The sequence below is a fragment of the Chenopodium album genome, chromosome 21 (assembly GCF_948465745.1).
Source record: "Chenopodium album chromosome 21, dcCheAlbu1.1, whole genome shotgun sequence".
Taxonomy (NCBI): domain Eukaryota; kingdom Viridiplantae; phylum Streptophyta; class Magnoliopsida; order Caryophyllales; family Amaranthaceae; genus Chenopodium; species Chenopodium album.
In genome coordinates, this window is record NC_137854.1 from 7804535 (window position 1) to 7876422 (window position 71888).

A 71888-nucleotide genomic window follows, 5' to 3' on the forward strand; every position below is an offset into this window, starting at 1 on the left:
GCCCAAAACCTACATAATTCTTTTCTGTGCTAACCAAACAACTATGACAAAAACATGGGAGTGGAAAGGATTTATAGAGGGTGGAATCGCATCCATTATCGCTGGATGCTCAACCCACCCTCTTGACCTTATCGAAGTCCGAATGCAACTCCAAGGCGAACCCAGTCTCACCCCCACCACAACCACCACCCTCCATGCCGCTCTCGCCTTCCACCCGTCTTTCGTGCCCCACACAATCACCCTCCCCACCCAACCCCCACACCCTCGCGTCGGTCCCATCGACGTCGGTGTCCATATCATCCAACAAGAAAGCATCGCCGCCATGTTTTCCGGTGTCTCTACCATCATACTCTGACAAACCCTCTACTCCACCCTCTACGAAGTGTATGTAGTATACATAATGACTTATAATATGGCACATTAATGCGTCGATAACTAAGTTGTAAATTAAAGGAGCTAGTAAAAAACTTAAGGTTCTACTACTATACAGTGAAATTGACAAAATTCACATTTACCATTCCCTTTAATAAAAAATATACTCTTCTTCCCCCAAAAAAAAAAAAAAAAAAAAAAAAAAAAAAAAAAAAAAAAAAAACCTAACTCTGTCACAAAAGCTCAAATCTGAATAAAACATTTGAGCTAAATTTTGCTGTGCTCATAATTAGCAAAGCACCAAGTGTGGAACTCACAAAAGATATGTAGCTAAACACTGGACTAAGTTATTGTTAGTCCTACCCTCCCATTGGAATGTATGGGAGTTACCTAACAATCTAACATATACAAAGTATATACCTATAGGCTATAGCAGAACTTCTCTAATACTTCATCGTCCTTCTTTCCTGTGATTACTTTCTGTTCCCGGGCATTTAAAACTCAAAAATGATGGACCAAAAGTCCAGAATAAGGTCTCTCCAAGAATTATTTAAGCTTAACGACCAAAAACACTGCCTCTCCCAAACAAATAATCAGAGTATTCATCCGCACTAGCAGAATCTTTGGTGCTTGGTGTACTACATGTGCCTTCTTCCGAACAGCTGAACAAGGAAGATACCTCACTTGATGAGTCTACCCTCGGAATGCTTTCAACAGAGTGAGTAACCCACTCCTCTACATATGAAGAAGGGTCTTTTGCATAACCGTTTCTGCTTGACTGATGCTGCATCACCCAAGGATCAACACTAACATCAGATCTTTTATACCCGACCTTGGTCAATACGTCTTTTTCACTGTAACCAGATTCAAAAACCATGCCATCAAAAAATTCCCTCCTTGATGCTGGGGATCTTGGAGTATCCCTGCAGTAAAAAAAGTTTTAAAATCAATAGTGATCTAAAAAGCATTGAGATATTTTCTCCCAAAAAAAGTTACACTACAAAAACTGTAGACGCTTGAACTTCCATTAAATAAACACCATACTTTCATATACAACCAATTAGCGGTATTCCAAGAGGGAAGTAGGGAACCATAAGCATGTAACAGGTAAATCCTAGTTATAAATGACCAATATCTAGACATATTTCGTTGAGGTTTGTCCTTTTCCTCTTACATATATAAGCTCTTCAGTAAAATCATACTTCATATTAACATGGAAGGATGCAGAAAGAAGCCAAAACATAATACATGTTTTCAGTTCAGTAACATCTTGGCACCCAAAGTACCATCATCTCCCCCCAACCACATGCACCCAAAAAGAAAAAGGAGTTCCTAGCATACATCATGCCTCATTCAGTAATGCTTGTAATTTGGAGCAGTACTACAATATTGTACCCACTTCAAAGAACTCATCTATAGTCATTTGACACTGATTCGTTACCAAACTGAGCATATATAGATCACTCAACTTCTCCATGAATCGAATGAGCTACCCAAAATGGTTAACTGCTTAATTCTATATTATCGTACCATAAGCACATGCAATTGAGAAAAAAAATCAAGTAGCCCATATACCTTGCACTAGAGTTAAAATCTAGCAGTAATTGCATCAGGCTTTTCAAAAGTGTAATTTAACTTTTATTAACTTGAACAATGAACAGGAATACCAACTTCTTAAAAGAATCCATACCTCGCATAGAGTAGCATATATGCCTCCTCTGATAAGACTCTCTTCAGATCCACGCTACTAACCTGCAGCAGGCCACTAATCAATCCATAGGCAGTAAAGCACCGTAAGATACAGACTAAGTCTGTACAGAGTGAAAGGTAAGCTAATGAAAAATAGGATCCCGTAAATTTGATATAATATAGCAGACTATCAACTAAAGTTCCTAAAATCTTCCAAGGAGTTGGCAAAGGAGACATACCACACTGTCGTCAATCTTGAACCATTCTTCACAATAATTCTTCACATAGCACACATAATGGCCAGAAAAATCAGCCCTCGAGACATCCAGATGAACTACCACAGCATATAGACTATATTGAGGATATTTATCAGTCGAATCACTCATATAAGGAGACATGTTCAGAATTTCTGGAAACTGAACCGCTTTTTTCAACTTTGTGAAATTGCCAGCCTGGAAGAGAGAGTAAAAATATAAGCATCCAAATCTGCAATAATTCTTCTTGGTTATGAGAAAGAACAATAGACAAGGGAGGCTATTAAATAACAACCTGAAATCGCTTCAACACAATTGTAAGGATGTTTGGTGCTTGGGAGACAGTGAGCTTCTTCTTGGCTTTCTCATAAGATTTACATCTATTGCATAAAAGTATAATGAACAATTCATGCACCAGCAGAAGAAATTAACCAAAAAAAGAAAATGAAAATAAAAAGCTGAAAATAAGGGACAGGAGAGAGAGGGGAGAACCTGCTGCAGTAGTACTTGTTATTCCCTTGTAACATTTCAGAAGCTGTAAATTTTTTGAGAGCTTGTTGAAGAGTTCTCACATCCCCATCTATCTCTACACTGAGATCCATCATCTTTTCATATTTCTCTGACACATTATGGCACTTCATGCATTTTATCTAAAAATCATATCAAAGCTCATTAGTGATGTACAAGCAAACATTTAAGTGTGTTGAGTACAACAAATGAAACAATTTAGAGTATCAATTATTGCCATCAACAAAAAGCCCCAAACCTTAGAATAAAGATAGCCCCCAAATGTCATGCCAACAAGAGTACTTTCCTCTCCCAATGGACCTGAAAATCCAGACAGCTCAACACAAACTGATTGCATAGTATCAACAGCATATCTGCCATATCAGCAACAGGAACAATAAGTCCATTTACGCTTATGCAGAACTCAAGGAGATTGAAAATTCAGAAACTATGTCACCTTAGAAATTCATGAGCATCTTCTTCTCTTCCATGACCAAGATGACTAATATTAGAAAGGATCCGGATAGGTGATAACGGACTGTAACCTTCCCTTCCTTTCAGCATAAGACGTTCAAATTCACAAATAAAACACCATTCATCCTTCCAACCTGAAAGGAGCAATGCAATAGAGAAAATGATTAAACATAAAACCCAAGCAACTAAAAAGGGTTCAAGACTTCAAGTCACAAGACGCTCAAAGATTAGAATATTAGGTACTTGCATTGTTTTGAATGAGTCCCTTGAAGGAGATAGATTGTCAAAGGCCGAGTGTAAGCAAGGCATTGGAGCACAGCATTTGCATAACAGCTGTAAAACATTTGGACACAAGATCCTATAAGCAGATAATAGTGATAGACCAAAGAGAACAAACTGTAGTTAGTGGGTGAGCTAAATATATTCGTTTCCGAATTAGATGAATAAATCAAAATTGATCATTAAACTGTAATCGTATATTAGTATCTATGAAGAAGTAGCTTGTTGCAACTCAAGGGTTTAATCTTGAAAGCCAGAGGCAGGGCTGCATAGATCAAAGGCGTATTACTCTTGTGAAATAATGACAGATCACTTAGAAGCATTTGGGTAATATTATTGTCCAAGATGAGTTGTGTTTATGCAAAGAAGGGGTGGCATAGTCCGACCTTCTCTTCATATAGTAGCTAGTAGATAAGAATTATATTACTTTCATTCTTACACCAAAAGTTTTTCCAAAGTGCAGAGTGCAAACTACGTAAGGGAGAAGAAAAAACCTGTTTCCACAATTCGTAAGGCCAAATGGTTTCAACTCAACTGCATTTGAGGAGTACAAACTCACAAATGCATCATACTGAAACACGGTCTGCAGGATTAAAGTAAACCACATTACAACGCTTAAAAAGACAAGAAAAATCGGAATGAAGGAAATGAAGTGATCCTAGAAAGAGACCTTGCTATCAGGGTTTCTTGAAATTCCAAGCGAGCTTTTACAAAGAGGGGGCTTCTTCTGATGAGAGGCTTTTAAATGATGCACAACTTTCTGGAGAGACGATTTAATACCATTATGTGGCAACTGGCTTGAACTACTACTGCTTCTTGATTGCAATAAACTATTACCAGAATTCTCACTGGCCAAGGGTTTGACTTTGTCATTCTTGATTGTCTGTGAATGCTTCAATACCTCGTTATCCACAAACGGAATTTCTTTGGACTTGGAAAAATTTATGTTACTTGAGACAGCTTTATCACAAGAATTATCTGTAGTACATTTTGGTGACAGGCCTGGATTGGAAGACCTAGATTTCCTTCTGTCATTTTGCCTTGATTTCTCTCTATTCAATTTCTTCACAGGACTCATCAGTCTAGTGGATGCCAGTCCCATTGAAATATTTATGTCCAGTGTTTTATTCTTATCTTCTCTTTGGTCCATATTAAGTACACTAATGTCTGAGAAAGGTGTCCCAATTTCTCTCCTTTCAGAATAAATGTCTGAAGAGTCAATTGTCACAGCAGATAGACGGGGCATGGGAGAATCCAAAACATTGTGATTCTGCTGACCACTTGTGTATTTCTCGTCCACCCTTGATAAATCTTCAGCAAAACAGGTATCATTTGTCGCACATTGCTCCATCATTTCTTCATTTTCATTTAAATTATCTCTCTCAAATGCTCCAGGGCTCTGAGGGTGGCAGTCATACTTATGACCTTGTCTCCAGTGAATTATTTGGCACTTACTAGAGCTACAGTATCCCCAGTAATAAAACAAAAGTAAGAAAGACTAACACAAACCACCAGAACAGTTAAACAAGTAAAATTTCCAAATGCTAAGCAATACCCATGTACAGGGTAAGTGGGAAACATTGAGGAGCAAATAACCCACATTGCATTAGTTCAAAACCAATTGTACTAAACTAAAATTAAGATCAATGAATCATGTAAGGCAGATAGTATCCACAAGCCTTGACACACAGCTGAAACAATATTTATGTTTAACCACTATAAAAGCACAGAGAACCTGCCGATAAACTCTCAAATAGGGCTTTAGCATCCTGACACAACTCTCATATCAATGTCAACCAACTTTGCTACATTAGATGTCCAAAACACTACCTTAAATTCTTAATAAATCATTCTTTCCAATATATTTTCAACTAATCTTTAGGCCAAGCCAACTAAATATGTGTGGTTTCCATTGGAGTAATACAGCAAAAGCTTTAGTTCCCACCTACACCCTCATGCAATAGCACATCACTAACAAATACAAATTCTCCTAGGTATTCATTGGTTATCCTTGGGAACCCAGCCCCCACTATAGAAATTACAAGGTGGGAAATTTATACACATTAACTGACCAAGATTGGAAATTTTGATTAAAGTGAAAATTTTTTATACTTGGTAATTGATTATTGATCTTGAAGACAGTACAGTTTATGGCTTGACTAGTAGAATATTGAGATAGTTCAAGACTTTAAGCTAGCGAATAGCAAAAGTTAAATTTGACTTGACTAAAGTGTGTGTATATCTTCATGGCTTCATGAGGTTGAATTTGATGAGAGATTTTCACAGTTTGTTTGGATTGAAAGACATAGAGGGAAAAGAAGGGAAGGGAAATAGAGGTATGAAATATCTTTAATTTGGATAACAAATGAGGAAGGAAGGAAAATGGAGGGGAGAGAAATGGAGGAATTATATTGTAAGAAATTGATCCCTCCAACAATGGAGAAATTTGGAAGTAAAACTCATCACTCTTCTCTCCCCACCTCTTCCCCTCCCTCCCCTTCTTTTCCTTCCCCTTCTCTATCCAAAAACACGCTTAGGAGCCGGACACCAAAACATTTACAACCTTTACCGGGCACATTTGGCAAATCAAAATTCCAATTGTCTAATATCTCATTGTTCTTTATATGATTTTTTTTTTTTTTTTTTTTTTTAAATTTTTCATTATGATTTCCTTCCTTAAAATACATGCCTGATCACAAGCTCAAAACTCAATTCCTCCGATCACAAAATTCAAGCACCAGCTCACATGACCCAACAGCCACATGCCCACATCAAAAATCGATCACATTCGCCTTGTCTCTCAATATCAAACAACATAATTGAAAATCTTCTACTCTATTCATTTTGCATATGTTTATCAATCATTCCAAGATGATTCGCAAATCACAACTCCACTTCATACCCTTTCTATGATTCCTACTTCAACATTGTAATCTCTATACATTTACATGAACCAAATTCGACATTACTATACATTATCCTCTAATTAGTCCAATTATATAGTTATGACAGAGATTTAATAAATAAGGAATCACAATTCTCAGATTATTCCATATAAAAATTAAACATTATCCTCATTAACAATTCTCAGATTATTCAAAATGAAATTAACAAATGATTTAAATATTCAAACCAATCAAATCAAACAATAAACAAATTAAATTACCAGTAACGAACAGTCTTGCAACGGGAGCACCTAGTAGAGGTAAACGAAGAGCAAACAGCACACTCATACCGCGGCGATTTCATCACCATTTTAGTACTAAATCCACTAAATTCTCTCTCCTCCTTAAACACATCGAAATCCGCCATTGCAGGAGCTTGACGAGAAACCAAAAGTTCAACCTCCTCCTTCTTCGTCTCATCATTCTTCAACGACCACCGCAAAAGCACCGTAAAAATCAACAACGCAACCGATAACAACACCGGAATCTGCAGCATTTACCGGAAATCACCCCACACCAAGGAGGAGCAACAACCTTATCAGAAATCCAAAATTCTGACCCTCACACATAAATCCGGCGAAGTGAGCCGTCGATTGCGGCGGCGACGACGGCGGCGGCGGTGAGATGCAGGGGAAAACGAGGGATTTGAGAGGTGATTTGGGGATTTAGGTTTACGCATCTGATGAGAGAGATTGGAGAGTTTTAGGGTGGAGAAAAAATGGAGGAATGAAAGATGAAGAAAATAAATTAGTTAAATTAGGTGAATAATTACTGTATTGAGCTAATAATGAGTGTGGTTTTTGTTTTGGTTTGGGAAGAATATTGAGGAGAGAGAAAATTGTAGTGAGTTTGATGATTTAATTAGTCGTCAAATTGCGTGTTTATCACCGATGTTTTACCAAACCAACCAACCTCATTAGGCGATATGGCGTATTATGTGTGTTTTGGCGGTTTCTTATTTATTTAGGAAGGTTTTTTTTCTTTAATTATGGAAATATACTGGTGTTAATGCACGGGATATATATACATAGACGATATGGAGTATTAGCCATTGACTCATTTAGTACTCGTAGTACTTAGGGTTTGTTGCGATTTATCGTAAGCAATTGAAGTGAACTGATTGAGGTTGAAATGAACTGAAATAAATCGTCAGGGCCGTCCCAACCTTTTTGGAGCCCCTGTGCAGGTATGAAGTACTATGTATATAATTTGGTACTAGATGAAATATCTCTACTCAGCCTTTTTTTATACGAGTACTATAAAATAAAATTGCTGTTTTTCCAGCCCTTAAAAAAGATTACTGGCGTGATTCGATCCGCATCTCCAACAATACACCTGAGATCATTAATCACTAGGCCAAAATTAGTATGTATCTATATTTAATGCAGCATATAGTATTTATTCATTTTAACACTTGAGGCCCCAACTAAATTTTGGTCCTGTGCGGCCGCACTGGCTGCACACGGTAAGGGCCGGCCTTGTGAACCGGTTTATGAGAGAAGGAAATTAGGACTTGGATAGAGTTGAAATAAATTGTTTATGAGAGAAGAAAACTAAAAAACGAACTGAATTAATTAAAACTGAGCTGAATTGAATTGAAACTAAATTGAACAACACAGGCCCTTAGTGTAGCAATAAATTTGGTAATGATATTCCTTCACTCCCGCTTCCCGCACTCCAAAAGATTGTTGCCCACTAGGTGCTAATTGGGTCAGATTGTTTCAAGACAATCGAGAGAGTTTTGATTATGTAAAATAAAAAAAAAAATGGAAACAAATGAAACAAATCTAAACAGAAATTAATAAAGGTAAGAAAATTAAATCACCTAGTTTTCTATATTAAAGAAAGACAAGGATTCCCTAAAATAATTTAGAAGATTTAAGATACTTCGTATGATATAAGCATATAACGATAATCATAAATAGGTCATAACAAAAGGCTTAATTTAAGATAATGATATAAGCATATAAGGCTTAACTACGTTTTAAGAGCCGTTTTTATACTTAAGATTTAAGAAACACCCTTTTGGGCCTAACAAGGAGACTTGATGGTTTATATTAAGAGAGAATTTTTATAGCAGCCCAAATTCTACTCAAAGGCTCTAATGTTGGCCTGCGCCTCTTGCTCGGATCTTACAAGAATATGAGTGAATGAATCTTTGGTCCAACTATATAATCATTGGTTTTTGCAATCTCTACTACGAGTATTACTTGTGTAGTTATGTTCCAAATAAGTGAAATTAGAGGATGAGGTAAAGAGAAAATTGCCCTCACTTGTTAACATTTGAGCTCTTACTTTGTAGGATGAGCCAAATTTTACTTGTGGTTTATTTTACTTTAATTTGTAGGTTAACTTGTACTTCGTATGCTTATAATGATTATGTATATTGCAATACTAACAAGTGAATTAAAAGTGTTACATGGAGGTTCATACGGTTGTTGACCAATATAATAATTATAGTAAAATTAGTTATGGCAACTAAGTTGTTCGAATTAGATCATTTCATTTATTTATGAATAAGACTCATTTCAATTTTCTAAGCACAAATTTTTCTTCTTTCATTTGTAGGCATGTGAAGCGGTATGGTAATGTAGTTGCTCATAGTATTGTTAGGTGGGAAACTCCGATTGATACGGAACAATTTTGTATGAATTTCCCCAAAGTCTTGTGAATTTGACTTTGCTTGATTTGAGTTAATAAATGGTTCCCGCTTTTGCCTTCAAAAAAACATGTGTAAGACTCATTTGGATTATTTCGGGGTTTATGCTTTTGATTTATTATTAGGTAGATTTTGTTTAGGCCAAATTGGTTTGGATCAAGTTAAAATGTGTTTAATTGCTTTGGGGTTGAATATGGGTTTTGGGTTGGATAATCTATATGAGTCATTTGTTCCTAAAAGATGATTATTACATTTGGTGATTTTACACAATTATTAAATAAAATAGTGAAAGCAATAGTCACATACTCACATATATAAAGTATTAAGACGTAATTTGACTTTGGAAATAATAATGATAGCATGTGGACATGTGGTAAATATAATACTGTAAATTACAGTATTACAGTCTATAATAACATATAAATAATATTCATCTGACAAAGGAATCAGCAATAGTCGCTTTGGCCGAGTGGTTAAGGCGTGTGCCTGCTAAGTACATGGGGTTTCCCCGCGAGAGTTCGAATCTCTCAGGCGACGCATTCTTTTTTCTTTTTTTCTTTTTTTTTTTGGGATTGAGTTTTGGTGGTCGACGTAAGTTGCGTAGAACACACATGCATGGAACTATGGAAGCAGGCCAGTCAGCACCCTCCCTAAATCCAACCTACTTGTCCAATCTTACCCCCACCCAACCCATTTTCCTTTCTAATAATTCCCTCCACGTGCCAGGTGCTCAATGGGACCTGCTTTTATTTATCCAATCACCTGCTAATCATCTCAGCTGACAAATCACCACTAATTGACACACAAATCAGGTCTATTTGGTTCGAGTCATATTTGGTTACGGTTATAACTTCATATCACTATCTAAACTATGTGTGTTCGTTATATTCATGCGGATTGAATGAAAATTTACCCAATAAAATAAATAAAATACAGTAATATTATACTAATCCTATGATCGGATAATTTTCAAGTTGAATCAGTTTTGATAGTACTCTATAGTTATAGTTGCTGTTGTGCCTTCATCTATAATTGTCAACCCACTGTTCATTAACTGATTTAATTAAGCAATTAAATCATAGTTTTGTTTTTGTCGTTATTACAGAGCATTCTTACATCCTAATCAACTGTTTAATTAGATTGTCACTATTACAGTAGTAGAGTATCAGTGTTTATGTATTGTCTGATGTCATCTTTGGGTTTTGGGCCTCACACTTCATTTGCCAACTGGATCGTTGTATACTTTTTAGAGTACGTATTAAATTATGGCATCTCAATTGTACACTTTTCTTTTTTCCCTTCTAAATTGCCCCTCCAACTATTATTGTCCTCTAAACAATTTTTAAGATTTTTTTCTTATTGATAAGTAACAGTCTGACCACACATCAATGCTTTATTTTTATTATTATTTTTTATTTAATATTTACGAACTAGACACTTGAAAGTTGAGGGGTATATAAGGAAATTTCCACCTCTATGATCTGATGTAAATAAACAACATACAGGTTAGATAATACTTTATTGATTTATCCTCCAAACATATGATTTACTTTCAAATGTGATGTACATGTGAATTACAATCCATACGGAGTTACCATTTGTGGAGTTTGATATAAAACAAATGTAAATAAACAAACTAAAAAGAAAATTGGACAGTTTTTAACATACAAATTAAAAATAAGGGGTTATCAGTTTATCACTAGAGATGATCACATCGGGCCAAGCTTTTCCAAAAAAATCCACCCATTTTGGGCATATTAAAAAGCCCAAAACAATGGCATAGTTGCCAAAATTCCAACTAAAAAAATAAAAATAAAAATAACAAATTAGGTGTATATTTCATCAAGAATATGTAAATTACTACTTTTTGTCAAATTGTTGCAAATAATATGTAACGGACATAGTATGTATCTGTACCTATTAAAATAATTAAGGTATGCAAAGCTCATAGTGGAAGGTATTTAATGTCTTGTGCAATGTGCTACAATAGTTAAGTATGAAAATGTACCTTATGTATTTATAGTAACAATTCCATTATTTCCATAAGTACATGAAGATTTTCTTCATACTTGATTTACTTTGTTTATATCACTTGGCTCAAATATGGTAACCAATAATTCTAAAACGAAATTGGTAATATTCAAATAATTCCCCCGAAGATAAGTAAAATCCAAAATCTATACCATTAATTTGATGTTACACGTAGCTTTATATTGTATTACTCATTGACTTATTGTGTATAACATTCATCTTCAATTAAATTACATGTACGCCTGTAACTCATTTGGACAAGTGAATATAAAAAAGTACCCGTAACATCTATATAGATTCACATTCACCTAGTTGAGGCTAGCTTTAGTACATAAGCATATAATAAGGTGCATATATGCCACTCAAAATTAAATTCTTATGGAATATTTTCAAAACCACAAGGTTAAAATTTGTTTCTAGAGCATAAAAAGGGTAATAAAGGTCAAAGAAAAGTGGAGGTGGCAATTCATTGGCAATATCCCGCGTATATTGGAGGCAACCATATTAGAATAATCTTACCCTAGCCCCACCCGTTTCATCGCGTTAAAGCCAACCTATCCTATTTCCCACCTCCCTTCCTTGTTTCCCAAAATCACCTATAAATAGTCCCTTTAAAATCACCAAATATCTCACATCATTTTTTACAAGTGTTTTTTTCAAACGTAACCCTGAATTCATATGTCTCACAGGTCTCACGTTCCTCATTACTCTTCTATAGCTTTCGGCCTCCATTCTCATCTCCTCGTCTCCAGTGAGATGATCTCCAATTCCAATTGGTCTAATTAATTATAAATCATCAATTCCCCTCAATTAGTCTTCTCTAATTTTAGCCGATTCTTTCATTATAAACCAACCAACCTAATTAATTCTTTTTTGTGCTAACCAAACAACTACGATGGGAGTGAAAGGATTTGTAGAGGGTGGAATCGCATCCATTATCGCTGGATGCTCAACCCACCCTCTCGACCTTATTAAAGTCCGAATGCAACTCCAAGGCGAACCAGGCATGGCCCCCACCGCAACCACAACCACCCTCCGTCCCGCTCTCGCCTTCCACCCATCTTCCGTCCCCCACACAATCACCCTCCCCACCCAACCCCCACCTCCCCGCGTCGGCCCCATCGGCGTCGGCGTCCGTATCGTCCAACAAGAAGGCGTCGCCGCCATGTTCTCCGGCGTCTCCGCCACCGTACTCCGACAAACCCTCTACTCCACCACCCGAATGGGCCTCTACGAAATCCTCAAAACCAAATGGACCGACCCACAAACCGGCTCCCTCACCCTCGGTCGCAAAATCGCCGCCGGCCTCGTCGCAGGCGGAATCGGCGCAGCCGTCGGTAACCCCGCCGACGTCGCAATGGTCCGCATGCAAGCCGACGGCCGTCTCCCACCGTCGCAACGCCGGAACTACAAGTCCGTCGTCGAAGCAATCCAACGCATGGTCAAAGACGAAGGCATCACCTCTCTATGGCGCGGGTCCAGCCTAACGGTCAACCGCGCCATGCTCGTAACCGCGTCGCAGTTAGCGTCGTACGATCAGATCAAGGAGTCGATAATTAATCGTGGGGTGATGAAGGACGGGCTTGGGACCCACGTAACGGCTAGTTTTGCGGCTGGGTTTGTGGCGGCGGTCGTGTCAAACCCGGTGGATGTGATAAAAACAAGGGTTATGAATATGAAGGTTGCTAGTGGTGAAACGGCGCCGTATAATGGTGCGGTTGATTGTGCGTTGAAGACCGTCCGATCTGAGGGGATCATGGCTCTTTACAAAGGGTTTATTCCTACCATTTCTAGGCAGGGCCCATTTACGGTTGTGCTTTTCGTTACTTTGGAACAAGTCCGAAAACTCCTCAAAGATTTCTGATTATTTCAAAATTAGAAATTAATTAAAGGGTATAATGGTAATTTAATTAATGATGATGATGACGAAGATAATTAGGAAAGTTAATGGTACATTTAATGTTTTTGTTGGGGGTTCCTTGAACTTGGGGAATTAGGAGGAGTGTGATTTGGTACAGTGTTTAACAGCTGTTTGGGGGGTAAAAAGGTAATTTCGTATTCAGCGTGTTGAAATTGTAATATTCGTTGCGTACGTCCTCGAGATGTTTCAACGAGTATGATTAAAAATTGGAGTTTGTTATTTGAATGGAGTATGTTTTTTTGATATCATGTTTGTGTTAGGTGTTGATTTTTTTTATACGAGATTGTTTACTCCCTCCATCCCTAAATTAAATTCCTCCTTTCTATTTTTGGTATTTCAAAATTACATTCCTTCTTTCTATTTTTGGTAAGTTTTTTTTAATAAATCAATTCTCTTTTTCTGTTTTATATTTAATGCTTTCTCACTCATCCTTACCTAATCTCACTCATAATCCTTGTGCCAAATTACAATGAATATGATTGGTTAGAACTTTTTAATTAGGAACATGTGATTGGTCCTTTTTTTTTTTGCAAAGGATTGATGACTTGTCATGAGTAATAATTAATCTATCTTTGTACTTCCCATTGCATAATCTAATTATTGTTATTTGTCTTATTCTTCCCTCCTTAATTCCCGTGTAAATTTTCAAAGAGGAATGTAATTTAGGGAGGAGGGAGTACTTTAATATTTTGAAAGATTTTGTTTGTTGGTTAAATCGGTGATTGCGTAAAAAGTTGATGTGTAGGATGTTTGATCGACAAAGGAGAGATGTTTATTTAAATCAATTGGTGTATTCAATCAATTCTTGTTGCAAATCATTTTATATTACATGATACAATAATACAATACTTTTGGTTTAAAAATTTCTTTCGGTATTAAATATCACAAACTAGAGGTTACAAAGTGATACTCTCTCCGTTTCAGTAGAGTAATATATACTTCATGAGTTTTAAAATTTTTTAGAGTAAAATTTTAATGAGAGGAAAGTCAATTACAAACTTTGCCATGTCACCTCTTAAACTAACCTAGATGATGAGTAAAAAAAAGTCTAACTTTGAAGATTTTAATTGACTTTTTATTTTTGAGAGATTTTTATTTTGACTTGCTAGAACTCGAGGGAGTCCCCATTGATCTTTATAATAAACGTTTTACCTTTATTTAGAAGGGTGGTCTTGGTATAAACGGTAACGACTTTTTAGTATAAAACCGGTTTTATTCATGAATAGTAAAAAAAAGTTGTGCATCTATTTACAATATTTCCATTAGATAAATAATTATATATTTATCATGAAGATTAACTTGTATTTTCTTGTTAGAACTTTTAGCACTAATTCAATTGGGAGTAATTGGTAATTAGGAGAAGAGAAGATATTATATTCAACAATTAGTATAGTAATTAGTACTCCGTAGCACTTATTGATAATGTAAATAACACTCATTTATATAATGAGTCTCATTTAATTTCATTCGTATCTCTACCTTATAAAAAGTAGAAAATTACTCTTATGAATAGGGTAATGCCAATTATACCCTTTAAAATGTGTATTTACATATATACCCTCATTAATATGTACAAGATTTTTTAATGAATAGTGTTTGGACAATTATACCCTCTGAAATATTTAATTACGTACTTATTTGCTCTCATGCATTAATGTTAGTTGTCTTGGATATTTATACCCATAAACATAGTTGTGTACATATATTTTTTGTCATCAATTCTGCCAATAACTAAATTTGTGATTTTAAGACCAAGCCGAAAGAGTAACTAGATATGACTAGCTATGCGCGCGCATCGCGGGCGTTAGCTGTCCTAGTCTAAGTAAAAACTAAAAACGGGATTATAAGATTAATAACATACAATAATTGATCTTGCAGCCTCAAGTTAATTTAAGAAAAGTTGTCTAAAGAACTAGTCATATTAAACATAAAGAAAAAATTATTACAAACAACTCAATTATTAATATCATGGCGTTTAATTTAAATCAATGTAAATACAAATAACTTGGGGCCTTGGGGGCATCGTTCTTGTGACACAAAAAGTAGCGACAAAATAAAACTAGGGAGAAAAGTATTGAAAATGTTCTATGAGTTCCAACTTTAATTTTATTTAGAGAAAAGTGTGCATAGTGTATTTTAATAATGGTTTCACTAAATATCAACGAAAAGTCAATTAGTTTAATATGACAACTGAGAATGCATGTCAAAATAAACAAAAATGAGAATACCTTGTAATTTTTAATTGCGTTGCATCGTTAAACTAATAGTAGGAATTTTATACTTCGTAATAGGTACGTGTGAATCAATTGAGCAAAATGTGAACATTTTTGCACATCATCTAGAATTTCTAGATGGCTGATAAAATTAACAAAATAACCTAGTTGTCGTATTGTATAAATGTAGGAATTAAGAATGGATCAACGCTCTCAACATTTTTGAAGACTTGGTAAATTCAATTTGTAAGATAGCAACCTAATAAGGGTTTGTTCACATTTACTGAACTAAACTAAACTGAATTGACTGAACTGAACTGATTTGAGCCGAATTGAACTGAACTAATTTGAGCTGAAGTGAGCTGAAATGAATATTTTATGAGAGAGGGAAATTAAGAGCTGAACTGAACTGATTGGAGCTGAACTGAACTGAACTAAACTGATTAGCTGAACTGAACTGAAATTAAGTAAATGTAAACATGCCCTTACTCCAATTGTATGGTTCTTCCAAGATATCAAAAGACCTTCAAATCAATTCTTGTTTTTAATACTACATAATCATGAGTTCATGAATATAGTTAATAAATTGCTAAATACACATAGGTCTTATCGTTCTTCTTACAATCATATTATCTTGAAAGGACAAAAAATCACTGTTACATTTTCTAAAATATGTACGAGATTTCTAATATATCCTTATTATCCACACTAAGTCACTAAGTAATGATGGATAATACTTGTGTCAAAAAAAAAAAATGATGGATAATATTGCCAAAAAAGCTATAATTCATAACACAATTTGTAAAATTATGGTATAGTCTCAATTAGAGCTGGGCATGGGCCGGGTCAGCACGCGGGCGGCCCGGGCACGGCACGAGGATGGCCCGGCACGGCCCGGCCCGACGGCAGGCCCGGCCCGGCACGATGGCACGCCCCTCGTGCCTCGTGCGGGCTGCGGTGAAAAAAAATCCAAAAGTGGCCCGGCACGGCACGAGCCCGGCCAATAGCCCGTGGCACGGCCCGCAGGCACGGCCCGCAGGCACGGCCCGCAGGCACGGCCCGCAGGCACGGCCCGCAGGCACGGCCCGTAGGCACGGCCCGTAGGCACGGCCCGCAGGCACGGCCCGCAGGCACGGCCCGCGGGCTAACGGCTATAAACTGGCGCTGCTCTTGTTTTTTCCCTCCAATATTTACTATGAATGCATGCAACTCGGTGATGGTGTCGAACAATATAAAAATCATGTGAAAGATAAATTTTTTGAGTTATATAGAGTTTATGAATCTAAATATGGAACCGTCACTCATTTTGCCCCTTCTCAAACATCCAAAAGCGTAAGTAAAACGGGCAAAAGTTTGGCGGCCCAAGCTGCTAACATGTTATCTAAGTTTTCAGGTAGTGGATCATCATCAAGGCGAACACAAAGCGATGTTTCGGAGTTGCAAATGTACTTAAACTACGACTTCATGAAAGACTTGGACGAAGATTCGAGGTTGGGGATGGACATCCTAGATTGGTGGAAATCCCAAAGCACAAAGCATCCAATTTTGGCGGCAATGGCACGTGATATTTTCAGCATCCAAGCCTCCTCCGTTGCCTCGGAACGAGCTTTTAGTGCTTCGGGAAGGGTTCTAGACGATAGAAGAACAAGTTTGAAGCCCGAAACACTAGAAATGTGTGTTTGCTTGAAGGATTGGATGGATGCCCAAGAACGCATCCAAGATCGTACTTTTACGGCCAACGACAACATCGATGGTTCCGATCGTTCTGGTTCAACTAGCTCCTCCGCATTAGCTAGTGAACATGAAGCCGAAAATGAAGACGAAGAAGATAATGAAGACCTTGATTGAAGATTACCAACAACTCGAGAATTAATATTAATTAGCGAAAATTCTAGTATTTCCTATGTACTCTATTAATTAGTGAAAATGTTAGTATTTCCTATGTTGGCTATGTACTCTATTAACATTAGCCGTATAATAAAATAACAAAATAAGTTATTCATCAATTATTGTTAGTTGTACACTTGTACTTCATATTATCTTTTACTTAATAAATTTTTATGAATGAATTTTTTCAACTTTTAATTTTATGGAATATGTTATATTGTTATTTAATTTTTGTCTAATACTTATATAGTTATATGAATAATATGATATATAGTAAATTATGAATGAACAATAAATATTAATATAATTTAAACAATATTTAATATAACTTAACTCCATAAAAAATTTAATAATTATTAAATTCAAATATTAAATTGTATAATTATTCAATTCAATTTTTTCTTTCATAAAAAAAATTCAAGTTTTTTTAAAGTTTTTTTTAATTTTTTTTTTTAAAAAAAAAAAGAAAAAAGGGTAAGCCGTGGGCCGGCACGGCCCGCCTCCACCGTGGGCCGGCACGGTGGCCGGCACGACGGGCGGCCCGGCACGGCACGACCGGCACGGTGGGCCGTGCCGTGCCGTGGACAGGGAAACCTTGAAGGCCGGCACGGCACGGCACGGCCCGCCTCCACCGTGGGCCGGCACGGCCCGGCACGACACTGTTCATGGCCCGCCTAGGCACGGCCCACGGCAGGCCCGGCACGGCCCATGCCCACCACTAGTCTCAATCTTAAGATATTAGATAAACATGACAATTTTATCCGAAACAAAGTCAAATGTATAATTGCCCTTTTATGCTTGGATTTAGCCTCATTGTCTCTTCATAACGTGTGTTAGACTTAGGATTTGAGAGTAATTACAAGTTACAATCACCACTGGCTATGCTAATCTATACTACTAAATTACTAATAATATAGGACTATGAACTAATTCTTCAAACTAGAATATCATTATATAATATTTGGTCAACCTAATTGATTATATTTTGTATCTATCTAGAGGCAATTTCTGTGATAGTGATGTATTATTATATACTTTAATTCACTTTAAGCATTGTAATAGACTTAATTAACGGTCGGCAATTCAAACGTATTAGCTTTAATTTGGACTTATTCTCCCCTAGTTAAGCCTTACTTGGCTACTTGGAGGAATTACGGAGTATAAAATTCAGTGCGTATTGCGTCAAGTGCCGTTTACATACAAACTTGCTCCTGCAAAGCTGGAAAGACAAGGTTATACTACTTCAACAATATATATAATTAGTACCAGCTAATTAGATTAATTAATATGCTTGTTCTAGCACGTAAAGATGATATACATCGTCCATTCCACTCTCAATTGATTATAAATCATGAAAATTCATCTAGGCATACTTGATTATCTTATTCGGATTATTTGTCTTTACTCGAAGCTATGTGATGATATAGAATGTGATTCACTTCGGACTTCTTCCAATCCATCAAGTAAACTATTACGAAATATTTAAATTTCGTTATTAATTATTTTATTGTACAATTAGGAAATTGATACAAGATTAGAAGTGACTAATTAATTGAGTTACACCAACTTGAATTGATTATTCAAAGTTAAACTGAATGAATTATTGCCTAAAACTGGCTTGAACAAAACTTGATAAGTTCGAATTTATTACCAATTTTATCAAATAGGTTATAGATACATTTTTGTATTCAAAATGAGCGACAAGGCCATGCCCAAGGGTGAAAACATAAAGTGTAGAGTTGGTAATGAGGTGGTGTCATCCCGACTTTAGCCATACACTACGCCACCCTTAGATTCATTTATAATATTCAACACGAGACACGATAGGTTGACAAGTGATCCGCTGATACATATAATTAACAAACCCTAATTGTCCATTAGGCGCGACATGTACTCAATTGTCATCTCTTGGCCAACGTACCACATGGCTCGGGGTGACCTTAAGACTAGAGGGAGACATGGAGTGTGTGAACTGTAAAGTGCAAACATATATGAATATAAAAGGGCGTGTGAATTCCACAAGTTCTCTATACTCCTAGTGTATTAGTCAAATTAGCATATACCCAATTCCCAAACAAACACAAACACAAACACAAACACCCTAACTAACCCAAAGTTCCAAAAGTTGACAGGAACCTTCATTACACACCCCTTCCCCAGTTTGTACCTATGTGAATATATGCCTTAGTTATACAAAGCCATGTAACTTGAATTTTCTGATTTTATTCCTCAATCGCGACCGTACACGTGGTTGATCCACGATCTTTCTTGCATGTTACCAACTTGGCATTCTAGAGCAAAATGCAGTGCACTGAATTTTGATGCCTAGAAAAGAAATGACGTTGTTATTCACATTTTTAGGTCCATAATATTGGTACACCACTTTATTATATAATAATCCATAACAAGCAGTTGCTCCATTATTGTGAATCAATCAGAGTATATCATGGCATAAATTCTTGCTAACAGCCAACCTAATCAATGATACGCTATTTTATTGTTGGGTCGGCCAGTAACATTATAGCAGGTATATAGATTTGGTTAATGTATGTGCTAATATTCTATAATCAATAATTTAATCATATCTCTCTCTGCCACATGCTATAACAATGTTGGGCATTGGCAATTCTTAGAGACTTCCTCAGTATTTTTGGTGAGGTGTCCAATAATTATTTACAACTTACTTTTACTGTTTGGTGAGGAAATTACACATATACCCCTCAACTAGTATATGAAAAGACGGATGTACCCCTCCACTGCTACTTAAAAAGACGATTATACCCTAGATAAACAAATGGGAAATTAATTATGCACAACTCTTCTCAAATATACTTATTAAAATGTAGTCGTAATAACACTTTGTGCTTATGTCAAAATTGAAAAAGTAAAAAGAAAACAGTACTGGTAATACAATAACAGAAGGTGCCAAAAAATGAGATCACAGAAGGTGCCAAATAGTCAAGTAATAAAAGATTCACAGAAGCTGACAATGACGGACAAAATCACAAGACCCACATCCCACCCATTAAAGTATGTCCCATGATTGTAAACTTGGAACATTTTGGGATATGTATTTGCTAATGTCGTTATTCTTTCTTTATTTTTTAAAAGTATACATTTGATTACTATTACTTGGTACTCTTGTTTGAAGAGGTAAGTCCGTAAGTTGAGTGATTCAATGAAAAATACTTTGTAGTTGATTAAATCGCCAAATAAAAGTAGAATGTGTAAAGTTAGAATGACCTAAACTTGCCAAAAATATTGCTAATCGTATTAGTACATACTTCCTTCGTTTCAAATCAACGTGGTAAGGGAAAATATCACTTTGTAAAATAGTGGGGAGAAATATCAATGTACGAAAAAAGAAAAAATAAACACGGAGTAGAGTTTATAAAAGAGATGAATCAAAATAGAATCGAGTAAACAAGAATACTTTGCACTTGTATTGTTTCGGAACAGAGTTAAGCATATTTCACAAATACTCAATTGCATAGCTTCTTCCTAATATATCAGAATATGTAAAGGAGCAGTAAGTAATACGAAGTATACTATTATCCTAGTCTTCTAAGCTACGTACTCTCAGATCTACAGCTTTCTTGCCCACCTGCTAAACATATTCCATACACTGATACACAAGAATTTTCTCAACTCCATAGATATAGAATCAACAATGAATTACAGTATTTTCGACAATAATGGGGAAGATTCAGATGAATGACAAAACTCCCCACCCGAAAAAATGGACAAAAATCAGTGCCTGTTTTCTATACACGCCTAATGGATTTTTTTTTTTTTTTTTTTTTTTTTTTTTTTTTTTTTTTTATCGTATATACTAGATTTACCTATAGAGCTAGCACTGCTTCTTAGACAGAAAAAATATGGTGGCTAGGATAGCAGTAGACACGGTCAGACCCCCTTCGATTTCAACTCCTATAAGGATTGAACCCCTCTATTTGAACAAGAAAAACACCTAACGAATATGTAACATGGTCTCATTTGTAGTGAAATATACCCTCTATGCTGCGCACACAATTCTACTGAAGCATGGAATGTGCTTCTATTATACACCTGGGAGGCTCAAGATCCGAGTCTGGAACACGATAATTAAGCAACTGCTGCATTCGTGACGTAAATGTTTCATCTAACACCTGCATTTCAATTTTTTGTTATGAATATGACAGTTTTTCTTGTTAAGGACAAAACATTTACTAAGATATGTAAAGGAAAAAACATATTAAGCAGTAAAAATGGTGGACTTACTTGTAGAGCAATTCGCAGTCCCTTGTACCAGGACCTGTTTTCTTTGTTGTTCTCCAAACAATTCAGAACCTCCTACGATGCAAAAAGGATGATATATTAGCTAAAGCATACAGTATAATTACAGGAAGTTTGAAACCTTATCCAGGGGGTGCCGTCTAACCTGTCCCATCTTATCCCAGAAGCCTCGGCAAACTGTTAGAAATACAGGGTTTTCGAGTATTGAGTGGAGATGCTCTATAGTTTTTATCACCAAATCCTGAAGAGGCTGCATCCTGGTCTGCACATCTGACTCAGCAGATGTTTCTTTAAAATCGTGAATTATTTTCTTCCACTTAGTCGAGTTTTGCAATCTTGTCTAAAAATCAAGAGAAAAACTTTAGAAGGTGAAACAATTTTCATATACTGTAAGAAATAACAGAAGCATCTCTGACTTGTTTTCAATGAACTAAGCAAATGTCTATGACTATATGTATCCAAGCCCAAGGAGTGCACACCAACTGTGAGAGAACACAACTTTCTGTGCACCACTTAAAAGGAGAGCCAAAATCAACTTTTAGATAGGGCTTGTGTTCCCATCTTCACTACTTTCAAGGTCCTCATTTATACTTTAAAAAATGGAGCAATACTATGAAGGGTTTTTTGTCAAAAATTGAAGCTGCTTTAGTGTTCCTGCAATTCTATTACAGTATGAAAAATGACGGCATTGATGATGCTTGTATGATGTCAAAAAGGTTTTATACGTAGTATTATTTTCTGTGATTTTACCATAAGGCAAAAAGAATAATAATAAAAGAAAAAAAAGAAGAAGAAAAAGAGGATATATTTTAGAGAGATGATAATTGGATATAACTTAGGGCTCATATTTGCATGTTTAAGTGACAAAATTAGCTTAATTTTAGGAGTCTTCTTCGGCAAGATGCTTCCATCTCTTCATTTGTCAAAAGGAATATCATAAACTTGCACCCTGTATATCTACCCTATCATAAATCTGTTACCTACCTACCTCTTAATATTCATTGTTATTCTCTTAATAGAAATCTACTGTTAATATAAAATTTCATAGGATTGGATTACTGGATAACGGGCTTGCCAGCCGCTACCAGAAAGGATTGTTCAATATAAATTGTGAAATAGAATGCAAATGGTTATGAAATAAATTATGTTAGCGCCACTTACATTTTCCACTAGCTTCTCAAGAATTGCTTGGATGTAGTTTCTGAATTTGCTTCTAAGCATTATTGTAACTTCAGTAAGACGCTCTCCAGGAACAGCACTTCCAGCATCATTGATGCAAGCAGTCCAAGTCTTCAACTGGGCCTCAACCTTTGGAAGCAGCACATCAAGCATTCTTCTCATGGAATTCAAAACAACTCCCAGCTGACAAATTTTAGGGAGAAATATGTCACTATTTGCTTTCAAACAATTATACATCTGAAGAAATAATTATATATGATAATAGTCTAACCAACGAACAAAACATTCTTCCTCACAGCACTCACCTCTGCAGGTGCTGTATAAAAGCTGTCAGATCTTTTAGCGAATTTCTGAACATATTTAAGGCCCAGGTTTGTAAGATTGTCCTTCAATGGTGACAACACATCAGCATATTGTTTCTCCAGGGCCTCCACTACTGCATTTTGAACATCTGCCATCACCTGCATGCAAAACCCAAAAGAAGATAAATGGACGACGTAAACTTTTGATGAGATATTGCTTGAAATGTTAGCAATTACACTACATACTTGAACAGGGATTTCTATTACTCGAACCAATCTAGCGTGACTTAGGTAAGGCTATTCATTATTGAGTATTGTACCAATTACCAAACCAGCCACACCAATATGCGGTGAACTTGTGCCCGGGGGGGGGGGGGGGGGGGGTTGGGGTGGGGGTTGGTTGTGGCCATTTAGGTTACTGATGTAAACCATTAATCACTACAAATATGAAAATATCATTAATATTTAATGATTCTCGCTGTTGTTATACTTGAGAAAAATTCCATATATCCAGAGCTGCATGTGCAGTCAATTCCACACCAAGAGAAGAATATTATAGAGGTGGACTTACACTCTCCAAGACAACAGCATATTCTGGCCAACGACGAACAATAATTTCATATTCATTCAACGTCTGCCTCAACTGATCATAGATTTCATCAATGGAAGGACATGTCAGCTGTTGAGCCTTGTGATCAGAACATTTCACCTGCAACTACACCAAAATCAATCAATACGGAGACTTTCAACAATATTAAATCTGCAGTTTAAATGTTTCAGAAACTCAAGTATTGACAAAAGAATATCAATGTGTCTAGCAGTAAATAATCAGAGATATTCATAAATGTTGACAAAAAATTTAGTAAGTAGACTATATCCAGTATAATAGAAAATGAACTAGGAGGTAAAGGTGATAAGTTCATACCATGCTAGTCTTGCAGAAATCAAGTAAAGTTACATGCTTCTCCTTAATCCAGTTGCTTATATAGGAGCCCAATAACTCCTTTGCATTAACTCCACCTTTGACAGAGCTGAAAAAAAGCGTGTTAACAACAGATTTGGAACAAAGCAAGCTTTGTCCATAACATCAGAAGCTAGAAAGAACCAGCTTACTTAATGTTCCACAGAGCAAGATCTCTTTCAAAGTCAGCTACTGTTATAACAAGATCTGTAACATGAGGTGAGGGCCCAGCAGGAGGGCATGCCTTAAGAAAGGTGCGCAGTCTGGCAGACAGCTCAGCACTGTATATTGATGAAGTGAGGTTTGGAAGGTCCAAGAAACTGCCACAATAAGGAGACAGTGAGAGAAAGAAGAAAGGCATAAAACGAAGGCAAATCAAGCAAACTGAATTATCACTTCCTAGAATGATTATTAGAAACTACATCAATGGAGTTGCACCAAACTAACAGCTAAAATAACCAGTAAATGATTTTGAATAGAAATTCATTTGGGTATAGAGGTATACAGCACAATTGATGCATACAACAACAACAACAACAACAACAAAGCTTTAGTCCCAAAATGATTTGGGGCTGGCTAACATGAATCATCGTCATAAGGAACTGTCGGATGAAGATAAAAGGACAAAACAAGATTTTTTAAAAGGGGTTGAACACGAGGACATTAACAGGAGGTCACCCATCCTAGTACTACTCTCACCCAAGCACGCTTGACTGCGAAGTTCTGATGGGATACAGCACAATTGATGCATAAATTATGAAAATCAAAAGTATTCAGGAAATCATGAACTAGGACACATGGGTGGTCCTTCATTAAGAAAGTAGTGGAACCTGGGAAGAATGTTTTGATTATTGATCTCTATGTCTGTATGAATTTCATTTTTCACAATCAGACAAAGAGATTTCATCTTTTGATACGCAGTTGTAGATGCCATATTGTCCATTGTGGCACCCTCATTGCTGAAGATAAATTCATCCATTTCTCCTAAATGTCTTCTTGACCTTTTCTTTGCAGCAACCTACGATGTTCGACAATTAATTTTGTTGAAAAGGAATAAAGTAGAATTACATAAACCAACACAAATTATTCCATTTATAGCACCTGAAAGTATTTGCATAGTTTTAATCTTGTTTCAGGAGATAGCATATCATGTTGAAGGCCATAAAGCTTAATAGCCGGAGAAATAGCAGGAGCGACATTTCCAGTTGCTGACAGAAAAACAGCAGCCAACCCCGAGAGTGATGTTTCATCCAACGACTTGTAGTTTTGAAAAACCAGAGCAAGAAGGTCCTCAACTTTATCAGACATTACACCAAGGATTCGTTTCTGATCATTAATTAAAACATTAGGGATCAGTTGCAAAAGTCTTTTGTAAAAATTAGCATAATAAAACAGCAACAGAAGCATGATGCAGCATGTGAGCCAAACAACCCCTATTGGTGAAAAATCCTTCACATTTTTACAGCTTTCTAAATTCTAAACAAAGAGTCAAAAGCTGACCTCCACAGAACCTCTATTTTTCGAGCAACTAAAACAAGTCATAGTCCATTCAAGATACACAAGCCAAAAGGTTAGAGTACCTTCAAGATTTTTGAAAACAAATGTCAAAATGTGGAATTAACTGGAATCACAAAGTTTCCATTTTATAAAACTAAAGTAATCCCCTAACAAGCAATTCTCCTAATCTGAGAGGGCATGCATTTAGCAAGCATGGGCATCAACATTGACATAAATAATCACCTATTTTAGCATGATTCTATCAAGAAAAAATAAAATACTAACCTCTTGTGAACTCAAAGTATTGTCATCTTTCACAATCACAGGAGACAGCAAATCATAAATCAAAAGCAAACAATCTGCAGTTGGTGTAGCAACATCCATAACGTATGAAAGATATCTGCATAACAAAAAATTTTGTGATGATCTGCAGAATATCCAAGACAAAGACATGGAAACATACAATGAATGAGAACTCATACCTCAACTTAGTATAGGCATCTGAGACACCATAGAAACGCGCAAATTCAGTCACAAGCCACTTCCATTGATTATGCAGTAACAAGTTTCTTTGCTGAAAATTTTGAGCTTTCATTGCAGTCTCCAGCACAAGATCGTATGCAACAGTTTCTGCAACAATACCACACTAGGAAAACCAAAATTCTCTATGAAATAATTGATGCAATTAAACAATTCTAATAACATAACTATATTACAACAACACTCCAGTTTAAATCCTGCCAACACGAGATCTAAATTGCTCCAGATTTATGCATGCAATGCAGACTTACCCTTAAACTACAAAAAAGATAGCCACACTATATTACAGCAGAAATAGGTGCTTATGAGAAGGGTATCAATGAACATCCAACATAATAAAACACCCATAAGAGGCAAAGTAATAGAGGCTTTAGGGAAGAAGAAACAGAGAGAGAAATGCCCATCTCTTAAAACTCTAGACGAAAGGACACCCTAATTTTAAGCAACATCTTAAATTCTGATCGGCCGCTGATTCAAATTTATATATATGCCTTCCATAAGACCCAGCAAGACTAGGTACTACATAATAACTTTAAAATTTCTACAAGACAACTCTATCCATCATTCCATCCATTAAGAGGACCCTCCCTTGTCTCCCAAGTCCATTAATCCATCAATAACTTTAAAAGACAATACAGTCCATCAATTAAGAGGAAAATACAAAGACTATGGCTAATTTTTCCCTTGGATTAAGAAGGAAATACAATACAGTCTATCTAATCTACCTTGCAATTCCTTACAATCCGTTAAGAAGATCTTCATATGTTTTCTGAACGAGGCTTTCAAGTGCCCGATAAACAAAGTACTGTGCCTGAGGTGCTAAAGCCCAAGTCGCTAGGGGTCAAGAGACTACATCAAGGCACAGGGAGGTGCACGTAAATCTTTTTCTTGCAGTTTTTTTAAATAACAGGGCCCCATACCTAGGCTATGGGACGCCCATCATCCTAGGGTCTGGACACCTATCACTCCAGTGCGCCTAGATATTTTAAACACTGCAAGTGCCTTCTACTATAATGCCAAAACCCAGTCAGTCTTATTTGCACTTTGTTCCACTTACATCCTTATTATCACTATACTTGACCCCCACCTTATCTCCTATCACCTCATTCCTCATCTTATCTCTTGCACGTCTAAAAATGTATAATCAGCTCTGCACTATATTTGGCTCCATACAGGACAATTGGCTAAAATCACTAGATAGAATTTCCCTTTTTGAATAACATAGGCCAACAGCGTGGCTATAGCCTATAATGATCTTTGTTAAGTGACGCAAGTCTTGAATAGTTGTTCAATTGATTCAATACCGGAAAATTTAGGAAAACGGGTAGATGGTTGAAAATATAATTAAAATTACTTGTGCTCGCATTAAATAATTACTATGAGACAATAATTTTTACTAGCCACAGCTTTCAGCAAAGCTGGTCTCCTCAGAATTCTAAAACAAACGTCATAAGTTCACTATCTGCATTATATTCAGCTTAAACAAGTTATTATATAATGTTGCCATTTAGAGTTTTGATTAAAAGAGTAATAGGTACGGACATACCTACTATGATCAAGGATTAACAGAAATATCTAAGCAAAAACATATACTAGACTCCCTCACTACTATCATGATTCATGAAATCAAAGGGTTGAATATATTCGTGAGTAAAACAAAAATGAATTCTGGAAAAAGACAGAGGGGCTTAAATTGATAGAAAAAGAATCAGAATACCTTCAGATGGCTATTATCATCCTGACTTGTTGAGTAATTGATGTATAACTGTACTTTGCCAATAGGTTCGTGATCAGGCTCATGATATATTGGCCACCAGCGGCTCTTGTCATTCTGCAACATCCATTTCATAAGATATGCACCGATTAATATTTGAGAGAGAGAGAGAGAGAGAGAGAGAGGGAGGGAGGGAGGGAGGATGCTTACATTGGCATCCACGACTGATGCGACTTGAGCCAAAACACACCCACAATGATTGCCTCTCGAGTCCAGAACCATGATATTCAGATCATCACTAAGACTATCTGGAAAGCTGTGTCAACAGTATCAATAGAATCAGAATATTTTAGCATGCAAATAAGAGTTGAGGTAGCAAATAAATATACATACAATATATGAGTTTCACCAGAGCCCGGCTGCATCCGCACTGCATCTTTTTCAGAAGAGCTTTTCAGTCGTACTAAACAATAGTAGGTTTCTGCCAATCACCAAATGAATCAAGTTTATACTTCTGAAACATCTCAGGAATAAACACAATGATTAAGCGCAGCAAAGAAAGAAACCTAAAATTTGATAGTAAGATAAATTTCATAAATATAAGAAATTGTAAACACATTCACACTTCAAATTCATACCACGCACGTAAGATGATAAATTTTGAGGATGTAGCCTGAAGTTCATGCTAACTGCACAGAAGTATCCTTACATCTAGATAGTTGCACTGATGCAGAAAAAATTAATAACAAAACTAAAAATACAAGTTCTTGTCATTGGCCAAATCCTGTTACAGAAAGCTGACAAGTCTCACAGATTCCGGATAGTTCAAATACATTTTTTTTTTTGACCATCAAATTATATAAAGATTAGATTGTCAAATTAAATTTGGTGAAACTAAACACAAAAATGGTGTATTAACCAATAAATCCCAATATTCCAAAATTGTAGTAAGTTATTCACATGACCAAGGCTGTCCTAAATATGTTGGAGGCCATACTCTTATTATTAAAATTAATCCTAAGAGTAATACGGCATAAATTGAAAATATATAAATACAATTCATAAATTATCATTATAATAATAACTTTTACAACGATTATAAGTACCTAATGCCATAGAGATTGAGAAAATGTAAATAAAACACACAAAATATTGAATTTTGAGGTCCACATAACCAAATTTCTCATTCCATATTATCTGGAGTATAAATACTACGAATGTACTAGATATGTGTGCACATTAAAAAAATTGAATTCCAGCATCATAACTACACATATCAATGGAAAGACTAGATAAAATAAAAAAATAAAAAAATAAAAAAATAACAACAGGTTAAATTGGTGAGCATTAGAGTCTTCAACACTTTCATTCCCCCCCCCCCCCAACACTTTCGTTCTGAGTTCTGACCTGTGCCTCTTACCTTTCCTTGTTTCTTTACTTTTTAAAGCCGTAAGAGCATTAAAAAATATACAATTCGTACATAATCGTTTCCTTGTGCAACACATCAAGTTTTTCGTATACATGAAAGATCAAAGAGGATAAGCAAATTTAAATTCCTTGGCTAGGAGCCTAGTAGAAACTCTGAAAAGAATTAAGTTAAAGAAGAAATCCATTTTGGCCATTTACTATTATATCCATAGTTCTGAGAAGTCAATGCCAGAAGAGCCACTGGCAAAAACATTTGAAGACTTGATGCTTGAGAAAACACGTCAAATTATTGAGATAAAATCCACAATTAATAAAACAATTATCTTTTAGCAGTTGACCAATTGCTAGGAGGAAGACCATACATTCAGCTATTGCATGAAAAATTTCAAAATTGAAACAAAAATACCTTGCACAACTTGGGATTCTGTGGTCTGGGAAGAAGTCAAGCTACTCTTTAGAAGAACGCCAATCTCCTTCATATATTGAGCGCCAACATTCACATATGCCAAACTCTTGCTTGAAAGAGAGCCATTTTTTGGTATATGACGTGCTGCTTGCACTCTTTGTACAGCTTCCCATTTCAACGCTAGTTTTGATTTTACATTTGAGACATGACATTGAATTTTCTCAAGGTCCATCTTTTGCATCTGTGGAAAAGCACAGCCGGTAGGTGGATTTAAACCCATCTTCACCTTTCTCACTGCACAAGGTAAATAACTTCATGCTACCAATAAGACAAAGAGATAGAATCATTAAGTACTACATTACCAATAATCCAGATATACCTTGAACTTTGATTTTTCCTATTGTTTTCTTTGGTTTAGTAGCAGCTGATCCACTAACTAGCTCAGAAGATCTTTTTGACATTATCTCCTCCTCTGACTGAAGAAGTACATGCCGCAAACTAGCCAAATAAAAGTTGGTATGTTAGTGGGGGAAGAGAGGACAACTTTATGTTATCAGTTTATAACTTTAAGAATGAATACAATGCATTTCATATCACATCAAAGAAGACAAAGAAGCCAGAAAGGGCTAAATTTTAAAAGCCAAACCAATCTATGACATATAGGATTACAAGAGAATCTTGTATGCATATTGTGAAACAATGCTTAATTTCCATAACATATCTCACCATGAAGAGCATGCTTTCATAATTTAGCTTATTGATTAGGGTTGAAGATAAAGAGAAACACTAGAAAGCTCATGTACAAATATGAACACACCTGAATGCATCTCGTAGTGTTGCACATTCATTATTCAGGAAATATTTGGCTTCTTTACTACCCTTGGCCCATGAGCTGAGACATAGTCGTACACATGCATCATAGGATACCACGCCATTCCAAGGGCTGAGACCACTGTACCAGTTGAAAGCATTGATACTGTTACTCATTGGATAATGTATCCAGTCATGTTTAAGAAGCTAAGCAGATATTCTACTCAGTGAAATACAGCTGCTACTATCTATTCACTAACATACATACCTAGCATGAAAATTAGGTACACGGGCTGATGAAGAATCAGATGATCTTCCTTCATCCATATCAACAGAAATCCTGAAAAGTAAGAGGAGAACAATGTATAAGTCACCATTCATATCCTCCCATTTAAAGAATACCATAGTCTTCAGGGCATAGCACATACTTTAAGGTTGAGTGCGAAGGTTCTCTATTAGGCAGCATCGCCGATGCATCAGAGTGGATGTTTCTAACAATGTCTGACTTATTTGCACTATCAGGTCTTGATGAATATTCTTGAGCAAATCGATCAGTTTTCTGCTCATAGATAGCAAAATAAATAGTTTCAGCATCTCATCAATATACAATCCTCTGAAGTAAAAACCAGCAGTGAAATGGAAGGGGTGACAAACGTAACAACAGGAATCAAATTTCAAGTTTCCCAACCCCCCCAGCCCCAAGCACCGTGAACTCGAATTTGCTAAAGTCACAGCATACTGCATTCCAATGTGGAATCAAAATTCACAGAATTTAGCAGTCAATTAGTCATATTTAGCAACAAGCTTAAACAGACCTTATCACCTACAAAACCAGTATGCTTCTGCTCAACCCCATTACTGAAAATGTCATCTACAGGCGACGACAACTCGACCGAGTAATTTCCACCATTAATCTCCTCATCTGAATCACTTTCCAAATCCATATCTGATCCATACCCATTTCTGCTACTCACAGTCACTGGTTTAGCATTGGATACTGACCCTACAGGCCTAAAATTCATTTTTCTGAATTCACTTTCCTGATTCAAAATTCACATAATTTCATAAAAATCACACCATAACCCAATCATCATTTCATACTTTCAACAAAATTAATCATAAAAATTATAAAGCATGGGTTTCATATTTTTTTACCTTAGTAACCCATTTTAGACCATCATTCTTAAATCCCCCCATGTAAAATTGTATCAATGGCCTTGAAATCAAACACCTATTTCATGAAATTCACACAATTCTAACAAAACCCATGTCAAAACTTCAGCAAAAACCCCAAGATTGCAAATTTAACAATCTCTAATAATCCAATAACAGAAAAAAAAATTAAAAAAAACTTTAGTATAAAAATGCTTACCTCAAAATTATCGTTCAATGCAATTGTAAGCAAGAATCCCAAAAAAAATTCGAGAAAATGGGAGTGATTGTGTGAATGAAGTCACTGAAACGGCTTACCTAGGAGTCAAGGAAGTTGCTTTAAAATAGTGGTTTTTATTATTTTTTTGGTAGGAAAATAAAGAGCAGGAGTGATTTTTTTACATAAAGGAATATTACACACGTTAATGATATACTCTAATTATGATTTTTATAATCAAAATTGATTTAATTTATTTCTATGTTAGTTTTATTCTATTTTTATGAGATTAGGAGTTAATTACTTGCACTTTGCACATGAAAAAATAATAAAAAGTTAAAGGAGTTGAAAAAAAAAAAGAATATAAAAAAGGAAAGGGTAGGAGGTGGAAAAGGGCCCCTTTTTCTAACCCAAAATGAAAAAGAAAAAAGGAAAAAAGAAGGGAAAAGTGGTGGATTACAGAAACAAGACATTGATCATGTGCTGTCATCAGCTACAAGAGTAAATTAATATACTCCTTTTGGATCTATTATGAGGGTTTATTCTTGATTTATTTGTTTTCCCACTTGCTAAAACAGGCAACAAAGAAATGAACTACGGAGTAACTTAAAAAAAAAAAAAATTCGCAATTTTTTATAAGTACTTCGTAAATATCAATTTGAGGGTGAGAGTGAGGGTTAGTTCAGGTGGTTAGAATTATCCTTTCGGTTTTAAAAGATATTGAAATCGATTCTCATCACTTGCCCTTGTAACTCTCTAAAAAAAACACCCATAATAATAAAAAAAAGGATATGTTAAAAAAATGTGTGTGTTTTTTTTTTATTAGTTTTTAACCATCAATGTGGTTGTTTCTAGATTGAATTTACAACCTTGAGGTAACTAATTTTAATTTTTAAATCCCTTGTTTGTGAGTGAGGATTTCTTACCTTCTCCCATTATGTTGAAAAACTAGATTTAAAAACTAAGTTAAATTACCCTTTTTAAAAAAAAATGAGTGATTAAGTGTTTTAATACACATTTCATACGAACCGAAAAAATTAAAGCACATAATGCTAATTTCATACGGATGAAGATTAATAAACACTTTATTAGGTCAAGATTATATGTGTGTATCAATCTCATACGGATGAACATAATGTCATCTAGACGCAAAGGACTATGTACATGCATTAAGCATTAGTGAATTACATAACGAAACTAGATAATGTATAATTATATTATACTTGTTATACGGAATAATCCTTCATGCTACCAAAAAACAGATAAATGAAAAAAAGCGCAAAAAAAAAAAGGTGGGAAAATGAGAAAAAGTGGGATGAGTAGATTTTTTTTTTTTTTTTTTTGAAAGGAAGTGGGATGAGTAGATGATGACATGAAAAGGTAAAAACCGCGCAACTTTTAACGGTTCTTCTGAGGAGCGGATTTGCGGGGAGACCGTTTGGCGGGATTCAAGTCAGTGATGGGGTCGTCACAATTATTTGAGGGGTGGGCCCTTTTCCTATTTCTATTCCAACAAAACAATAAAGAAAAAAGTTTATGCTTTTTGACTGAATTTAGATTCATTCTTCACTTGTCGTTTGTTCTTTCTTGTCTCCATTTCTTTATCCAACTTCACTCATTTCTTGCTACCACTTCTTGCTGTGTTTTAAGCGGCATTTGTACAAATAACAATTCAGCGTTTGTGGACAGCTTTGTTTAAGACATGAGATTATATCTCGTCTACACTTGATAATTCTGAATATGTTCAATTTCAAGTTGGTTCAAGCTTTAATCACTCATTTGGTCATCATCATATGTGCTCAAGGTCAGTGATGAGACTTGCCGCAGTTATTTCACGACAAATATTCTGGGGGTAGCATCAATGGAGATAGGGCTATTCTAAAATTCCAGTGAGAGACACCTTACAGCAATGATTTTGCCATTTTTTATGGGTAGCATCAAATGAGGTAAAAAGGGGTTTTCTCAATATCTCTCTACAAATTCTGGAAATGCAGTCAAGGAAATTATTTCACATTTGAGGCTTATGTTAGTTATGTATGTCATTTTGTCTGCCCCAGCCTTACAAATTGACATTTAGTGGGGCAACTTGCGGCATTTTACTCATAAGACACAAAATCTATATCAGCACATCATCCATGCTTACTTCTTACACCTAAATAACATTCTTACTTCTTACACAATTTAGTCTGTTCAAGGAAAATAAATTTAACATGAACAGAAACAGAAAAAAAAACCGGCCAAAAAAACAGAACAGAATACAAATACAGCTAAGCAAACCTTCATTTCACGTATGATCAAACGATACATGCATAACTCTAATTTCCCCTACTTATTCACAGTATATTGTCTATGCAAAAACCTTTTCGTATAAAAAACAAGCTCTCACTCTACAATAATTTCGCATAAGCAAAAGTCCAAATGTCATTATTTATCGCTCGTGCCCAATATTTCTTGTTTCAGCTCTTCAATCTTGGATCCAAGTTCTTCTCTATTTTTCTGGAAAACAGAATGAACAACAAAAGTGTCAGCCAAGTTCTTCATAACAAAGTAACAAGCATTTGAAACTATTGCCAAGTTTATTGGCTAACTATGAAATGAAGTTCTAGTGAAGCACTACCTTAAATAGCAAATAACGTGTGGTGAACCAAACTGAGTAGCCTAGACCCACAACTTCCAGCAATTTAGGGAGCTGTTCAAGTAATTATACAACTTGTTAAAGATAATAAATAAGAAGTATATGTTAAATATTAATTGAATTTTTTCATCTAGCTGAAGGAACATACCACAGGAATAGAATCAATCGCACCAACAATGGCTGAAAGCAACCACAAAGCAACAACGGCTCCGCCACCATACAGGAGAATTGTTGGCGAATCTTCAACATCCAACTGCAAGCAGAATAGCATCAATTTAGTGGTTATCAGAAATAACTCAAACAAGACAGCAAAGCATGCTAAAACTTTAGGGATTTGCTCACAAAGTTTATTACAAGGTCCCGGGACATCATTATGATTCAATAAAACATATGGAGTGTTCTTGCTACACTTTTTTGCAACTGTTTTCATGGTTATTTTATTACTAAATGGTACTAAGTTCTAAAATTTAGGAATGCACGACAAAATCATGCATCAATCAAAATAATCATTTCAGTGTTGTTTTCGTGGTTATGTTATTAAAAAAATTCCTAAGGGGTATTGTAAATATTATCGTAGGAAGATACTTGTATGACATATCATAGATTGATCAGAGTAACTTCCTCCATTTCAAAATAGTTGCATCAATCATTCACAATCTGTTTGACACTATTGAAAGGCTTCTAACAAGACCTTTGTTGACTATTGCATGTATCATTACTAATGAATAGGGTATGTAGGGTTTTAATCTCAAATAATTGGCCATATTTAACCAGTAGTGAATAATTAATGCAAAAGGCAAGTTCATGCATTATTATCAGAAGTAGGGAATACATTTTCAGAATTATGTTGATTTAATTTATCGGTACATGCTGCTCAGGTAACCGCTCAGGATTGACATGTCAATCGAACATTAAGCATTGCTGCTTTCTTAGATTTCAATAAATCTCATCATGGCAGCATGTGAACCATGTAAAATCAAAATTAACTTCTCATCAAGATAGTTTTCACACAAAAAACATAAAATTAGGAGGGCCAACTGATTTCACTTGTCCAAATCATGCTTAGTCTCGGTTAAGGGAATTAAGGAATACTTATCGTTTTCAGAAAACACTTGAAAAAAGGAGGAGGGAGGGGGGGGGGGGGGGAGCTTACTGAATAACCAAATAAAAATAAGTATCAAAGTTCACGCTGCTCAGGTAACCGCTCAGGTTTGACATGGTTGTCAACCGAACATTAAGCATTGCTGCTTTCTTAAATATCAATGATTCTCATCATGGCAGCATTTAAAACATATAAAATCACATGAATTCTATTTTGACTCATATAATTATAATTCAACCTCCAACAGTAAGCTTCATTTTAGTGATTTTCGTAAACAACCCAAACAAGTCTTGCTATGCCTTGTGACTTGTGAAACACCAATGGCTCTAAGAAGCATATTATTCACCTCATAATCGCATATGCCATGAAACATATGTTGTCTTGCTATAGTTTTTAGCAGTGCTTTTACTTGAAGTTGGGGCCACAAAGTTAATAATCCTAAAATGACCCAAAAATGCAAGTGATACTAATTGCTCAAGCATTAATCTCGTTAGTAAAGACTTTACGATTTAAGATTTTGGCCAAAAAAAAAAAAAGGCATAACGTTAAGAATAATGTATCTTTATACTGCTCAGGTAACCGCTCAGGATTGACATTATTGTCAACCGGACATTAAGCATTGCTGCTTTCATTAATTTCAATGAATTCTCATCATTGCAGCATGTAAAATAAAAAATTCCAAGTTAAACCTTTTTTTTTTTTTTTTTTTTTTTTTGCCAAAAGTGCTTTTACACTAAAATCAAATTCAATCAAAGAGCTAAAAGATTTTATTTACACAAATTATATACTCATACATTATTCTCAGAGTCGGACTTGAAAAAAGGGACATTTTCAGGAACATTAAGCATTGCTTTGGGGGGGTTGAAGTATTAAGTTCAAGCTGTTCAGGTAACCGCTCAGGATTGACATGATTGTCAACCGAACATCAAGCATTGCTGCTTTCATTAATATAATGAATCTCATCATGACAGCATGTAAATAATATGGACTGTAACAGTACAAATACTTTCTAGACCCAAGTGTTATCAGTCTTATTACCCTGGTAAACTTACAAGAAATTCGAGTTTAGTGGAAATGCAAGCAAAGAACAATTTCCATTCACTAATTGAAGACTTTAAGTCATAAATGTATTGACATTTTTAACAATTATTCCAAGTGTATGGTCATCCATTCTTCTTAGGCCTTTATATTTTATAGTACATTATAACTGCTCAATTATAATGAAGTTTGATAAAATATACTAAAGGCTCAATAGAGAAGATCAGTAGATGTGCTTGTTTATTAAACCTGAAAAAATGGAGGAAGCTGAAATTCATGGGAATTACAATTTTGGGCCATTGTTTGGTTAACACTAAAAAAATAAATGGAAGAATTAAAAATTCCTAGGATATTCAACTTCCCACAAAACATGGGAATTGAGTTACCTAGCCCCCTAGGTTAATAGAAATTCATGGGAATTGAAAATTTTTTTGGTGCCAACTAACCAAGTCATGGGCTCATAGCCAATTCATAGGAAAGACAAGGGAAAAAAAATTCCTTACGCACGTCCTACAAAATGGCCATGACTTATTCAAATTCACACAAAAATTCCAATACCCATGAATTTTATTGACAAAGGGGATTAGGTAACTAAATTCCCATGTTTTATGGGAAATCAAATTTCCTAAGAACTTATATTTCTTCTAGTTCTTTTTAATGTTAACCAAATAACCGTCCGCAATTGTAATTCCCATGATGTTCAACTTCCCCAATTTTAGATTCTATCTTTTACCAAAATTACCAAAGAAATATCGGTTACATTAAATGTAATTAAATATTACATCAATTATCTTCATTAATTACAAAATGTATTAACAAAGAGTATAGCTAGGGGGCACTCACTCGTTTATCCAATCATTTCAATTACATGTATCTACCGATATTCTAACAATAGAGCCAGTTGGTTTATATAGAATGACACCAATTCAAACAAAAGGCAACAAATATAGTTAAAACATGATAGAAAGAAAGAAAGAAGGCATACATCAATGTCGAGCTTATTAAAAAGCTCCTTAACCGGCTGAAAAGTTTCATCATCATCTGAAAAAAATTCAACCTTGTCATTGACACTCACGGGCGAAGCATTACCAAGTGTTTTATCATTGTCTACAAATGTTGACGGTGAAGAATCATCTTCAAGCGTTGCAAATGCTCCATCACTTTTCTTTTCTGTAAATTTACTACCTGTATCATCTGAGCTTGCTCTCACCAACAATCTGCTTCTTCTTGTATCAGGATAAGACGAAACACCTCCTACATGTCAAACATTTAAAATCATCAAATTAATACTCCCTCGGTTTTTAACATTTTCACATTTGCATTTACTAAGACTTACAATGCACAGTTTTAAGCAACAACATTAATAACAAACATTTCGAAGCTACACATCGAAACGAATCAAACAATACCACACATGAGTATCTTATCGAATATTAAGAAAACCTTAAACATTTGAAACCTTCAATAGCATATGATTTTTTACAGTTTACAATGCTATCTTCGACGAACAGCATCATTTATCAATATTTTGAAACTACACACTGTGACGAATCTAACAATAACACACACAAAAATTATTTTTACTTAAATGCTGTTTAGTAATCTTAAAAGCAGGATTATTTATGAATAATGACACATTTAGAAACTGTATAATCAGAATCAAAACCAAACACGCCGAAGAAAAAAAAATTAAAAAAATCAGATTAAAAATCGTTGAATTAGCTCAAAATCACCATTAAATTCGGCAACAATTATAGAAGTGAAAAAAATAAAAATCAAACAAAAACAAGAGTAAAAAAAATTATCAAATGACAAACCTGAGAAATCGGGAAGCTTCTGGAGAGAAAAGCGTAAATGAGAAGCGTTAGATAAGAAGCGACGAGAAGATGAAGGTAGAAGCGGTGAAGATGAAAGAGCGCCGCTAGTACAGAGCGCCATTTTCGTCTCCCTTCTTCAAAACTCCAGAAAATGAAGCACAAATTTGAAAAATTAGGGTTTTGTTTTAGGGGTTTATCAATTTCGATTGAATGAATTTTGTTGAGAAAGTAGTTGAGTGAAGTGATGGACTGATACTTGAGAAGTCTGCTAATTTAAAGGGCTGATTAAGTGGGTGTTGAATTGGGCTTAGGTTAATTTGATCCAAAAGGCCCAGTAATAGTTTGAGCCCAAAAAAGTGGGCGGCGGAGTGGAAATAGAAAAGTGTAGTTAAGGTAGCCGACTGATGGAATGAGAGTATATGGGGAAAGAATCTCCTGAGTTTCTTTTTGCCAGCTCATTTTATACTATCTTTGCCTACCTCACTCTTTCTTTGCCTCTTCACGCGCTGTTCGGACAGTGTGGGTAAATTCACACCAATCTCACTAATCATAACTAGCCCCCATTATACCTTGGTCCGATATCTGTCACTGATCGCAGCAAATAAAAGTGAGAATTGTCGATGTTTAATCTTAATTGACATATTAAAACGATACAACTAGTCTCTTATTTATGTTTAGACTGCTAATACCCAATATAAACTTACTATTGACAATTGATTATTTTGATTAGGTTTACAATTACTGGACAAAAAAATTGTGCCCAACCCCTAGTGCAATGTTGAAAAATATGGAGAAAGTATAGTGATTCTGTGATTGGATGTGAATCATGTGGCCTTTAGCCCTTCACTTTAGAGTGAGTAACTTTAACTTAGTTTGATAAATGCTAGCCATAGATCATGAGAGGTTTTTTCTTGTCCCCCTATACGGGTTAGTGTTACTAATCATAACCTCAATTTATATTTCAGTTCAAGTGTTGGAATTTAAACCAAGCCCTACATTGAACACACTAGGAAGAGTCAAATTCATTAACGTTGACTAGTCGTTGGCACATCACCAACTAGCCAACTATTGATTGGAGTATAACGCGTGTCACTAATTACCCTTTAATTATCAGAATTGTCTCTGATTGAGTGCCAAAATATATTCATCGATGAATGATACATGTTGCATCTGTTGGTAAAAATACCTGTCGATTCCAATGACAAAATAGAGAAGATGAAAGGGAAAATACTTGATTGAAGATCTCAAACTCACAGTCGCGCCATGGAACATAATCCACTGTCTTAGAAGCGAAATACGCCACAACCGGTAGTCCGGTTCAGGTTTCCTGATGCCGCACGCCCCCCAAGTTTAACGCAACTCTCATTCGTAATTCGTGTACCTGAACTCGAAGAGTGATATTACTCAAAAACTGTTCAGATCTCAAATGGTGGGTTTGTGTTTTGTGTGTTTAGGTTTTTCTTTCTTTTTCCCTTTGAAAAAGAACATGTGTAAAAAGTAGAAGTAGTAGTATATTTATAAGGTCTCCCAAAGGAACCTAATAAATATAAATTTTCTCTTTGCTGCAGCCGTACACGGTCATGTAGGTGAGGGTACACGACCGTGTAGTAAAGACTTGTTTACAGAAGTACACGGTTGTGTAGGAAAGAACACACGGCCACTGTAGGGATTTATAGGTACTACGCAGCGGAAATAACATGAATCATATATAGTACCTAATCCAAGGATCTAATGCATAACACATAAAGCACAAATAATCGTACCTTTGAAGCGTGATTCCACGTGCGATCGAGCAAGAACAAAGGGAGATAAAGAACCCCAAGCGTGATTCCTCTACTTGGTCCACGGGCACAAGTTAAACCTCCACTAATGCTAGTTAGTCGTGACTGAACGCTTCAATCAACCTTCAACGGAGAGGAGAGACATACTAACCAAGAACCACCACGATAACCACCACACGCGCCACCAAGGGGTGGCCGGCCGTACGGTCGTGAGGGGAGGATGAGGGCCGTGAGTTGGAGAGAGGATTAGGGTTTTGAGATTGGTTGCCTTGATGTCAAAATTCACTGTGTGTGAATTATGACTGCTTCTTACAAACCCTAGGCATGGATCTTATTTATAGATCTCATCTCTAAATAAGAGCCCATGTCAAAAGCCCAAAACCTAATTCCAATCTAACCATGCTAGCCCAATCCAATTCATGATTAGTTAATTGCTCATGAGGCCCATTAATGGGCCTCTTACTTGCTTAACCCAATACCCTTGTTGTGTGACCTTATAGGATCCATTCTATAAGGCTTTGGGCTATTTAACCAACCCAAAGATCAATTATCATATCTAGCACCAGATATTGACGACCCTATAGAATGAACTTATTATCTCCATAATAGTGATCCTTGATATATCTAGTAATTGCACTTATCGAAGACATAATTCCTTCAATCTCCCACTTGTCTGAGACAAGTGCGCAATATTCAAATTCCTTAAGTCAATGTGTGTCGATTTGATAATATGATTGCATCTTATGTCGTGATCATATTAATCTACAAATCTTTCTTGAAATCTGAGTTAGAATTACAAAACAAATGGTTACAATGTAATCCATTTGAGCACGGCCATGCATTTTCTGAATTCTCCCTCTTCAAGGGGCCAAGACACATTCCTAATTAAATAGGTAGACTCAATCCAATCTTATGGCAACCAAAGCTCCCACTCAATTCATGAAGTGACCGGGAAACATCCTTTATAATCCCCATTTACGGCAAGACGTTTGAATGTACCACAGTCAAAACAATCATTGAATAGAATCAGTGTTCCACTCATGTCAAAGGAATCCACTAATATATCCGGAAGTTCTATACTTGAACTTCAAAGTAGGTCTATAGTTCAATCATGCATCATTCATGCATATCCATGTGATTGACCGAGCATCACTACGCTCCTATAGCCCATGAAACTGCGCTATCCAATCAATCTTAACATGCTAGTCCATTATTGAAATCATTTATGTCCAGTTTAATGATTCCGAACTAGGAACTTAAATAATATATGAATTTAGTTCACCTGTGGGGTTTCATTCAAAAGGTCATCAACCTAGTGAGCCCATCAATTCATAATTATTTTGGACATTTTATTTAATCTTGAAACCACGATTAAATAAGATTGAAACTTTGTTTCAATTGATAAACATAATTCTGCAAGCTAATGTATTTACTTTTGTAATATGCTTTCTCAAAACATACACAACTAAAATTACATAACTTGCTTCAATCCAAAAACCTTAGTATGACTCTCATACCTTGGTCATGGAAGGGGTTTAGTAAGTAGAGTTCATGAGACATTCTCATAAACATGAATTTTGCAATTTCTAAATTTTATAATCATTTTCATCTCCATACACTAAGAATTTTCCTTCGCCCTTTCGCAAGGAACTTTGGAATTTCTAATTTGTACTCCAACGTTACATTGGATTTCGATTGAAATCTATCATCACTTGTTCTTTAAAACATGTGAATCAAATAGACGAGTATAGTCCATGACATGCATGATGCATCCTTTGCAAATTTCATAAGGATCATCACACAAAATCTTAATTTCATCAACCTTTCTCAAGGTATTGAATCATTAATCAACGTCCCATGTCACATGGGATTGAAAACTCTTTTCAATATAATGTTGAACCTTATAAGAATCTTATCAATATAAGTTTCTTAATCAAAACTCAAACATCCTTCGAGACCTATCTATATAGATCTTGAATCCCAAATGTACTCATCTTCTTCTTCAAGATTTTCATACAAAATGCATTAACCATTACTTGACTATTCAAGCAACAAATAATCGCTCTTTGTACTAGACCAAGAAGACTTCATAGCTCCCACTAAACGTCTTGTACACTCAAGACCTTTTCCTTCATTTTACGAGAACATCAAACGATTTGACTAACTCGCAAAATCAAGAACATTAACTCCCTGATGCTAACTACAATCCATTATGGATCTTCTATGCATCCCTAGGATTATTGGATCTCCAAACTTTTGATTGTTTCATATACAAATCTTATTTCATGAACAATTTCAAGAAAGTGTTTTGAAATCCATCTACCAAATCTTATAAGGTAGAAATCACTAAGTATCTTTAATAGATCTTTGCAACATGTAAAGGTTTCATCATAATCATAGTCACACTATGAATTAGTTGAATCCTTTAACAAGTCTTTGCTTTAGTTAGAAAACATTTTTCTTTCTTGTCTGCTCTGCTTATATGGGTTTCACCCAACTTAGGCAAATTATTCAAGTGTCATACGCTTGCTTACAGACTTAGAGTCTATTTAAGAATTCATGTTTTTTAAACCACTTGGAGTTATAACTTGTCAAATCATCCTTATTCCTTGCATAATCATCATGTTCCAAAATGAGTATTTTAGAACTCTTAGTCAATATGAAATCATATTTCTTTGGCTAAGTTTTACATATGCTAGTCATCATTGTGGGTTTTTATGCAACAATTGAAACTCATACAACAACTTTGTTTAGTTTTCAATGAGAAACGACAATAGAGGATGTGCACTTGGAATGTACTACCTTCGACACATGGTTATTAATCCCATTACACTTAATGAGACCACGCGTTGTCATTTGTAACATGAGGTGAATCATGCTCATATTGTTGCTTTTATTCGATTACTTCTCAAATTTCTTCGAGATTTTCGAAATCACTTTTCTTGAACTCTTTCAAGGTTCTCGAACTTTTCAAGATTCTTATACTCCCACTTGCCTTTTGAGGAGGCATATTTAGCATAGGGTGAACCAACCATGGTTTTGAACCATGTTTGTTTGTTGCTTTTCTCGAACTCTTTAGAGATTAACACTACTCCCACTTGACCTTTTGGAACAATTTCCATAAGGGCACCTACTTGAGCAACAAACATTTTGTGCTAAGTATGGTTTGTGTAGTAGTACCCCGTGCTCTATATAGGAATCGAACGTGCATCAAACGGTTTAATACATGTTTTATTACTTGCTTTGTAGAAGGACTTAATAAGAACTTTTCTTATCCATATCACATATGAAGCCTTTGCTACATTTGATTTGACGTATGTAGTTTGTTTAGTTTTGTAGCTTATTTTAGAAGTATATCCCTTGAACAATGGTTGGAAGATAGGTAATTTACATCCATTATCAAAATATATCTCATATAGGTTGATAGCTCCCTTCACAAACACTTCACAAGGTTTTCTTTCGGAGTTTGTTGTAAAACGATTTCTCAACTCTTGGATGTTTATCAATGTCTTGGCTTAAATTCTCATTATTACGATCATATCGCAATACTTTGAATGTGTTGCCAAGCACATGTCTCGACTTAAATTTTCACAATTACAATCATATTGTAGTGTAATCATTATCTTGTCAAGTTGATACTGAACTTCATACTGAACATTTTGAACTTTTCAAAATTTTCACTTCCATGCTTCAACAAGCATAAATAGTGATCGTATCACAAATGAAGTTTCATTGTCCATCTCTAGTCTTTGAACCTTTGGTTTTCTTACATCAATATGTATTCGACCTCGAGTTCGCATCATCATTTTTCTAAATGGTGACTTTGTCAAAATTTCAAATTTGAATGATAATTACATATATCAATGGATTCATAATCCAATGATATTGAAAGTCCATCCCTTTGGATCTTCCGCATGCAATTTTCATTTTCATTCGAATTAATTGACATGTTTAGAGACAACTTATATATATATATATAGAAATGGTTTAACTATTTTCTATCATATAGAACTTTAAACCTATTTAGCAATTCAAAACACATTATGACTCAATGAAGCATAGAATAACATTTATTCCACGTTTTGAATCTTCTATGTTTAGTCATTACTAACATTGAATGGTGTTTTGATAATGGCAAGAATGAATAACATTTATTTAATTCTAGCCAATTATTAGTGGTGAAATACTAGTTCTACTTGTAAAATTGCAACTTTTGCTTCCAAACTTGTAGATTCTACTTGTAAAGTAGCAACATTTGCTTCTAAACTTGTAGATTTATTCCTCCTTTAGCTAATTTCTTCCTTTAGTTCAACCAAATTGTGCAATGAAGGATCTAAACAAGACATCATATGTCCAAGAAGTAGCAATATGCTAAATCAATTTCTATAGTATACTCATTTCCATTCTTTACCTTCCAACTATATGAGGTAGTATCTAAACAATTGGAATTGGTCCATTTAATTTGAAACATTTGTTGTTCATAACAACTTTTAGCATGTAAGTAGTTCTAGGTTTGAGAAGTAGCAACTTGTTTGCAATTCTTGGCCTATAACTTCTTAATGCAATCCTCATATATTCCTAAACCTTTCCCGTTTGAGCCACTTAGAACATTTTTCTTAGGTTCAAAATGATACCTTGCTCAACTACTTTAAGCACTTTTCATGATTTTGCTAAGTCTATTGTATCATTATTTATATTTGAGTTTAATCAAGTATTAAACTCTATATAAAGTAGATGAAGAATACTGTTATTTGATCAACTTTTGATCATAGAGATTAACAATCATTTTCTTATATTCAATCATATTGAAGATAAGAGATTTTATTGGACTTGTACACTTGTCTTTTGAGGGATTGTACCTCTCATCTCATTATGTCCCTTGAAATATTTTTCAAAATGAAGATGTGTTGGTATTTTACTCAAACATTTTGAATAAAACCAACCTTAGACATGTGACATGAATTTCTAAAACTTGCCTTTTAGAACCATCTTAGCAAAATTGGAATATAGGTTTATGGATTATCTGTTAACCTTTTGAGAACTTTTCTCAACTTTATTTTCAATCGAGGAGATTATATATAAAAATAAAATTAGAACGATATGTTACTTACAAGTAAACGCAAAATTCAATTATGTTTATTAAAATTTAAAGTACCATAAGCGAATTAAATTGGTAACTTTAAAACACTCTATTCAATTTAAGTGATCCCAATTTGAATTAAGTGATTCCAAGATCCTTTATTCGTGCAATAATTAACCGGACTGAGGCCCTGCCATCAACCATTACATTTTCAAGGTGAGTAAACTCTTTACTGATTACAACTCTTGTAACTCTTGGTTGAATAATTAACCATCACATGTTTAATTATTACTCTTAGCTTCAAGGTTCTAAACGCTTTAGGTAACCTTGTTGAATATAACCAATTAAAAGTGTAGATATGCGGTCCTACCCCCACTTCCCCAAGATATATTATGATGCTCTGCTGAGGCCGACCCATCACAAACGATCAAGGTTTTCGTCGGGTTTTTAATTGGAAAAGCTGCATCAATATTACTGGGATCTAGATTTATTATGTTGTGATTAAATAGTGAACTCTAGCGCATCATCACAAAACATCAATAAAATCTAACATGCATAAAATACTGAATGCATAAATAAGACATAGCATGGCCCCTAATCCTAGAAAAACTAATAAAGTAAATGCTCCCACTTGAACCATCATGGATCGCATCCACCTTGCTCCTTTGGGCCTTCACTTCATGGGCTTCTTGGATTAACTGCAACCTGTAATTCTACTCTATTCTATCTACTACTTAAATAAAATAAAATAAAATTACAAAATACTTTATCGGTACGTAGACCGTACTAAGATTACAAAACTACATCACGATGCGCAGATCGTATTTAGCAATCTACTGGGCCATACTAGTCATTATATAGCAATAAAACAACATCATATATTATAAAATTGCCACATAATAAATCACTCATCATGCTTTCCTAAACTACAACATCGAATGTTCACAATTAAGGAAACATGGCATCTAAATATCTCATATTTTAATTAATGTAATTAGATAATATCATATATTATTCATGATCATCAATAAAATATCATATATTCTAAATTTGTCATGAGATAGAATCAAATCTTATTTTAATCTTAAAAGATAAATCATATTTATCCTCAAAGATTATCCTAACAAAGTTAGGAAATTCTATCCTAATTACTAGCCAATCACAATATTTTAAATCAATTATATCCAAAAATAATTATGGGATAATCACATTATTTAAATCAATTATTATCCTTTTGGAATATGCTCAGAATATCCTAATCATTCTTATCCATAATTAACCACTTTAATTTAGGATAATTACCAATTTAACAACTTAAATATGGATAATATCAAGTATAACAACTTTTGAATATTTGATTTTATCCTAAAATAAAATATTTTATCCAAATAAAACCAATTTTATCTTTTAAAATAAAAGATCATATTTTCAAAATATTTTAACTTATCCAAAATAAAATTGATTTTATCCCAAAATAATTCACAATTATCTTGAAATAAATTTTTCAAAAAACTAATTTTTTTTTTTTATTTTTAAAATGCGCCAGCCACCGTGGTGTGGCCAGCCGAAGCTAGCCACGGTGGCCGTACACCGTGAGGTGTACGCTGCTATAGGCAGCGACGCACAGCAGCAGCAGTGCCGCGCAACTGTTGCACGGTTCCGCTGTTGCTGCACCTTTTTGATCCACCTGCTGCCCCTCCTCGCCCCTCCCTCCGGACCACCTGCAGCGGCAGCCGCCGTGGCTGCGCCACCCAGCCGCGGTTGCCGCTGCTAAAACCCCCTTTTTTTTTTTTTTATTGAGTTCAATTTTAATCAACAACTTTTGTTAAATAAAATTCATGTGGTCCATGATAAATTAAAACATAACTTTTATGCTAATTCATCCAATTAAAATTAAATTCACAATCTAATTTTAAAACTAGGGTTCTTCATGAATATTAATCCCCAATTCAATTTAACTCTTAAATTAAATAATTTGATCATGAAAAATTCATAATTTATCATGAAATCAAATAGATTAAATTCATTAATTACATAGTAAACGAATTAAATCAAAACCAAAACATAAAATTCATAATTTAGGGTTAGGGTTTCGAAATTTTCGAAATTAGGGTTTGGGAGGTCGAAATTTTCGAGCATATTAGGCAAAAATCGGATCTCTTCATGGCTATTTTGAGCATTATTAAATCACATTTAATCAATTCCAAGAGTTAAATCACATTTAATATAATAATTGACCCATAATTAATTATTCTCCCTCCTAATTGAATTAAAATTGTGGATTATCAAAGAATTATTGGCAATATGCGTAAATGCAATAGGCTAACTGATACCACTGTAGGGATTTATAGGTACTACGCAGCGGAAATAACATGAATCATATATAGTACCTAATCCAAGGATCTAATGCATAACACATAAAGCACAAATAATCGTACCTTTGAAGCGTGATTCCACGTGCGATCGAGCAAGAACAAAAGGAGATAAAGAACCCCAAGCGTGATTCCTCTACTTGGTCCACGGGCACAAGTTAAACCTCCACTAATGCTAGTTAGTCGTGACTGAACGCTTCAATCAACCTTCAACGGAGAGGAGAGACATACTAACCAAGAACCACCACGATAACCACCACACGCGCCACCAAGGGGTGGCCGGCCGTACGGTCGTGAGGGGAGGATGAGGGCCGTGAGTTGGAGAGAGGATTAGGGTTTTGAGATTGGTTGCCTTGATGTCAAAATTCACTGTGTGTGAATTATGACTGCTTCTTACAAACCCTAGGCATGGATCTTATTTATAGATCTCATCTCTAAATAAGAGCCCATGTCAAAAGCCCAAAACCTAATTCCAATCTAACCATGCTAGCCCAATCCAATTCATGATTAGTTAATTGCTCATGAGGCCCATTAATGGGCCTCTTACTTGCTTAACCCAATACCCTTGTTGTGTGACCTTATAGGATCCATTCTATAAGGCTTTGGGCTATTTAACCAACCCAAAGATCAATTATCATATCTAGCACCAGATATTGACGACCCTATAGAATGAACTTATTATCTCCATAATAGTGATCCTTGATATATCTAGTAATTGCACTTATCGAAGACATAATTCCTTCACGGCCGTGTAGTCGGGTTTATATGCAAGAGCTATCACACGGTCGTGTACTATTAGACACACGACCATGTATCAATTGTTGCGAAACGAGTCTACAACCAAATGAGAATAAATATCTCCGGTTGCATTACCAACTCCAACAACATCTGCATCTCAACCAATAGTCAATGGTGTGCTAGCATTTAGTCAAACTTCCAAATGCCAAGTGTTGTACTCTAGGTTGCACAAGAACGAGTACGGACACGGATATGAATACGAAACGGATACGGAAAAACGTCTATCTCTAAATAAGGGACACGAGTACGGGATGTTAAAATTCATAAAATATACTTTAAAAAAAGAATTTGACCAAATATTTGTCATTTTGTCCTCTCATAAGATTATATAGTATCATATTAACAATATAAAGTCACCCATATTATTTAACAATTACCTTATTTATCTTACTCTACTTAAAATTTCTCAATAAAAAAGTTAAACAACCTATATCATTAGTCAAATACGGTCCAGACGTGTCGTCATGTGTCCCACGGATATCGGTGTCTGACACAATGTCCGACACAGACACGGCAGTTGGATGAAGTGTCCATGCATCCTAGGTTGTACTATGATGCTCCAAAGTCCAAACAAATAGAAAACCTCAAAAACAGGGAGGAGCAATTTAAGGTACACATGGTGTACAAAAGGAATCTTGTACACAAGTTTCCTATTGGTTGAATGGAAATATTCCTTATATGTGGGGCAACTTCAATTTCATTTGAAATTCAAACTTGTTTTTCAAATTTTCAACTTTTGAATTTCAAATCTTTCTATCCTTTCACCTACCCAAATGAATGTAGTATATAGTCCCAAAAAAAAAAAATCAGATTTTTTTACCTCATTTTTTTTCTCTCTCCTAAAATTTTTTCTCTCTCCTCTATTTTCCCCTCTAATGTATCTGGGTACAATTAACTCATGAAGAACAATATACAAAAATTGGTTAAAGAGTATGGGAGTTTGATAACAATGGCAGAAACTAATTTCATCGTTAACAATGGCGTGAAACTAACTTGTTAACAATGGTGTGAAACTAATTTCATCATTAACAATGGCGTGAAACTAATTTGTTAACAATGGCGGTGCGATTTTGTAGTCGGTTAATTTGCGAAGGCCGTGAACATTACAAACAGCAGCAGCCTTTAGTTCACGAGGCTTTTTGCGAACATCCACAAGAGAACGATGTTGTGGGATGGTTTTACTGCAGCAGCAGCTAGGGGTGTACATGAACAGGACCGGACCTGAAAACCGACCTGACCCGGACCTGTTGGGACCGGACCTGACCCGGACCTGTAGATTTAGGTCCGGTCCCGGTCCTTGAAAATCAAGGTTTCCGGTCCCGGTCCGGATCAGGTCCAAACCCGGGGTTTTCAGGTCTGGACCTGAAACCCGTAAAAATGCGTTTTTTTATTAAATAAAAAAAAAAAAAAAATCCCAAATTTCAAAAGAAGTCAGTTGCATTTTTGTAAACCCACTAACCCTAACTCACTCCTCACTCACTCTCTCTCTCTCAGCCGACACCACACCAACACCCACTCCCTCCAGACCACCGCCCAGGCGCCCAGACACCAGTCGGCAGTCGCCACCGCCCACCAGACCAGCAGCGACTACACGCTGCATCACCTGCGAGGCTGCGAGTCTTCAACGACTACACCCTGCATCTGCACGAAAACGGTGTGAATTGTAAGTTCTTTTTTTTTTTTAAAATTAAATCTAATTATATTTGGTATTGCTTATAAAGATTGTATTGCTTATAATTCTGGGTTTATAATTCTGATTTGGTATTCTGATTTCCTGGGTTTATAATTCTGATTTGGTATTGCTTATAAAGATTGTATGATGTTTGCATGTTTGTAAGTTATGTTTTGTAGTTTTTTGAATTCATGATTTTTTTTGAGGTTTTTTTAGTTCTGTTTTTGATTCATTTTTTTCGAATTCATTTTTTTCGAATTCATGATTGTACAGATTTATGTATTTCATAACACTTATGCATAATCTGCTATTCTGCTGTATCTGTGTACTGTGTTACCCTTAAATACTTATCTAATCTGGGGGACATGGGGGTAGATTGATAAATCTGTCTAAAAGATTGATAAATCAAAAAAGATTGATAAATCTGTTTAAAGTAGATTGATAAATTTGTTTAAAATCTGTTTCTTTCGATTTTAGTTCATATTGTAGAATTTGCTGCCTTGCTGCCTTGCTGGTGTATTGTATATTTGCATGTATTTTTTTTATTTTGTGAATTCAATTTGAATTGTAATTGATTTCTATCGTTTTATATGTTTAGGATCAACAAGAACCACGGATTCTTACTCTTGCAATGTAAGTTGTTCTCACATTTTTTTATAAAATGTTATGTGTTTATAATTGTTACTTAAAAATTACTTATATTGTGTATAATTATATTGAAGATGGAGAGCTCTCAATCCAAAAGATTGAAAAGGATATGGAAGAATTGCAATCTACTTTGCCTCCAGATAAGAAGTTAAAAGCGGGGCGGGAATACATATGGAACAGAAAAAGTAAGAGGAAAGCTGAGTATTGGAAATATTACTTAGAGTATGTTGAGAATGGAAAACTACGAGCTGAATGTAAGTTTTGTACTAAAACTTTTGCTGCTGATGGTAATCTTAATGGTTCAAAAAATGTTAAAAATCATGCTGAATCATGTCTTGGTAATCCTATCAATATAGAAAAAGAAAAGGGCAAAAAAAAGCAAACTAAATTGTATTTTGATCAAGAACATGAGAGTGCTGGTGAATTGAAGTGTGGGAGTAGGAATATTAACTTGAATGATGTTAGAGAGGCATTGATTCACATGATTATTGTTGATGAGTTACCATTTAAGCATGTGAAAAAACCTGGTTTTAGGCATTTTGTGCAAGTTGCATGTCCACAATTTCACATTCCATCTCGTGTTACCATTGCTCGTGATTGTTTAAAGTTGTATTATAGTGAAAAAGATAAATTGAGGGAAATGTTTAAGACATGTCAAAGAATTTCTGTGACCACTGATACTTGGACTTCAATACAAAGAATCAATTATATGTGTCTTACCGCTCATTTCATTGATCATGATTGGAAATTGCATAAAAAAATTATAAATTTTTGTCCAATTTCTAGTCATAAAGGAGAGGCTATTGGAAAAGCAGTTGAAGCATGTTTAGAGTATTGGGGTATTGATGATAAACTTTTTACTGTCACTGTTGATAATGCTTCTTCAAATGATGTTGCTTGTGCACACTTGAGTAGAATGGTTAGAAGAACAGGATGTATCAATGATGGAAAAAATCTTCATATTAGATGCATTGCTCATATTATTAATTTAATTGTGTGGGATGGTATTAGAGAGCATGGTGTGTGCATTGATAGAGTTCGAAATGCTGTGAAATTTGTTAAGAATTCCCCTGCTAGATTACTTAGATTCAAAGATCTTGTGCAAAAATCAAACATAGATTCTAAGTCTTCTTTATCCTTTGATGTTCCCACTCGTTGGAACTCTACATACATAATGTTGGAAACGGCTTTGAAGTTTCAACGTGTTTTTAGTGGGTTATCTCTTCCTGATGGAGAGGATTTGAAGGACAATGAAAGGCCTCCTGAACCCGAAGATTGGAAAAAAGTGGAGAGGTTGGTTTTGTTTTTAGAAGGGTTTTATGTGTTGACTAAACGTGTTTCTGGTTCCCATTATGTGACAGCTAATAAAGGTTTAGGTGAAATTGCTTCTATGTATGATATGTTGAATAGTTGGGAACAAAGTGAGGATTTGAATTTTCAAGCTATGGCTATTGCAATGAAAAAAAAGTTTGATAAGTATTAGGGGAATGTGGATAAAATGAACAAGTTCATTTATGTTGCTCTTCTTCTCGACCCTCACTCTAAGTTGGTTATTGTAGAATTGACACTAATTGATATGCATGGAAAGGAAAAAGGTATGAAACTTGCTAATGATGTGAAGGAGTTCACTTGCACTTTATTTGAGGAATATAGAAAAATGTATGCTTCTAATATTCCTCAAAGTACCCAATCTGGAGATAATATGGCAATGGATGTTGATAATAGTAGAAAAGTGCGATTTGATGATTATATGAAAAACCTAAAAGAAAAGGCAAAAAGAATGAAGGGGACAAGTGGATATGCGATAAGTGAGTTGGATAGGTTCTTAAATGATCAATTAGGGCCGGAGGAGGAAGAACAAGATACATTGACTTGGTGGGGTAAGAATGGTGAGCGTTATCCGATTCTTAATCGCATGGCACGTGACATACTAGCCATTCCATTGTCCACTGTTGCATCGGAATCCGCTTTTAGTACGGGAGGTCGTACTCTTGATCCATTTCGGAGTTCTTTAACTCCTAAGGTAATGCGTCTTTATCTTTTTTATTTTATGAAATCAAGTTAATTATATCTAAATATGACTTTGTTTATACATACTTAAGTAATACTTTTGTATTGAAGATGGTTCAAGCGCTACTTTGCACACAAGATTGGCTTAGAGCTAAGAGAGAGTCAATTGTTGATGTGGAAGAAAATTTGAAAGAGTTAGAAGAAATGGAGAAAGGTAGTATTAATTTTATGTAATTGTAATTTTGTTACACCAAATTTATTATTTCATTGTTATCATTCATTAATTAATATATTCTATATTGTTTTTTTTATTTAGAGGTGCAACATGATGTATCTAACGATGGAGACGATGAAGTTGTTTTCGTGGACTCATTAGTGTGAATCACGCAATCAAAGGGAAAGCAACTCGCCAAAATTCAAGTTGTCTTTGGATAATTTATGTATTTCTAGTATTTGAGACTTAGAGACTTTATGTAATTTAATGAATTATTTGTTATATTTGAGACTTATAGATTTTATGTAAGTTTTGTTATTGATATTTTCGGATTTTCTGTAAACAGGTCCATAAACAGGTCTATAAACAGGTCCAACATGTTATTTATTTTCTTTAAAAAAAAAAAAAAAACACACACACAAAACAGGTCTGTTTAGGTCTAGATCTGACCCGGACCTGATTTCTCAGGTCTGGACCTGACCCGGACCTGCTGAATCAGGTCAGGTCCCCCGTCCTCAAAATTGGCTGATTCAGGTCCAGGTCCGGTCCGGTTTTGGACCGGTGTACAGACCTAGCAGCAGCCTTTAGTTCATGAGACTTCCATTTTAATGTTCATTTAGACTTCCATCAGAATTAGAAATATTAGGTGCAAAATTGGTTAAAGTTTAGGTTTTGCAATTCACCCAAAAGAGCACTATCCGGAATTTGATTCGACTCCAAGAGAACGATGTTGTGGGATGGTTTTACAAACAATGTAATATATAGTTTTTTTCCCACAAAATGAACGTGCTGATACCCCTTAGTCCAATGGTTAACTTCGAAAGCTGCTTGTGCATACATCAAACCACTGTTCGAACACTGTGATGGCATAAATTGATTTTTTTTTTCTGGTTTTAATTATTTTTAACTTTACAGAATCATATCTAATTTTAAAATATCAGAATAACATAAAATTTAGTGAATGAAACAATGTTTTACGTATATCTGTTATTTAGTTTAAAATTATTTTATGTCCCATAAAAACATTTTCTATTTTAAAGAATCATTCTTCTTTTAATAAAATCTTAGCCTCCACATCTACCTCCTCAGTGCCAATGCTATTAATCTCAACATCTTCATTAAGATCGAATGGAAGTTCCCCAATATTAACAGTTACATCGTTTGATTCTACATCTCCGATAGAACTAACCACGTCGTTTATCACTACATTCAGATCAATGTTCAAACGAGAGGCCCCGTTTCACTTTCCATTACACTGCCACACTGTCAAACACACAGCAGTATTATTTTATATGCTACAAAATATAAAATGATACTGCAAATTAATATTTTGTTTTTATATTGACTATATGACCCCACGAATAACAAACTGATCCTATAAATAAAAAAATTATTATTAACACCAATACAAACCTCGATTTTACATAAAAACTGATTCCATTACAATTATACCCAGCAACACACCTTCAATTATATTCAACCCTCACAAACAACACTTATAAAAACAAACAAAACCAAACACAACATAGATATCAATGTATTACTCGAAAAGCTCTACCCTTTCAATTTAATCTTTACATAATACTAATTTTAACCCAAAAATCATTTACTCAGAATTCATACAATATAAACCCTAATTTATCATAAAAATCAAATTAGGAATTTTAAACGAAATAATCCTACAGCTATCAAGATTACCTGCAAATACTTGTAATTGATTGACGAAATTGAATCGAAAACTTGAATAATTGCTTCACAATTCGTTCCCTAAATCAAATGGGTTGTCTTCTTCGCCAACGAAATTTGGGGGAAAAGATGAATTCATGGGGCAACAGAAGGGAAATTTCTTTGCTTACTCTGGAAATTAATGGTGCATTACCCAATAATCGAGTCATTAATTGTTGCCGCCCACACAAATTTTTCCCTCCCACCTTCATCAGTTTGGCGCCCAACATGAAAATTGTACCGCCCAAATTTCCCTCTTCTTTTTTTCCCTTCCCTCTTCTTTTTTTTGTTTCCATAAATACATTGCTGACTTGACGTTTTTATATTAACTATATGACCCCACGAATAACAAACTGATCCTATAAATAAAAAAATTATTATTAACACCAATACAAACCTCGATTTTACATAAAAACTGATTCCATTACAATTATACCCAGCAACACACCTTCAATTATATTCAACCCTCACAAACAACACTTATAAAAACAAACAAAACCAAACACAACATAGATATCAATGTATTACTCGAAAAGCTCTACCCTTTCAATTTAATCTTTACATAATACTAATTTTAACCCAAAAATCATTTACTCAGAATTCATACAATATAAACCCTAATTTATCATAAAAATCAAATTAGGAATTTTAAACGAAATAATCCTACAGCTATCAAGATTACCTGCAAATACTTGTAATTGATTGACAAAATTGAATCGAAAACTTGAATAATTGCTTCACAATTCGTTCCCTAAATCAAATGGGTTGTCTTCTTCGCCAACGAAATTTGGGGGAAAAGATGAATTCATGGGGCAACAGAAGGGAAATTTCTTTGCTTACTCTGGAAATTAATGGTGCATTGCCCAATAATCGAGTCATTAATTGTTGCCGCCCACACAAATTTTTCCCTCCCACCTTCATCAGTTTGGCGCCCAACATGAAAATTGTACCGCCCAAATTTCCCTCTTCTTTTTTTCCCTTCCCTCTTCTTTTTTTTGTTTCCATAAATACATTGTTGACTTGACGTTTTTTAATTGGTGGGGTACAAAAAGAATCTTGTACACTTTGTGTACCCCTAGCCTTTTACTCAAAAACATACTCATTGTTAAAAAAAAACAGTCATATCCAATGGAGAGTAAGTCCACGCAAAATCAAACCGAGAGTAAGTCAAAACACTTAAAAAATTCCTCACCAATTATCCACGTAAAAGCAAACAAACACCGGTCCCACCCCCAACCCATCCACTCTGGTCATCATACATTCATACTCACACTCACATTTCATTCTTATCCTATAAAAACTCCTCCTCCCTTCACTCCACCAAAAACCCCCCAACTTTTTTCACATCACACTCCATTTTCTCTCTCCTCCTTCACTCTCTCAACTCAAGCTATCATCAATGGCGGCCACACCAACTCCCACTCCCCCTCCTCCCCAATCCCTAACCCGCGATCAATCCCTCTACCTCGCCAAACTCGCCGAACAAGCCGAACGCTACGAAGAAATGGTCACTTTCATGGATAATCTCGTCACCTCCTCCGCCGATGTCGAACTCACCGTCGAAGAGCGTAACCTTCTCTCCGTCGCTTACAAGAACGTCATCGGATCTCTTCGCGCTGCTTGGAGAATCGTCTCGTCGATTGAGCAGAAGGAGGAGAGTCGTCGGAATGATGATCATGTTCCTCTTGTTAAATCTTATCGATGTAAAGTTGAATCGGAGTTGTCCGATGTTTGTGCTTCCATTTTTAAGTTGTTGGATAATCATCTGATTCCGTCGGCTACTGCCACGGAATCTAAGGTATTTTATTTGAAGATGAAGGGGGATTATCATCGTTATTTGGCTGAGTTTTTGTCTGGTGATGAGAGGAAGAAAGCTGCTGAAGAAACTATGGTTGCTTATAAGGCTGCTCAGGTTTACTTCTTAATTGCTCTTAAGCTTGAATTTGATTTGTTAATTGTTTAATTTTGCTAGTTTGAATTGAAATTTTGAATTTTAGGTTTTTGAGTAAAAAAAAATTGGGGGTTTCTGAGAATTATTTATGAAGTGTAATTATATTATATTTAATTAAGTTTTGTTAATGTTAAATTTGTAAAATTTGGTGGATAATTATTAAATCGCGGTTAATCGGAGTGTTAAGTTGCTCTTGAAGCTTTTGTTGATGTTATGGTAATCAATTGGAGTGAATTGAGTTAATTTAGTGAGTTGATTTACTGATATTGTTTGGTGTTTTAGTAGATTCATTTATAAGATTGGATCGAAAGTATCTTGTTTAGGTTATTGATAGGATCACCATGTTTAGTTTGGAGATTTTCAAAGCTTAAGGCAGTAATTCTGTATTGTGTTTCGTACTACTGATTGCTAGCCATTTTCAGTTTTCCAATACCATAGTACAGTAATATGCACAAGTGTAGACCGCCGTCATATGTCATTATATCATGTTCTTTTTGGTCTGATGCCAATAATCTAGACCTGTATATGTCGTAAAAAGTATGAACTTTAGCCCCTCAATCTTCCCCCACAAAATATCGAGCTGCTTTTGGATGTAGTTTGTTCTCATTGGCATGGCCTATGCATCATTTATGTTATATTCTTGAAGCCTGTTTGGTATGATGGATTTTATGGGACCACTAAAGTATTTGCGTTATAAGTTACTTGAGTTTGATTTGAGGGGGTATAGTAACAACTTCCTTTACTTGGAGGTAATTGACTCCACTCATCTGTTCCATTTTCAATATGGGATAGCATTATGTTATCCACTTCAGTTTTCCTTCCCTCTCTTTCTATTCCATTCCTGTAAATTTGTAATACCGAACTATTCATATAAATAATGGTCATCAGACTCATCACTACATTTTCCGCCTGGCACCAAACGAGTCATGTATATGTTATATATAATTACAAACTTTAGCCCCTTTATATACCTCCACGTGATATCGAGTTGCTTTTGGCTATAGTTTGCCTCCCATTAGTGTGGCCTTTGCATTGCATATGTTATATTCTTAGAGCATGTTTGGTGTGATGGAGTTTATGGCTGGCTGGAAATGGGACCACTAAAGTGTTTACACTATAAGTTATAATTTTCTTTACTCGAGTGTAATTGATTCCACTCATCCGTTACCCTCTCCATAGCACATTATGTTACATCATTTTCCTTCGTCTCTCATTCTGACACCCAACTATTCATATAGCATATAAGTACTGGCCTTTTACTACCCCATCCCTCACTCTGTCACTCATTTCAACATTTCATTCAATTCCAGTTCCTTCAACTATAATAATGCTCCCTCCTTACTCCTTAGTAGTTAGTACAACTTTGATCAGTTAGTGGAATTTGTAATATTAGGAGAAAGCATGAGAATAATTTAAAAAAAAAATAAAAAAAATCTGACTGGTGTAAATTATTACGGAGTATATCTCTATTTTTTTACTTGTAATCCAATGCTTCTATGATAATGGAATCAAGGAACCCCTTTTTTGGGCACAAAAAACTGGTTATTTGAAAAAAATATGCCACATTTGACTCTCCTAGTCTGCTAGTCAGAGCTCTAACTTTGGCCACAAAGTTGTCAAAATATGTATTTTTGAGTTGTGATATGGATATAAGGTAGTCTATGACAAAGTTTAATTTGGTTATAATTTTATACAGTAATTTTACAATTGTGTATTGGTTAAAAAAAACAGTCAAAGCTGAATAAGGTGGCCACTAAAGTCGAGTGTGATATATTTAGGGGAAGGTTGGAATATTTATTAATCAATAGGTTATTTGCATCCCTTTATATACAAAATGAGAATCTTGGATGGTTTTCTGTGTTACTAATAGTCAGTCACACACACATAAGTACATAACTGACTACTATTATTGGCAACGGATATATGGATATGTTAAATAAAAAATTTGCTTGACTTTGGTCCAAATAATGTTTTGGAAATTTAGGCAGTGCCACAGTTGGTAACTTGGTACTTGAGGTGAAACAATATAGCCAAGAGACGTAATGATTTTTATTTTATTTTTAATCATCTTGCAGCTGTCATGTCAAAGTCTTCTGAGTTCTGACAGAAAAAAGTTGTTTATGATATAAAATAACTAGCTATGGATTTTACCAATCACCATTTTATGTATCTAACTCTCATTGTTCTTTGTCTGCATTTTGTTGGATAGGATATTGCACTGGCTGATCTTGCTCCAACACATCCGATCAGATTGGGGTTGGCACTGAATTTCTCTGTGTTCTACTTTGAGATACTTAATTCAGCAGAAAAGGCTTGTAGTTTGGCAAAACAGGTATGTTTGTAAATCAATTTCTATTATAAATGTCAAAATCTACGCAGAGGGACCTGTGTCTGAGATGAAGTATTTCTTTTTCTTTTTCTTCTTGAAAACCAACCAAATGAAAGTCTTAACAAGAATTGGTCTTAGACAGTGCTTAAAAAGTGTCTGGGTGTTTACCATCAGTCTCTACTTAAAATTTTCTGTATCTAAATCTTCATAGGGAGCTTCCCTTGCAGCATTGCTGTAGCAATGTCTTTTTGGTCCATTACTAACTTTTTAAATTTTAGTTTCTTTTTCTTTCTGCTTTTCTTAATTTCTTTTTTCCTTTTACTTGCTTTTATAGCTCTACTTTCATATCCTTTTTTATGATTTTATATTCCTATACAACATTTATATTTGGAAAACCAATGTAGTACGTGTGTTTTGCTAAAGGGCTTCTATTAGTTTGTGGCTGTTTTGGTCTGGTTCTTGATAGGAATGATCCTTGCCGTTTGATATGAAAGGACTACTTGGACTTTAAAAATGGAACTCTTGAGTTTTTTTTTTTCCTCACTCATGTATTTGAGGCCTTGAGGGGAGAGGGTTAGTGGTACTCAGGAATACATATTTCTGACTTGAGCTTGTTTACCAAGTGTAACTGTGTAAGTGGCTGTTATGTTGAGCCATTGTTGGTAAAATGGGGAATATTCTCTATGTATCAGGCTCAAATATTCCATTTGTGTTGTTAGTAGTTGTAGCAATACGTCAGCCCAGTATGATCAGTATGCTGCAGTTTTGTGATCAAAATAGCATTGCTGTGGAAATCATATTGTATAGTAGTCTGTTATTTACACTGTTAACCTTTATCAATTTCTCATTTGCATCCTGTGAATCAGATTGATAGATTATCTTTTCCTTAGGTTGCTCACTTGTTCTTCACTTATTTGGTTAGAATCAAGGGACTGAAGGAAGTAGGGCAAGAATAAATTATAGTGTAAAGTAGACAATGCTCCTTTTATGAAATAGCTCGATGTAAATCTTGAGACTAAGATTGTACTAATTTCTTAATCAATCATGGTATTTAGAATTAGATTATTTAAATCTGGGTTTCTTGAAGGAGATTGATGAAGTGACAATAATCATCAGAATTTTTATTTAGAAAAAGAATTTTTCTTAGCTGTGAGTTGCCAATCTTGCTTCGAGTGGCTCGAGTAATTTAGAGTTTCTCATGTCACTTATATTTGAATGCCCTGTCATTCTTTTTGTGAGGTGCATTGGTGCAATAGTTGCAATTTTAGTGTAGCTTGTCAAACAAACCCTTGTTTTTAGGTAGAGGGTTTGGGAACCATCCATTCTATACCCTTGGTTTGATTTTTGACTTGATAACCAGAGGAGAACCAGTTATGCCTCAGAAAATAATTTGCTAAAGCCCTTATTTTTTGTTTAAAATGTAAATATCAACATTTTACTACAAGTGCCCTTATTAATGGACAGGGAAGTATTATCAATTAGTAAAAATAATTCCTCTCTTCGTCTTCTACTATTTAATTTCAAGGAGGCACTGACACCGTCTAAGAAAATAACATTTGATGTGAGGACTAATTGGGAAGATGGATAAGCAAATGAAGAACTTATGACAACAAGCTTCAAATAGCTGAACTTTTTTCAAAATTAGAACCTTATTACCTTATCCCACTTATATATGATCCTAAAGGTATTAATCTAAGTGAGTTGGGTCTTATGGTTGTGCCATGTTCTTAGGTCACTGTCCATATATCAAATGAATAAATCTGAACCATCGTTACTTTTATAGCTTTCTTTGGGCAATGTCTAATGTAAGTAATGTATTGCTAAAATGCTAAGTAGTTGATAGATCAATCAGAAGCTTTATAAGTGAATTTAACATGTCTCAGAGAGACCAATACGAAGTTGGTAATGGTGTTGACTATCTCTATTCCCCCCCCCCCCCCCCCCCTTCTTCTTCCTCTCGCTGGACAGTAATGGCTGGTTATATGGAGTAAAAGGCTGAACTACAGCAAGGAGGAGATGATGGTAACAGTAGATATGGGATTGCAGATTTGTTTTTCAATACCTCTAATAAACAAAATGTGTTTTCAAAGGAGACAAGACGGTAACATTTATTATATTTTAATGGTAAGGACGGTAACATTTATATTTATGTTTTTTATGTTTTATGTTTTTATGTTTAGTGGCTATTAGATCAACTCAATACGTCAGCCCAGTATGATCAGTATGCTGCAGTTTTGTGATCAAAATAGCATTGCTGTGGAAATCATATTGTATAGTAGTCTGTTATTTACACTGTTAACCTTTATCAATTTCTCATTTGCATCCTGTGAATCAGATTGATAGATTATCTTTTCCTTAGGTTGCTCACTTGTTCTTCACTTATTTGGTTAGAATCAAGGGACTGAAGGAAGTAGGGCAAGAATAAATTATAGTGTAAAGTAGACAATGCTCCTTTTATGAAATAGCTCGATGTAAATCTTGAGACTAAGATTGTACTAATTTCTTAATCAATCATGGTATTTAGAATTAGATTATTTAAATCTGGGTTTCTTGAAGGAGATTGATGAAGTGACAATAATGCCATCAAATTCAATAGTTTGATTGCATTTTTTTATGTTTTGTTTGGTTCTGATGAATTATTTTATGTTACCATTGTTTGTTCTGATGAATTATTTTATGTTACCATTGTTTTATCAATGGTATGGAGGACTATGACCAGACTCGAACCCTCATAGTTTTTTGGGTCCTGTGTTTGCGGGCATGACACTTTGGAGTAAAGGTTGTTAGTGGCTATTAGATCAACTCAATTGGTTCAACCCTCAATTTTTTTTGGTCATGACACTTGGGAGTGTAGGTTGTTAGTGGCTATTAGTTCAACTCAATTGATCTATTAGTTTTTTTTGTCTAGTATTTGCGAGCATGACGCTTAGGAGTAGAGGTTGTTAGTGGCTATTTCTATTTGTTTTTGTTTGGTTTTGATGAATACTTTTCAGTTACCATTATTAGTGGCTAATTATTTTTTTAATGGTAAGGAGGACTCTAACTAGACCTCAACCCTCACGGTTTTTTTGGTCCATTAATTGCGAGCTTGGTTCAGCTGGTAAGGTTCTTACCTCAAATCCTTGAGGTTTGTGGTTTGAATCTTTCCAAGGGGGTGCTTGGGGCCTTGGGGGTAGGGATTCCTTTACCTTCCCCCTAACTCCCAAGTGCCTGCAAATACTAGACCAAAAAAATCGTGAGGGTTGAGGTCTAGTTAGGGACCCTAACCTTAGAGTCCTTACCATTAAAATATAATAAATGTTACCGTCTTGTCTCCTTTGAAAACACATTTTGTTTATTAGAGGTATTGAAAAACAAATCTGCAATCCCATATCTACTGTTACCATCATCTCCTCCTTGCTGTAGTTCAGCCTTTTACTCCATATAACCAGCCATTACTGTCCAGCGAGAGGAAGAAGAAGGGGGGGGGGGGGGGGGAATAGAGATAGTCAACACCATTACCAACTTCCAAACTCGGTTTGAAGATGAGCCACCAAGCAGTGACCAACCAAAATATTTATCTGATTTGATGTTTACCTGGTCCAATGTGATGGTGGTGGACTGGTGGTGCCAAATGTGGCTCATACATCATGACCATAGGAGGGAGGTTATAAATTAGGATGGGTGGAGGACGAATTCTAACTATACTTTGATTGCCAGCAAAGTCAACAGTGATGAAGTTTGAACCTTTTTTGATCAGAAGAGTAATGTGCAGCAGTGCAGCTAGTTGACTTGAATGAAATTCCATTTTTGCAGCTTGAATCTGCTGTAATCTCTGTGATTTCCAAGTAATGAAGAAAGTAAAGGAGAGAAATAGGGGAGGGTGATGCATTTGTACCATTTCAAGTAGTCAAGTGTAATTAGAAGAGAATGTTGATGGCCTTATCACTTTTGGTTTTGGGGCTTAACAAACGAATAAAAGTCGTCGATCAAACATTTCCAATAGAAGGGATTAGCAAAAAAAAAAATAAAAATAAAAAAATCATTTCCCCCACCTTTACTTTCAACAATTTTTTAAAATTTCATCATAAATTAATTAGAGAAATGTCAGAATTTTGATATTCTAGTAGAGCGTTCAATTTGTGTTTAGAGTGGTGGAATCAATTTGTAGATGGAATCACTTTGTCAGTTCACTACACAAGAATTGTGTTTTAGACTGTTTTAGTATTTGTATTCACCACATTCTTGACAAAGTGATTTCAGTTTTGTTTTATGCTGGCCACGGATTGTCTTTTAGATTGTTGCATTATTTCAGATATGCATGTCACTTAATTTGGATCCTTATTGAGTGGTGGATGATTTTACTTTTGAAGGCATCCTATATAACAAATCCTTTTTGGCAGATTAGGCCTGAAGTATATTTTAATGCTTTGGCTTAACCATTGTTTGTTGTATGTGAAGGCCTTTGAGGAAGCCATTGCTGAGCTTGATACTTTGGGTGAAGAATCCTACAAAGACAGTACACTCATAATGCAACTATTGCGGGATAATCTCACTCTTTGGACATCAGATATGCAGGTACGTGACAGTTGTTTTATGTCTAACTTAACTCTGGTGGTAGTTGTTCATGTTGCTGCTTTTATTCTGCTAAGATAGAGTTGTAACTTGCTAGCCCAATAATTTGTTGAAGAAGCAGGGGATACAACCGATGCATAGAAAATTACCTTTCAAAAATACAACCTGCAATTACACTATAGGCGATGATTATGGAATCATCTTGTTATCCCCTGTAAAGTTTTAGACACAGGCTACTATAAACTTTGATCATAGTTTCACTTCATGTTGCCTTACCACTTGAGCCTGATTGTAGAAATACATAGCCTTTTCTTAGAAACATGATTGCCCCGGTCTTGTTAATATAGTTTGTTTACGTGATTACCCTGTACCATAGCTGTTTCTAAGAAGCATATTGGCCCTGGCCTAGTTAATATCGATTGTTTACTTGATTACCCTATACCATAGCCTTTTCTAAGAAACATATTTGTCTTGTCATATTTTTGGAATGGAAGTAGTTGTTTATACTATAGGATTCACATTTACTTCTTTGAGTGTAACACTTAGTATGCTGTTGCATAAAACACCTTGTGTTTGTTTATTTTTACATATGCTGTACAAATTCCGGTCCTCTATGAACTGATCATCTCACCACTGTCTCTGAACATGCAGGACCAAATGGACGAGGCATAGATGAGTAAACTCACAACTCTGCTCCTTGAAGGAGGTGGGCTTGAATGTCATTAATTTCCTGTTATCTGGACAAATATTTATGCACAGAACCTTTGTAAATGGAAATTGTATGATTATCCAGTCAACTTTTTTTTTTTTAGTTTTGATGGCAGTTTTCATGGGTAAATAATTTTAGACAACTGTTGTATTAAGCTCCAATACCGCATGATAATTGTCTTCTAATTGTAATCTTCAAGCTTTATCTTTTTATAAAACTTTGAATGTACCCTTTTCGATCTCGCCATTACCCTTCCAGTTACGTTTTAGGGTCCCCTATTGCTACAGACATAAGTCGAAGAAACGTAGTTGGCCTCACTAGCCTCACATCTTAAGTGTATTGCATATCGAACCATCCAGATCGTGTCTGGAGATTATTCCTCGGTGCAACGTTCAGTGGTCCCTAACTGTACTATTTCATAATAAGGCCACACCTCTTTCCTCTCCCAAGTCCCAAGCCAAATGCTGCAGAAGGATGAAGTTAATATCACGCATTAAAAACTTCATCTGCCCTAACATTCTCCATTAAACTGACAAGAAGCTTCCATTTAAGAAATGAAATTCTAGTTTCTACTCTAATCCCAAGTTTTGATTGACCAAATTAGTTGGTCAAATGCTTATATTTTACATAAGAATAACTATTTTGTCTAATATTAGTAGTACATTATTTTAATTTTTTAACTAATGCAAAGTATTAAAAAAATTGTCATTATTTTTGGTCAGTATTGTGAACGTAATAAATGTCCCAAAAACTGAAAAATTATGAAAGATGGAGTAAATATTAAGAAAGTGAAGTTGCATCAAATGAACTTCTGGTTTTTACGATGAAAACCATGGTTCATGCACGTATAACAATCGTGTCAGATTTCTTTTGTGCAGCTACAGAGCTACTCACAACCCAGGCTCATAAACTTCTGCCTCATCTTTTTCTTTTTATTACATTTTTAAAAAATTATTTCAACCATTTAATTATTATCATACATTCCTACATAAGATAATATATTTTGTTCTAAAAAAACAAGATAAGTATTTTTATTTTCTTTTTATATCAAAAAAAATGCATTTTTGATTACTAATATTGGTCCATACTTGCCAAGAATCAATTAGATTTTATGCTTTGAGAAAATAGAAATTGAACGTGGTTGATGATAGGTGTTTGGGTAAGGTCGAAAGTAGATGATAAACTTATAAAAGTTTTATCATTAAAGCAATGGTATGTGGAAAATGAATCAACCTAAAGTTTCTAAAGGGAAAAAAAGGCTTCTATTTTGGATATAAAAGACATACTTCGTATCTTATAGTATATGAATTTGTTGATTAAGGGTCTGTTCTGATAAGCTGAGCTAAGCTGAATTGAACTAAACTTAATATTTTATGAGAAAAAGAAATTAAGAACTAAACTAAACAGAACCGACCCTAATTTTGTCAATTTGGTTGTTGTATTCATGAGTTGCTGATAATATTCAAGATAATTATATAAAAACCGTGTATGATCACTGTATAAACCAATTAATCAGACAAGTGAAATTGCTATAGAAATCTAAGTTTGGCTCTCTAAATTTGATTAGTGTAAGGTTGTATTAAAACCAAGGTGTCTATGATCAAGGCAAATTGAAATACATATCATGAAAGTACCTTTTAAAGTTTATTTATGGCGAGAGAAAAAAAAAAAAAAAAAAAAAAAGGTAAATTTATGGCGAGAAAAAAATTGCGCATTTACCTTAAAATTGTGATTATACATTATGTCTTTAGCATATTGCAAATCCATGTTCTTGCTATCCTAATTGAATTAGGGCATGTTCTCTTACGTTGAAATTCAGTTCAGTTCAGTTCAGCTTCTAATTTCCTTCTCTTATAAAATATTCAGTTCAGTTCAGTTCAGCTGAGTTCAGTTCAGTTCAGTTCAGCTGAGTTCAGTTCAGTTCAGTTCAATTCAACTGAATTCAATCAATGAAAACAGGCCCTTAGTCCCGCTCTTTGGTGGTGAGGTATAAATCGTTACTTATCTAGATGAGGTATAAGTTGTTACTTATCGTGTCTCTATAGAGGTAAAAGTTAGGGTTACTTTTGGGACTTTTATCAAATACTGCAGAGTAATTAATTAACAGACATTATCAAATGACACTCCAAAAGAGTTAAAAACCATCTATATACAACAACAATTCTTCCCATGCTAATCTTATAATAAGTTAATATGTAATCATTGTCTCATGCGAGATTTTGCCTGAAAAGCCTTAAATATTGATATTAAAAAACTATGTAAAAATGCAAACAAAGAAAAAGATTGAGATTGACTAATTGATGAGCACGTGTAGTCGTATACTCCCTCTATTCTTAATTGTTTGTCTCCAAACCATTTTACTTTATTAACTTTCAGTTATAATTTTTGTGATAATAAGTATGTTGTCCTCCTCCTAGAGATATTTAAGATATGAGATAATCTTTTAAGGACGGCCTAAAAAGAAAAATGAGGCAGACATCTAAGAAACGAAGGCGTATAACTTAAGCAGTATCCATTAAGCCGGATGTAGAAATAAAGTTTAATGACAATATTTGGTGAACGTGAAATAATCTAGTTATCCTTTGGATGTTTTAAGTTCCCAAGAAAGAGAGTTTACAAGTTTAAATAGTTTAGCCAGTCATGGATCCTTGACATTCAATGTGGACGACTGTCATTATACAGCCTGAGATCCACATCTCCTCTTCTCACTTTTAATGCTCTCTATCTATTCTCCCTCTTCTACCCACACTAGCTAGCTTTGGGATTTATCACTATTTAACTATTTCTCCGTAGTATATTTGCTAGAGAATTTAATTAAAGGACCTCATCCATCATCATAAAGTATTCCTGGCTCGTTGTATATACATACGACTATACGAGTACTTCCTATTTCGGGTTTTTTTTTTAAATAATTGTTACATTCTTTATTAATCGGTTAATAATTTATCTCACTTTGTTTCATTATTATTAGGGTGCTTTTCTATCCATCCGTATATACAATTCATTTTCAAAATACTTTGTATTATACACTTCGTATAACTCTCAAATAGTCTAGCTCACTAATTTCAGTCGGGTTGACTCATGAGGTGTTTCGAATTGGTAAGATCCTCTTCTTATCTACCAAAAAAACAATTTATATGCTTTGCAGTATAAGTAGATATGTAACCAAAAATAATTCAAAATATAGAGTAATTCTAGTACATTATACGAGTATATACACAACATAAGAATACATCCTATTTCAGATTATAAATAATAAATGGAGGCTCTCCCAATTAGGGAGGCTGGGAGGCCTAACACTCATATATTATAAAACAACATATGATACACAATTACGGTTTAATCATCTTACAATATGTTGAAACAGATTTAACATTCTATTTGATTGGTTAGTAATTTAGATCACTCTAGTTATCTTTATTATATAGGCTACCGTCTTCATACACTTATCATTTTTAAAATGTCGTCTTATCAAATACGAAATATATTATATTAGAATAAAACGGAGTAAAGTATACTAATAGTTCATAAATCAAAGTATGAAATACTTGTATATACACCCTCCGTCCCTAAATTACATTCCTTTTTCTCTCTATTATGTGAGGAATTAATGCTAGAAAGAGGAATGTAATTTAGGGACAGAGGGAGTACAATATACTACCTCTGTTACATATAATTTGTAATAATTAGATATTTTTCCTCTCTATTTTGTGTCAAATCGTTGCAAATAATAATGTAACGAAGGTAGTACTCCGTATTTTGTTTTCACCCTATACTTTAGTAAATTACTACTCGTAATAACTACTTGTTGTCTTGTTGCAAGGAAATCAGTCAAGGAGTTGTGTTGGCTTCTGGTAGAGCGAGAGTGTGTGTAGGTGGTGGAGGGGCACTCGTAAGATCAGAGCTCGAATCTCAAGCACTATAAAGCCCTTAATATTTAGGACCACCCCCCCAAGTTGGGTCCAATCCAAGGGGATTTCTATTTATTGTCAACAAGTACTTAATGTAAGGAATAATTAGTAGTACTATTGAATTAAGATGGACTGTTAATGGATTTTGACTAACCCCTAATTAACTACACGTGACACTAGTGGAAACATTTAAGATAATTAACTCATAAAGCTGCTACGAGCTTGTTCTCATACGTTTATTTTCAGTTCAGTTCAGCTCCTAATTTCCTTCTTTAATAAAATATTCATTTCAGTTTAGTTCAGCTCAGTTCAGCTCTAATAAGTTCAGTTCAGCTGAATTCAGTCAATGAGAACAAGCCCTACATATATCAAATGGAGAGAGTGAGAGATGTCTCAAGTGGTTGGAGCTTCTCTCCCGATTCCAAGAGATCTTGATATCGATTCTCATCATCTGCCCTTGTGGCTCTCTAAGCACCAAAAAAAACATATACCAAATGGTCTCTTAATATAGAATTTTTGGGAGATTAAACCCTCCTTCAAGTTAATATAGAATTGTTTTTTATATTACGGAGTAATTCTTATATATCCTCCGTCTCTTTTTATTTTGATGATAAAGAGTTTAATTACTACAGTAAGAATCTTTGTTATTTATTCGGAACTTTATAAGAAAAAACTTAATAATGTGATAACTTGTTAAGTTTGTCTCAATATTTTAAACATAATCTTTTTATATATAAGCTAGGTAAACTATGTAAATATAGCCAATAAAAAAAGATGGATGGAATATATTACAAAAAAAGTTAGAGATTGTGGTACAAACTAGAAAGGCAATCTGAACAATCTTACTCTTAAAAAATATGGTACTGAGAGCATCTCTAAAGAGGAAAGAAGAAAAAGGAAAAAGAAAAGATGCATGGCTTGAAGTTTGTGTTCTTAAAGTCTCGAAAAGAGGGGTGATAATGGCATGAGAAGTCTTTTGGTTTATCAACATAAATAATCAAATAATCATCTTTCACCAAAGCAAACATAAGTATCCTAAGTTGGATGCATATGTTTCGTTTTGATCTTCCCAACATTTTTTTTCTACACCCTTTTTAGGGTATACAAGTATATAACTATGCTAACAAGAACAAAACACATGAGAAACTTGTAAAAAAGTTTGGTTCCTTTGATTAAAATATATTTTCAATTGAAGGGTTTTTCCAATTAATTATGATGGGAAATTTTGAATTTAACTTGTAGGTATTTTATGATTAAAGGTGATTATAGACACAACGTACCATGTATGTCAAAAATTCTAGAACCGAAATTTGTTGCAATAGGTGCTTGAATTGAAAATGGAACTTGTTGCAACATGAACCTGAAATGAGAATTAGATATAGGTGTGATCAATTTCAATTTATATGCTTCATACATGAATTAATAAATCTATTATATGATTTGGGCTGTGATTGTCTATAATTTGGGCTTAAATTGTTGATTTTAATTTTATTTTTTTTCTTTCTCAAAATGCTCTTGGAGTGATATACTTCGTATGATATAGGTTGAATAACGTTTATATAAAGTAGTTTTGATTTTAGGTTTTGGTACTCAATATTGAAAAGAGTGATGATTAGGTATCCAACATGTTTTGGTTGCAAAAAATTTGAGTAGTAGAATAGAAACTTATAGCAATAGATTCCTAAATGGTACGAGTATCTAGAGCTGAAACTTGTGATTCTAGTTCCAGTTATGAAATTGTTAATTCCTAACAGGTTTCAACTCCAATTTTAAGTTCCTTGATATTTTGCTCACCCATAGTAGTTAGGCTTATGTAGATGTTAAAAGTTGGAATAAAATGTAACGCCAAACTATAGCCTATGTATGTTTTTGTGAAAGAAATTACCCCTGAAAGAAGAAATAAATTCAATTGGTTTTATAAAAGTAATTATATAGGAAACTCTTTTGTGAAAGTCTACTTAAAGTTGGTTAAAGCTAGGCATGTGTCGATAGCTATAGAACATCAATTCAATACTCTCTATTATTCTTAGGTATCTAAAGAGATGTTTTTTTGTTTTTACAAAGAAGCAAGGGGGTAAGTTGTTACCTTAATCATTGATTTCAAATGCAACAGTAATGTTCACAAAAATAAGATAACTAGTAAGGAAGATAACTAGTAAGGACGACGTACTTCGTTTAAGACATTAGTCTAATGACTTAATTATTCTCAATATAACACGGAGTAATTTTTATGTAAGTAAACTAATAATTAGTTAAAACAAATTAACCTAAACAACGGTGTATAATGCAAGCAATTAAAGATTAATAAATCAAGTTGCTTGCCCTTATTGATTTTGAGGTAACATCTTATATAAGGGATTGTTCTCTTCAGCTTAAGTTCAGTTTCGTTCCTAATTTCCCCCTCTCATAAAATATTCAGTTCAGTTCAATTCAGCTCAGCTCAATTTAGTAAATCAGAACAGGCCCTAAGTTGTTTAAATTAATTGTGTCATGAAGTCATAGTTAATTTGAAAGGTTGATGGGGTTATCAAAAGCTAATTAAACACATGTATTGTTGCATATTATGATACCATTAGTCTTAACCCAAAAGAGAATCATATTTGTTATTAGCAAACTTTTGTTTTGGGGTGGTCTACTTTGTCATTTTTACATTCAACTTCTAATCTCTATTAGCGTGCAATTGTATATAATTAGTAATAACATGACAAGTGCCAACAACAACATAAATCCATAACTAACTTCAGAGATTAACTTTTAAATTAACTATTCTCAAGTAACTTGGCATCCAGTAACACATCTAATTCTTATAATATGATCATATTCATATAATTAAATAGAATATACGTTAATTTAAATCAAATTAAATTAAATTGATACTTATACGACAAAATTGTAATTAGTAAATGTGAGTATGTGAGCAAAGTGACCCTAAACCAACTTTAAAAAATCTGAATTTGGCAGTGTCTCCGTATCTTTTTAGTGCAAAGCCGTATGTGCACATTTTTGAAGGGTGTCATGCTATTTTTAAATAAGAAGAATTAAAAAAAGAGGAGTCTTTTTTATTGGCTTCTTGTCTTTTTCCTTTTTCCGTTCGGGGTGGCCGGTTGGGGACTTGGGGGTAAGGGTGGCTGGAGGTGGAGGTGGTGTGAGAGATGACGAAAGCTAAGGGATGATTGTTATTCTAATTGTTTTGATCCTAGAGTTTTATACTCCTTCCGTTCCACAATGATTTTCTTGTTTGAAATCTTTGACTTTAAAAAAAAAAAAAAAAAAAAAGAGAATCTTCTAATTTTCTCTTAATCTATAAGAACAATTATAGTCATGTGGGATCTAGTTTGATTCGTCTTGATGAATAGATTTTCAATATTTAACTTTTATAATTTTTTCTAGTGTGTGATTAAAGATATATGCGGTCAAAGATAGGTAAAAATTTGCATCGATTTACAAAACAGGAACATCATTATGAAACGGAGGAGTATTTAATTTGTTTATCCGATATGACCTAATTATGAAAAGTCAAGTAGAATAATATAAATTAAAATTAATTCGACATGATGTGATCATTGAGTGTATTAAATTGATTTTCATCTGAATTAATAGCTGTGATAAAGCAATTTGAATTAGGTTATACCCGCTGATAATTTATGAGAATGTTTAATAGCTAACATAAAAACGCTAAGATATACCAAAAAATCACTAAGATACACATCAACGGTTCTAAAGAAAAATTTCAAAGATTTCACACAACGATAAAAAGCGAATGATTGGAGGGTTAATTCCTTATATCATCAATTGCGAATGATTGGAGGGTAAATTCCTTATATCTCATT

The 71888-nt window shown here is 34.8% G+C and overlaps 4 protein-coding genes, 4 non-coding genes and 2 pseudogenes across 10 annotated transcripts; 3 read left to right on the top strand and 7 right to left on the bottom strand.

Moving 5' to 3' along the window:
* Positions 1-601: 601 nt before the first annotated feature.
* Positions 602-7346, bottom strand: LOC145601833 (ubiquitin carboxyl-terminal hydrolase 17-like). Its single transcript, XM_081657910.1, has 11 exons — positions 6742-7346; positions 4246-5035; positions 4070-4158; positions 3544-3629; positions 3280-3430; positions 3082-3196; positions 2808-2965; positions 2611-2695; positions 2301-2513; positions 2063-2124; positions 602-1295 (listed from the first exon to the last, which is right to left on the bottom strand). Exons 1-11 carry the CDS (start codon positions 7014-7016, stop codon positions 929-931), a joined length of 2391 nt encoding a protein of 796 aa, XP_081514036.1. The 5' UTR covers positions 7017-7346; the 3' UTR covers positions 602-928.
* A 2288-nt stretch (positions 7347-9634) lies between these two features.
* On the top strand, positions 9635-9716 carry TRNAS-GCU (transfer RNA serine (anticodon GCU)). The gene has a single exon. It is a non-coding gene; the product is annotated as a tRNA-Ser (tRNA).
* A 2115-nt stretch (positions 9717-11831) lies between these two features.
* Positions 11832-13374, top strand: LOC145602667 (mitochondrial uncoupling protein 5 pseudogene; annotated as a pseudogene).
* A 7275-nt stretch (positions 13375-20649) lies between these two features.
* Positions 20650-32225, bottom strand: LOC145602110 (uncharacterized). Of its 3 annotated transcripts, none has more exons than XM_081658266.1 (23): positions 31716-32225; positions 31499-31598; positions 31159-31383; positions 30772-30902; positions 30612-30683; positions 30351-30485; positions 29913-30031; positions 29534-29827; positions 28093-28180; positions 27910-28015; positions 27703-27816; positions 25928-26091; positions 25731-25845; positions 25050-25274; positions 24779-24966; positions 24101-24268; positions 23913-24018; positions 23559-23696; positions 22991-23146; positions 22668-22868; positions 21652-21846; positions 21492-21563; positions 20650-21379 (listed from the first exon to the last, which is right to left on the bottom strand). In XM_081658266.1, the coding sequence occupies exons 2-23, from the start codon at positions 31538-31540 to the stop codon at positions 21266-21268; spliced, it is 3168 nt and encodes a 1055-aa protein (XP_081514392.1). In that variant the 5' UTR covers positions 31541-31598; positions 31716-32225; the 3' UTR covers positions 20650-21265. The 3 variants fall into 3 exon arrangements, with proteins under 3 accessions (XP_081514392.1, XP_081514390.1, XP_081514393.1); XM_081658264.1 differs by having other exon boundaries at positions 23559-23702; XM_081658267.1 differs by lacking the exons at positions 31159-31383; positions 31499-31598 and having other exon boundaries at positions 23559-23702; positions 31716-32224.
* Positions 32226-33965: 1740 nt separating this feature from the next.
* On the bottom strand, positions 33966-38528 carry LOC145602452 (uncharacterized). The gene is made up of 5 exons (XM_081658641.1): positions 38305-38528; positions 37473-37741; positions 34496-34600; positions 34330-34401; positions 33966-34208 (listed from the first exon to the last, which is right to left on the bottom strand). Exons 1-5 carry the CDS (start codon positions 38423-38425, stop codon positions 34137-34139), a joined length of 639 nt encoding a protein of 212 aa, XP_081514767.1. The 5' UTR covers positions 38426-38528; the 3' UTR covers positions 33966-34136.
* LOC145603320 (small nucleolar RNA snoR128) lies at positions 35218-35305 on the bottom strand (annotated as a pseudogene).
* LOC145603319 (small nucleolar RNA snoR128) lies at positions 35537-35628 on the bottom strand. The gene has a single exon (XR_014104832.1). It is a non-coding gene; the product is annotated as a small nucleolar RNA snoR128 (small nucleolar RNA).
* LOC145603316 (small nucleolar RNA snoR128) lies at positions 36017-36109 on the bottom strand. The gene has a single exon (XR_014104830.1). It is a non-coding gene; the product is annotated as a small nucleolar RNA snoR128 (small nucleolar RNA).
* LOC145603318 (small nucleolar RNA snoR128) lies at positions 36330-36420 on the bottom strand. The gene has a single exon (XR_014104831.1). It is a non-coding gene; the product is annotated as a small nucleolar RNA snoR128 (small nucleolar RNA).
* A 17374-nt stretch (positions 38529-55902) lies between the features above and the next one.
* LOC145601084 (14-3-3-like protein G-BOX factor 14 kappa) lies at positions 55903-64393 on the top strand. The gene is made up of 4 exons (XM_081657014.1): positions 55903-56516; positions 58765-58887; positions 63325-63441; positions 64090-64393. Exons 1-4 carry the CDS (start codon positions 56004-56006, stop codon positions 64108-64110), a joined length of 774 nt encoding a protein of 257 aa, XP_081513140.1. The 5' UTR covers positions 55903-56003; the 3' UTR covers positions 64111-64393.
* The last annotated feature ends 7495 nt before the right edge of the window (positions 64394-71888 follow it).

What these genes read in the sequence shown, in the direction of transcription:
- LOC145601084 (XM_081657014.1), top strand. Translation starts at nt 56,004, where the DNA reads ATGGCGGCCACACCAACTCCCACTCCCCCTCCTCCCCAATCCCTAACC. An exon ending in TTGCTTATAAGGCTGCTCAG is followed by an intron (nt 56,517 to 58,764) that starts GTTTACTTCTTA and finishes TTTGTTGGATAG; the next exon opens with GATATTGCACTGGCTGATCT. An exon ending in CTTGTAGTTTGGCAAAACAG is followed by an intron (nt 58,888 to 63,324) that starts GTATGTTTGTAA and finishes TTGTATGTGAAG; the next exon opens with GCCTTTGAGGAAGCCATTGC.
- LOC145602110 (XM_081658264.1), bottom strand. Translation starts at nt 31,540, where the DNA reads ATGGGGGGATTTAAGAATGATGGTCTAAAATGGGTTACTAAG. An exon ending in GTCTAAAATGGGTTACTAAG is followed by an intron (nt 31,384 to 31,498) that starts GTAAAAAAATAT and finishes ATTTTGAATCAG; the next exon opens with GAAAGTGAATTCAGAAAAAT. An exon ending in TCTGGTGAAACTCATATATT is followed by an intron (nt 28,016 to 28,092) that starts GTATGTATATTT and finishes CTGTTGACACAG; the next exon opens with CTTTCCAGATAGTCTTAGTG.
- LOC145602452 (XM_081658641.1), bottom strand. Translation starts at nt 38,425, where the DNA reads ATGGCGCTCTGTACTAGCGGCGCTCTTTCATCTTCACCGCTTCTACCT. An exon ending in GAAGCTTCCCGATTTCTCAG is followed by an intron (nt 37,742 to 38,304) that starts GTTTGTCATTTG and finishes TTTGACATGTAG; the next exon opens with GAGGTGTTTCGTCTTATCCT. An exon ending in TTAATAAGCTCGACATTGAT is followed by an intron (nt 34,601 to 37,472) that starts GTATGCCTTCTT and finishes TTCTGCTTGCAG; the next exon opens with TTGGATGTTGAAGATTCGCC.
- LOC145601833 (XM_081657910.1), bottom strand. Translation starts at nt 7,016, where the DNA reads ATGCTGCAGATTCCGGTGTTGTTATCGGTTGCGTTGTTGATTTTTACG. An exon ending in CAAGAAACCCTGATAGCAAG is followed by an intron (nt 4,159 to 4,245) that starts GTCTCTTTCTAG and finishes TTAATCCTGCAG; the next exon opens with ACCGTGTTTCAGTATGATGC. An exon ending in GATGCTCATGAATTTCTAAG is followed by an intron (nt 3,197 to 3,279) that starts GTGACATAGTTT and finishes CTGATATGGCAG; the next exon opens with ATATGCTGTTGATACTATGC.